At 41.8% G+C, this 67,630-nt stretch overlaps 1 protein-coding gene and 2 long non-coding RNA genes across 5 annotated transcripts; 2 read left to right on the plus strand and 1 right to left on the minus strand.

Annotated features, from left to right (window-relative positions):
- The first annotated feature begins 9,170 nt into the window (after positions 1-9,170).
- On the plus strand, positions 9,171-25,359 carry PRKAB2 (protein kinase AMP-activated non-catalytic subunit beta 2). Of its 2 annotated transcripts, XM_005203986.5 has the most exons (8): positions 9,171-9,312; positions 9,576-9,758; positions 13,607-13,773; positions 14,605-14,698; positions 14,914-15,034; positions 18,050-18,183; positions 18,843-18,911; positions 20,805-25,359. In XM_005203986.5, exons 2-8 carry the CDS (start codon positions 9,603-9,605, stop codon positions 20,880-20,882), a joined length of 819 nt encoding a protein of 272 aa, XP_005204043.1. In that variant the 5' UTR covers positions 9,171-9,312; positions 9,576-9,602; the 3' UTR covers positions 20,883-25,359. The 2 variants fall into 2 exon arrangements, with proteins under 2 accessions (XP_005204043.1, NP_001179257.1); NM_001192328.1 differs by lacking the exon at positions 9,171-9,312 and having other exon boundaries at positions 20,805-20,882.
- LOC112445956 (uncharacterized) lies at positions 23,347-59,327 on the minus strand. 2 transcript variants are annotated; one of them, XR_009493872.1, is made up of 3 exons: positions 59,240-59,327; positions 54,793-55,174; positions 23,347-27,631 (listed from the first exon to the last, which is right to left on the minus strand). It is a non-coding gene; the product is annotated as an uncharacterized lncRNA (long non-coding RNA). The 2 variants fall into 2 exon arrangements; XR_003033971.2 differs by lacking the exon at positions 59,240-59,327 and having other exon boundaries at positions 54,793-55,941.
- A 403-nt stretch (positions 59,328-59,730) lies between these two features.
- On the plus strand, positions 59,731-60,438 carry LOC112445955 (uncharacterized). The gene is made up of 2 exons (XR_003033970.2): positions 59,731-59,817; positions 60,007-60,438. It is a non-coding gene; the product is annotated as an uncharacterized lncRNA (long non-coding RNA).
- Positions 60,439-67,630: the final 7,192 nt, after the last annotated feature.

The raw sequence follows: 67,630 nt of genomic DNA on the forward strand, positions 1-67,630 counted from the left end.
AAGGAGTAAGCGTCTTTTAATTTCATGACTGCAGTCACCATCTGCAGTGATTTTGGAGCCCCAAAAATAAAGTCTGACACGGTTTCCACTGTTTCCCCATCTATTTCCCATGAAGTGATGGGATCGGATGCCATGATCTTCGTTTTCTGAATGTTGAGCTTTAAGCCAACTTTTTCACTCTCCATTTTCACTTTCACAAGAGGCTTTTTAGTTCCTCTTCACTTTCTGCCATAAGGGTGGTGTCATCTGCATATCTGAGGTTATTTATATTTCTCCCAGCAATCTTGATTCCAGCTTGTGCTTCTTCCAGCCCCGCATTTCTCATAATGTACTCTGCATATAAGTTAAATAAGCAGGGTGACAATATACAGCCTTGACGTACTCCTTTTCCTATTTGGAACCAGTCTGTTGTTCCATGTCCAGTTCTAACTGTTGCTTCCTGCCCTGCATACAGGTTTCTCAAGAGGCAGGTCAGGTGGTCTGGTATTCCCATCTCTTTCAGAATTTTCCACAGTTTATTGTGATCCACACAGTCAAAGGCTTTGGCATAGTTAATAAAGCAGAAATAGATGTTTTTCTGGAACTCTCTTGCTTTTTCCATGATCCAGCGGATTTTGACAATTTGATCTTTGGTTCCTCTGCCTTTTCTAAAACCAGCTTGAACATCAGGAAGTTCACGGTTCACATATTGCTGAAGCCTGGCTTGGAGAATTTTGAGCATTACTTTACTAGCATGTGAGATGAGTGCAATTGTGCGGTAGTTTGAGCATTCTTTGGCATTGCCTTTCTTTGGGACTGGAATGAAAACTGACCTTTTCCAGTCCTGTGGCCACTGCTGAGTTTTCCAAATGTGCTGGCATATTGAGTGCAGCACTTTCACAGCATCATCTTTCAGGATTTGAAATAGCTCCACTGGAATTCCATCACCTCCACTAGCTTTGTTCGTAGTGCTGCTTTCTAAGGCCCACTTGACTTCACATTCCAGGATGTCTGGCTCTAGGTGAGTGATCACACCATCGTGATTATCTTGGTCGTGAAGATCTTTTTTTGTACAGTTCTTCTGTGTATTCTTGCCACCTCTTCTTAATATCTTCTGCTTCTGTTAGGTCCATACCATTTCTGTTCTTTACTGAGCCCATCTTTGCATGAAATGTTCCCTTGGTATCTCTAATTTTCTTGAAGAGATCTCTAGTCTTTTCCATTTTGTTGTTTTCCTCTATTTCTTTGCATATTACAATGATATATATTACTCATGGGAATGCTTTTCTCAGGCTTTGAGTTAATTATAACATAATTATAATATAATTATAACTGTAATTATAACAATATATCTTGACTGGGATTTTGTTCTTTCTCAAGACTGGCACTACTGAAGCCCAGAGACATGTTGCTTGGAACATGTTACTCCTGGCTAATCTTTTGCTGATGTTGTGTCAAGAAGTATGTTGTGGGAGAAGGGTCTGGTAAAACTTTTACAGACTTGAAGTATTCTTTTTATCTATTCTCAGCAGCCAATTGAAAAGTATATAATGCTCAGCTCATACTAGCAAAGTGGATACTCTTCTACCTTCCTTCCAGTTCCTTATGCTGGAAGCTTTCCCTATCCTTTCACTTTAACAAAATCTCTGCTGCACAAAGCTGAGACTGTGTCTTTGGTCCCAGAGTGAAATCTTCTCCTTCAGAGGCCACAAACCCGACACCAACCACCATAAGTGAAAGTGGAGTCACTCAGTCGTGTCTGACTCTTTGCGACCCCATAGACTATAGCCTACCACGCTCCTCTGTCCATGGGATTTTCCAGGTAAGAGTACTGGATTGGGTTGCCATTTCCTTCTCCAACCACCTAAGCTATCACTAATGTCTTCAAGTCTAATCTAGGATTTAGTGATCCCATGCCTAATCCTCTTACTTTATGTAGGAGAAAATTTATAACTAGAAAGATAAAGATACTTCCCCTAGTCAAACAAATTACAGTTAGCAGTCTACTTGCACCAAATCAATACTTATGTGGTGATGCTGTGTATATGCTGCTGCTGCTAAGTCACTTCAGTCATGTCCAACTCTGTGTGACCCCATAGACGACAGCCCACTGGGTTCCCCCGTCCCTGGCATTCTCCAGGCAAGAACACTGGAGTGGATTGCCATTTCCTTCTCCAATGCATGAAAGTGAAAAGTGAAAGTGAAGTCACTCAGTCGTGTCTGACTCTTCATGACCCCATGGACTGCAGCCTACCAGGCTCCTCCATGCATGGGATTTTCCAGGCAAGAGTACTGGAGTAGGGTGCCATTGTCTTCTTCAGATGCTGTGTAAATGCTAGGTGCTAAATCAATGCATTTTAATTAAGATGCTAATTAAGATACTAATTCTTCCAATAATATAAGTCTATATTATATTTGGAGGACATTTTCAGTGAACATTTAAGTCATATGTGTCATTAGAGACATTTATGGGTTTATAAGGGTCAGATTAGGAATCATATCTATTTGGGGTCATAGTGGTTTCTATGGAGATTTCAAGATTGTGAGTAGGTCCAGAGCAAGGGCCTTTAGCTAATACCAGCAAGTACTAAGCCCCTTATAAAGGTTTGTTAAAATAACAGACTATAAGTATCATTTCAGGAAATAACTGGCCAAGTAGTTAACCTGAACCTCTTTTGTACAATGATCATCTAGATGTTCCACCTACCCTCACAAGTGGTTTCGAGGATCACACGACAGAATTCATATGGAAATCCTTTGAAGCCTGAAAGAATTATGATAATATGTGGGGAAAATTCTGGACCCTTGAATTTGGTCCTTCTTCCTGCTGGTAGACAGAATATATGAACTGCTTCTCAGCCCGTATAAAATTATTACAAATAAAATAAAGGGATGAATCCCCTGGTGGTCCAGTGGTTAGACTCAGTGCTCTCACTGCCATGGGCCCAGGTTAAGTCGTTGGTCAGGGAACTAAGATCCAGCAAACTGTGCAGTGTGGCCAAAATGAATAAAACAAAAATAAGAAGCCACAAAGACTCAATAGCCAAAGGAATCTTGAGAAAGAGGAACAAACTGGAGGTATTACACTTTCTGATTTTAAATAATAATAGCCAAAACGGTATGGTACTGGCATAAAAAAAAGACACATAGACTAATGGAAGAGGATAGATAGCACAGAAATAAACACACATCTATACAGTCAAGAAATCTTTGAGGAAGGCACCAAGAATGCAAAATGGGGAGAGTCTCTTTAGTAAGAGATTGGGAAAACTGAATATCCACGTGCAAAAGAATGAAACCGAATACCTATCTTATCTATCTGAAGATGGTGTCAGATCTCACAAGTTAAGGGCTCAGTCCTACAAGACTATCCTACCCCACTATAAAAACATGCACTTCGGACACCAACCACAAGTCCAGCCTGTCATCTGAGCTCCTGAGAGATGGGCTATGGATCAGGTTCCCAGACTTCCTCCTCAGGTTTTATTAATTTTCTAGAGTACCTCAGAGAACTCTGGAAACCCATTTACTGTCTAGATTATTGGTTTATTATAAAAGTATATTACTCAGGAACCAGAAGGAAGAGATGCATAAGGCAAGGTATGGTGAAAGGACTGTTTCCAGGCCCTCTCCAAGTAAGCCACTCTCTGTGAATGTCCATGTATTCACCAGTCTGGAAGCTCTCCACATCCCTGTCCTTTTGAGGTTTTTATGAAAGCCTCAGTACATAATTATGACTGACTAAAGCACTGGCCACTGGCCACTGTCTCAACCTCCAGCTCCTCCCCCTTCCCCAGAGGTCAGGGGTATGGGACTTAAAGTTCAACCCTCTAAATAGTGTTTGGTTTTCCTGGCAACCAGCCCCATCCTTAGGTTCAGTCCAAAAGTCACATCATTAACCTAACAAGAGACACCTTTAATGTTCTCATCACTTAGAAAATGCCAAGGATTTTGAGAGTTATGCCAGAAATAGAGACAAAGATCAAATACATGTTTCCTATTATAAATCATGACATCACCTGAATAGACCTGAATAGGCATTTCTCCAAAGAAAGTATACAAAAGGCCAACAGATAACATGAAAAGGCACTCAACACTGATAATCATCAGGGAAATGTAAATCAAAACTACAATGAAATATCATCAGCTCATCTGTTAGAATGGCTATTATCAAAAAAAGACTAAGTGTTGGCAAGGACACAGGAAAGGGAATACTTGTATGCTGTTGGTGGGAATGTAAATTGAGACAGCCGCTATGGAAAACAGTATGACGATTCCTCAAAAATTTAAAAACAGAACTACCATATGATCCAGTAATCCTTCTTACATGTATATATCCAAAGGAAATGAAATCAGGATCTTGAAAATATATTTGCACTCCCATGTTCACTGCAGTATTATTCCCAATAGCCAAGGCATGGAGACAACCTAAGTGTCTGTCTAAAGATGAATGGCTAAAGAAGATGTAGCATACATACACACAATGGAATACTACTTAGCTATGAGAAAGAAGAAAATCCTGCCATGTCCAACATCATAGACAGAACTTGAGGGCATTATACGAAGTGAAATAAATCAGTCAGAGAACCAAAATACTGTATTGAATCACTTATACCTGGAATCTAAAAAAAAAGTTAAACTCAGAGAAATAGAGGGCAGAATGATGGTTGCCAGGGGTTGGGAGGTAGAGGAAATGGGAAGATGTTGGTCAAAAGGTATAAGCTTTCAGTTATAAGATGAATAAGAACAGCATGATGACTAAAGTTAATAATACTGTGTTGTATACTTGAAATTTGTTGAGAGTAAATCTTAAGCATTTTCCCACACAAACACACAAAAGTGTGAAGTGATAGGTATGAATTACCTTTATTGTGAGAATCATTTCACAGTGCATACATAGATCAAATCATTACACTGCATACTTATATATATATAATATAGTTATACCTCAATAAAATTGCAAAACATTAATATTGATGTTATTTATTTCTAAAAATAGTTTCCACAGTGGTTGAGTAGTCTCTTTTATGTATAAATTTGTATCTTTTCTCTTCCTAAAGCTGATTTTAAATAGACTTAAATTGTTTTTATTTTTATTGTGGCATAATATTCATATAATAAATCACCCTTTATAGTATAGTTCTGTAAATTTCGGCAGATACATTACATTCAAGATACAGTAGTATTCTATAATATAAACTTATTCTATAACTCAAAGTTCCTCAGTCACATTTGTAAACCCCTCTTCCCACCTTCAGCTCCTAGAAAGTACTGATCTGTTTTCCAACCCTAAGTCTTGCTTTTTCCAGACTGTCATGTAAATAGACTCTGGCTTCTTTCACTTCCCATAATGCATTTGAAGTTTATCCATGATGTGTGTATCAAGAATTTAATCTCTTTCACTGCCGAGTTTGATCCCTAGGTCAGGAAGATCCCCTGGAGAAGAAAATGGCAACCCACTCCAGTATTCTTGCCTGGAAAATTCCATGGACAGAGGAGCCTGATGGGCTACAGTCCATGGAGTTGCAAAGAGTCAGACATGACTGAGCACATTCCATTTATGGCTATACCACATTTTGCTTATGGATTTACCAAGTGAAAGACACTTGCGTTGTTTCCATTTTGGGGTGAGTGTGAATAAAGCCACATATTGTACAAATAAATATTTATATACAGGGTTTTGTGTGAACCTGTCTTTATTTCATTTGAATAAATACCTAGGAGTGGTATTACTAAATTGCATGTTAGGTGTATGTTTAACTTTATAGAAAAAGATCAAATTGTTTTGGAAATGGAAATGACCAAGATGAGATGTCATACTCATTCCTGATCATAAATGGGGATGCAACCTGGGGAGTGGAGACAGTAAAGCTCCAGATGCAGAATCTAACCTGTCATCCAGTTCCATAAGATCAACAGATTTTCTCCCCATCCTCACTTCTCAGAGGAAGCAGGATACCTTTAGCAGCACACATAAAAGCATACTGTGCTATGAAGTCTCCCAAGCTCTCCTTTATTCTCCTTAGTTTATTAGGCAGAATGGCTTATCTGAGGAGAACAGTGGCAATGACATCTGAGATACAGCAATATCAAGAGAACCTCCATTAATTATTTTGCCTATTACCACCTTCTTTTCCTTCCCTCTAGAAGGAAAGATAGGACACTGGGGCAACAGTATTAAGTCTAAAGAGATAAAATTATACTAGTATTAGTTGAGAGGTCATGTTTCTTTACCTAGTCATTCCTGAGTAGAAGGAAAAAACAAATAGACATGAGACTGGGGATAAGAAGTTAATCCTTCGTACAGTGTGACATTACTTTTGCCCTATGCCTAAAATATGCAATATGCAAAGTTGACTTTTATTATTAACTACTGATTCATAAATGCTATTAGAGCAGAACGGTGGCATGGATACTCCTCCAAACCAGATTTGTCTCACCTATGGTGATCTGATGCTTATAAAGAAATACAGACAAGGGACAAATTATTTGGCGTGCAGAAACCACCCTGGGTTAGAAATCTGAATAGTAAATAAATTAAGATTTAATATATTTGTCCTTCAAGGCCCTTACTTCAGAGTCCTATAGAAAGATTAAAAGAAACTCAGAATAAAAGGGAGGTGGGGAGGGGGAAGTGGGGGTGGTATAAGGTTATCCAAGTAGCAGGTAACTAGACTGTAAAGATTTTGAAGGGGTAAGCAAAAGGTTGAAGTAAAATATGTAACTTTTTCTTCCTGCAAACTGTCTTTGGTGAGGAGCCACAGAATAACTGAATTTCTTAGGGGCAGAGTAAAAACATAAGTGGAAGCAGTGGATTTGTTGGACTTAAGTGGATGGGTATTCAACTTAATATAAAAAGGAACTTTTCAATTAAAAGGTTGAACTTTTCAACATTTCTGCTCATTCAGAAAGGGTGGCCTTGTGTGACTTGGGGTCCCCCATGACTGTCTGTATTTAAGACTAAGTGGAATTTCTGCATGGTTGCTGAGTTATATCTGACTCTTTGCAACCCTATGAACTATAGCCCACCAGGCTCCTCTGTCCATGAGATTTTCCAGACAAGAATATTGGAGTAGGTTGCCATTTCCTCCTCCAGGGGGATCTTCCCAGCCCAGGGGTCCAACCTGAGTCTCCTGCTTTTCCTGCACTGGCAGGTGGATTCTTTACCACTGAGCCACCAGGTGGAATTATCCTGTTATAAATGTAGTAAGCAGAATTCATGTACCCTTCATTCTGCAAATTTTTATTAAAAGTTTACTCTGTACAGGTGCATGCAAGAATATGAAAAAGAATCAAACCTAGTTTTTCTCTCTGCCTATTGTCAGTGCAGTGGTTCTTATCCTTTAGGTGTATTCACATTCCCTTGGGGGATCTTGTTAAAATGCAGAATCTGCTTTTGAGACGGCAGAGGTGGGTTCGATTCCTGGGTCAGGAAGATCCCCTGGAGAAGGAAATGGCCACCCATTCCAGTATTCTTGCCTGGAAAATCCCATGGACAGAGGAGCCTGGTGGACTACAGTCCATGGGGTTGCAAAGAGTTGGACAGGGCTAAACATCCATACACAGAGAGAGAACAGATGGGGCCTCTGATTCAGCATTTCTAACAAGCTCCCAGATGATGGCAATGCTGCTGGTCACTGTAACACACGCTGAGCGACAAGGGTTTCTAGTAGGTCATTAGACATGCATATAATCATAATACAGAGTAAGAATTAGTAAATAGCACAGATATCCCATTAATTATCAGTAGAAAGCTGAATTTATCCCAACCTAAGGGCTGTCATTGCCCTTTTGTGCCTTAAGTGTTCCTTCTGATGTTTCTGTTGCTTTCTTACTTGTATTTTCTTTCTTTTGAGGTTGCTCACGGCAAATACTCTTTCTTAGCCTAGAATAGCTTTCTCCTTCTAATTTTTACAATCTGTCAAGATTTGTCTAAATATTCCCTCTTCCCTGGGGCCCCACTCTGACTGCTAAGTACTCCCCATAACATCTAGTTTTAACCCCCAGCAATTACCATTATTTCCTTAGCTTTCAATTGCAAGTCCGTGTTCTTATTCCTTACAGGAACTCACCTCTCTGGCAAGCTTGACGAAAAGATGCTACAAAATGAAAACATTTGGCAAACCTGAGGCCAGGTGAGGAGGCCGAGAAGAAATCAACGCAGCTCCTCCCGGTACGGTGCACCAGAGCCCAGGAAGGGACCCCAGGTATATTTTGGGAACCATCCCTTCCGCATGGCAGGTCTTTGGGCTCAACCAACCTCTTGATGAAAGTGAAAGAGGAGAGTGAAAAAGTTGGCTTAAAGCTCAACATTCAGAAAACAAAGATCATGGCATCTGGTCCTATCAGTTCATGGCAAATAGATGGAGAAACAGTGGAAACAGTGGCAGACTTTATTTTGGGGGGGTGCCAAAATCACTGCATGTTGACTACAGCCATGAAATTAAAAGACGCTTACTCCTTGGAAGAAAAGTTATGACCAACCTAGACAGCACATTACAAAGCAGAGACATTACTTTGCCAACAAAGGTCCGTCTAGTCAAGGCTATGGTTTTTCCAGTAGTCATATATGGATGTGAGAGTTGGACTATAAAGAGAAGAAGAATTGATGCTTTTGAACTGTGGCGTTGGAGAAGACTTTTGAGAGTCCCTTGGACTGCAAGGAGATCCAACCAGTTCATTCTAAAGGAGATCAGTCCTGGGTGTTCATTGGAAGGACTGATGTTGAAGCTGAAACTTCAATACTTTGGCCACCTGATGGGAAGGGAAGAGCTGACTCATTTGAAAAGACCCTGATGCTGGGAAAGATTGAAGGCGAGAGGAGAAGGGGACGACAGAGGATGAGACGGTTGGATGGCATCACCGGCTCAATGGACATGAGTTTGAGTAAACTCCGGGAGTTGGTGATGGACAGGGAGGCCTGGCGTGCTGAAGTCCATGGGGTCGCAAAGAGTCGGACACGACCGAGCGACTGAACTGAACTGAACTAAACCTAAGATTCGGGCGCTGGCTTGCCAGGGAAGCGGTCCTGGCCCCGCACTTCGCTGACTGTGGCACGGGCGCCCCCGCCTGGCGCTGGAGGCAGCGCGTGGCGGCCCACCACCGAGCCGGCGGCGGCTAGAGAGGCCGGCTGGCCCCGGGCGCCGTAGCGGCACGGCCGCAGGGAACGCGCGCGGGGCGGGCCCCACGCCACTGATCTTGTAGCCATTTTAGGAGGAAACCAGGCTCGCTAGCCCCAGGCGAGGTTTCAATTTCGATAACTTTATTGGTGGCTTTATCCGCAGAACAGCCATCGCACCATTGGTCCCGGGAGGAGGGAGAGCATCGCGGGAGGTGATTGGGTTGGGGGTGCCCCTGGACCGTGAGCGCGGGGGATGCGGGGGAGTTCCCGAAAGGGGGTTTCTTGAGCAGCCGGCCTCTGGAGGGTTTGGGGGTTCCGGGTGTTCTTGGAGGCCAGAGAGGAAGAGGTCCCCCAGGCACGGCTTCCCTGGGGCGGGGATTCCCTAGCCCGGGTCCCCAGACGCAGGGGCGGGGCCGGGGGCTCCCCTGACAAGACTGCCGGGGTGTCCCTTGCCCCATGCTGTTCCTTACGGCAGGTGGCCCCCGACTCGAGCTGCACAGCCATGGGAAACACCACCAGCGATCGAGTGGCCGGGGAGCGCCACGGCGCCAAGGCTGCGCGCGCCGAGGGCGCCGGCGGCCATGCTCCGGGTAAGGAACATAAGATCATGGTGGGGAGCACCGACGACCCCAGCGTCTTCAGCCTGCCGGACTCCAAGGTGAGCGTCCCCACGCCCCCAGTTGGTGGTGGTCCTGCAGCAGGCTGGGTGTCAGGCCTCCTCCTTCCTCTTTTGTTTTTTTCTTACCACGCTGACCCGAATTAAGGCTTTTAGAATTAAAGGTTTTTTTCTGGGGACGGAGATACTGAGTGGTAATTCTTTTTGCGGTGCTGCCTCAAAATAGGATAGAGGCGGAGTTCTTGTTACTGGACTCCTCTGTTTGCCACATTTTTAGGATGAGGCCAACCGCCCCCCCCCCTCCCCCGCCCCCAACCTCCACCCTTGATTCTCCTGACCGGCAAGGGTGCCTCTTCTAGAGTATTGATGAATTTGTAGGTTGTGAAAAACTTCAGACTGTAGGTTACCTGAGTTGCTGACCATAGGCGGCAGTTTCTCACATTTGCCCTAAGGTAGATAAGTGACTTACTTTTCCCTGAACACTTCTACTTCTTTGTATTAGTCTCATTTTTGCCCTTCTAAGAGATCAGCACTTCAGATCCTCTTTCCCTTTGGCATGACTGTGAGCAACAACCCCTTGCTTATATGAATACTTTTTCCTAGTCTTGGAGATCAGAAAAGGACATTATTTGGTTGACTGCTTAGTTTTCATCTCAAACTTCATAGTTGTAGCTGAGGTGCTTTTTTTCATATCCAGCTACTTCTTAAGTGGGAGAGCAAATAAGTTTAGGATTTCTTCACTTCCCGGTAGTACTTGATATTACCAAGCTGAAAAGGGACAACCCGCAGTTTCCCTGAAGACCTGGCTGTCAGTCTAGGACTTTCAGGAAAGTGGCAACTTGTGTTCACTCTACAGAAAGGATAGATGGAGCTGACAGCAATAAAATTACATCCGAATGTTTCGAATCACTTTTAGAACTGTCTGCATTAAATACAGTAATTCCACCTGGTAGTCTGACTGGGATGAAGTAGAAAAATGGAGGGATTGAGGAGACTGGGGTGTGTTTGATGTTACCACTCATCCCTTGCCACACATCTGAGGTTTTATTTTATTTACTCTTGTAAATGTGTGTGTGTGTTAGTCATTCAGTCGTCTCCGACTCTTTGCAACCCCATGTCCATGGGATTCTCCAGGCAAGAATACTGAAGTGGGTTGCCATTCCCTTTCCAGGGGATCTTCCCTATTGAGGGATTGAACCTGGGTCTCCTGAATTGCAGGCAGATGCTTTACCGTCTGAGCCACCAGGGTAAATAGAGAGTAATTTTGCTGGGTTGGTAATACATGAAATGTGGATTCTGTTTATTTTCTTGGATCCCAATTGAAAACATAATCACAAAGAGAAGTGAAGGTGATTTCTTGGGGTTTCTTCTCTGTTCCTTTCTTGCTTCTTCCACTTCAGGACTTCTTCCTCAACACTCGGGCTGTCTCCCCAGCCATCTGAATTTACTTCTTCAAAGCTTTCTCAAGGTGATTGTATTTTTATCCATTTCCTACACTGATGACTCAGGATTTAAGTACTGTGTACTTTTCAAACTGTGACTGCAGTAATCGGTGTCCTGAATAAAAGCCAGGTTGCTCTGTCTGAAATGGAGCCTATTTTGGATCATTTTTTCCCTTACCTCAGTCTTGCCATTTGTGAAATAAGATTGGTTCAAATAATTCCCAAGGTCATTTCCAAATCTAAGATTTTACAGTTGCTCAGTCTATTCTGTTTCTTTCCTCAGCGTTTCACTTAAACAGTTTTCAATTGTAATTCTAGTTGTTTTGCCTCTTTTCCTGATGATTTTGCTGACTATTTAACTTGGAGTAAACAATCTTCCTGCTTGTCAGCTGCACTGATGCCTACCACAGAAATATCATATCATATGTGGAAGGGCTTTCTTCCAAAGCTAGGCATATTAATAGTTTATAGCTTTCAAATTCTAAAATAATAAAGCATACAAGTAAATGATAGAAACAGTGGCAGAAGGGCCTATATTGCTTCAAATGCCACCGTTCTTCAGTGAACTAGTTCAATGGTTTTCAGTCCTATTTGCACATTAGACTTACCTGGGATTTATTTAAACATTTCATGGAAAATCTGAAACATTTTCCATGTTTCAAAGTCAGGAGAGCAGTGTAATGAATCCTATATAACTGTCATCCAGTTTAAACAATGATCAAATCATGAATGAATTCATATTGTCTATACCCCAATCCACTCTACCCCCACCAATTATTTTTAAGCAAATCCCAGCCCATCATATCAAATATTACTTTATCTATAAGTATTTTAGGATGTATCTCTAATGATGAGATTTCTTTATTTATTTTCAACATTAAATTTTAGTATTATTGTCTGGGAAGCTTAAAAATAGATTCCCAGGTCCTATATCTGAATCAGAATCTGAGGCATATGTAATTGTTAGGAATGTAAAAATTTCTGTAATTCTAATCCAGACTGTCAAATGAGTTCATTGCTTTGAGAAAATGGAGATCAAGTTTTTCTCTTAAGTCATTTTCTTATATAATGTGAAAGTTCCTTCAGTTCTCTTTGTTTACTAAGGATTATGTTGCCACTAACGTCTCATACTGTAGTTTTGAGGAATATTCAGAGACAGTATGGAAGGTAGACTGCCTCAGCCATTTTGAAAGTAAAGCGCAAGTGAATAAACTAGTCTTTTTTTTAATCCCACATTATTTTATTTGGTATTAATAATATTTTGGCTTGTTACCATGAAGACTTATTACCAAAGTCATTTAAGCCACTCTAAAGTGTGGATCAACAAACTTTTTCTGTAAAGGGCCATATAGTAAATATTTTAGACTTTGTGGCAGACCATACAGTCTCTGTCACTGATATTCAGTTCTGCCATTGCAGCATGAAAGCAGCTATAGAAAATGAGTAAGTGAATGAGTGTGGCTATTTTCCAGTAAAACGTTATTTGTAAAAGCATCTGGCTCACTGGCCATAGTTTGCCAGTTTCTGTTCTAAAAGATAGTAATGAAAAGAAACTTGACTTAAGGAGTCAGTTTTTTTCTGCAACCCTACATACCTCATTTGATATTGGAACCACTTTTTTAAAGGAAACTGTGTTTTTGATCTGATGCTTCTTGTAGCTCCACAATTTTCATCCCTACTCCTGAAAATTACTAGTATAAGCCTGGCATAGATGAATAAGTAAGATTTCATAACTATTTCTCAAAATTTAGGAAACCAGTGATCTGATTTTTATATATTTAATGTCCTTTTATAACCTGTTAACTAAAGAGGAAATTATGAATTATTTAAGAATTTTAGTATCTCTAATTTCTATTACAACTGATAATTGATAATTGAGATGCTTATATTTACATATGAAAAATACATGGCTTAGGACTTCCTTGGTGGTCCAGTGATTAAAACTCTGTGCTTCTGCTGCAGGGGTGAGGGTTTGAATCCTTGGTTGGGGAACTAAGATCCTGCATGCTGCATGGCACAGCAAAAGAAAAAAAATAGATGACTAACTTAATTATTTTTTGTAGAACCGTGCTTTATTATCATATTTTTTCTCTTAAGAGATAAGCATATCATGATTGTCTGCCTATGAGTTAATCTGGTAACAGGAAGTAAGATTTTTTGTTCGTTTGTATTTTAAGGGAAATCCTAAGGCTCTGAAAGGATGAGTGATTCATGCAGACTCAGAAATTAAGCTATGATTTGGGCAGACTTTGAGCATAAGCCATTTGACCATTTGGGTCCTAGATGAGTTTCTTTTCTATAGTTTTGTTCAAAGTTTGATGTAGTTGCTAATTTCAAGACTTATTAATCCTTATCAGAAATGTAGCACCCCTCTCTGCCCTAAGGAGGAGAGTGACCTTTTCAGAATTCCAGGGTCACAATTTAGGGATGACCTAATCCTTCTTACAGCTCCCTGGGGACAAAGAGTTTGTATCATGGCAGCAGGATTTGGAGGACTCCGTAAAGCCCACACAGCAGGCCCGGCCCACTGTTATCCGCTGGTCTGAAGGAGGCAAGGAGGTCTTCATCTCTGGGTCCTTCAACAATTGGAGCACCAAGATTCCACTGATTAAGAGGTGAAGACAAGTGTCTTGGTTGAGTCTGCTGGGTCCAGGAGTAGAGACCCAATTTCCTTTCTCAGGAGAGAGACTTGGCTGGACTACTCCTCTCCACCTGCTAGGGACTTTCTCTAGAACATTTTTTGTGACCAGTAACTGTATCTGTGACTTTTTTTTTAACCTTATAGTGAGTCAGAGATGTTTTACCACTTACAATGTCATTGCCTTAGAGGGACTTACAACAGTTTTGTAGGTATGTTCTTTAGCATTGTGTTAATAGAAGTCCTTTCTATGCTTGTGGGAAGTCTCCCGTAACTGCCTGAGTCCAGCTGCCCTGACTTCTGCACTAAAACAAAACACGTTGTAAAGTTCTAGGTAGTAATGTTATTTGTTGCTTGCAGAGCAACAGTGAGTTATGTAACTGACTATGGCCCTTTGTATGTAGGTAATTTTCTAGAAAATGCTCACCAAAATGTGGAAAGAGTACCTTGAGGCACTTCTTATCCTGAACCTACTCACTATCTTTTTTACACTCCTGAGGGATCTGTTCTGCTGAAGCAAAATAGTTGTACTAAGGTGAAACATTCTGGGGGATTAATATCTTTATTGTTCTTTTCCAGATATTAGTTAAAAATTAAAGTTATTAGGAGGGATAGCAAATACATGCTCAAGGGGATATAGAAAAGGAGAATGGGTTTATAAATTATTAATTTTTACTCCAGGGGGTGCAATCACTTAGGAATATGGGAGATCACTGGTATGATACTGTGATTGCCTCATGGCTTTTACATTTATCTTCTGTCTTCTAATAAGAATTTAGCCTGTTTAACTTTCTGTTTTCTTCTGTAGCCATAATGACTTTGTTGCCATCCTGGACCTCCCTGAGGGAGAGCACCAGTACAAGTTTTTTGTGGATGGACAGTGGGTTCATGATCCATCAGAGGTAAGACCTTGACCTCTGAGGGTAACCACTGGCTTCATAGTCTCCTTTTAGCTATTATTCCACTGGGTGTCAAATATCATTGCTTTTGGATTTCCCTGTTGATAAAAGATGGTGGTGCCAAGTATAATCCCTTCTAAAAAGAGGAGAGTTGAATGGATGAGATGTATTTGAAATGGGGATTCATGAATTTTTTTTTTTTCCATTCACTGTTTCAGCCTGTGGTTACCAGTCAGCTTGGCACAATTAACAATTTGATCCATGTCAAGAAATCTGATTTTGAGGTGTTTGATGCTTTAAAGCTAGATTCAATGGAAAGCTCAGAGACATCTTGTCGAGGTAATTTTGTAGTATTTGCTCTTTCTTGATCTTTCCTTTCTTATAATGCATGTTTCTTCCCAAGAGTGGTTTTTGTTTTTTTCATTTTCGATTTAGGTATCTTCCTAATTGTATGTATGTTTCTCCTATAAACATTTAGGTCATATTCTCTGAGAATGAAATCTGTGTAATGTATTTGATTTCACAGTAAGTGAAAGTAAATATATTTGATCTACATTAAATTTACATTGTAACCCAACACACATCACACAAACCAGTAACATGTCTTGCAGTATAATGTTTGCCTTTATTACATGTAAAGCACTTTATTTTCTGCTTTATTCTTTTTATAAACAACGAATGTGCTGTGATCTATAGTTTAAAAAGCTATTTCTAATAATTTTTCAGTTTTTTCATTGACCTTTGATAGTATCAACTAGCAGGAGCTACTTATGTCTCCTTTGTCTTGTTTAGCTGCCTCAACTTAATCCTGCCAGATTGATAGCTTAGTTGGCAGTTGTATATTTAATAGGCCCTACACATATGGCAGTCTTTGGGGAAAAAAGAGTCATAAAAACCTCAAATTTCTTTTGTGTGTATGTTAACTGAAATTTTTAAGTTTTGGGTTAAAAAATCCTCGATAGAGGAATAGACCTATATCCTTTTGTTTCTCCCAGTACTTTTTCCAAGGCCTTCATCTCTACTTACATTGGCTATAACACCAGAAAAGTGATTTGCCGTCCACATTCACAGTTACCAGTTTTGTGACTTTACAGTAAAGACTGTGAGTGTCTAAAGAACTGTGTTCCCAGTAAACAGACTTCTCCCTTTTGAGTTCAAAACCTGCCTCTGCTACTAACTAGCTTTCCCATTATGCGTAAGTCCTTCAGCATTTTTAGTTTTCAAAGTTTCTTATCAGTAAAATCAAAGGTTTAAGCTCTCAGTGATTCTCAGCTGAGGAGACACAGTGCCTAAGTGAGACATATTAGAATCTCAGGACACAAGGGTAGCTTATGCAGAATAATTTCTAAGAGAATAATCAATAGTATAATATTGTCTGCTTAGAAAAATTACAGATATTGTTTTCATTATATAAGGTCAGAAAGTAAGGCTGGACATTGTTCTTAACTGGTGGGATAGAGATTAAAGAGAGATTAAAAAATACCAAATTAAATGTCAAGGCCACTATGGCTAAATTTTTGCATTATATGATTCTAACAAAGCAACCAGTGAATAATAGACATATAATCATAATTATATAGAGAGAAGACTAGCATACTTTTGATATTCTTCCTTTCCTTCTTTCACCCAATTTCCTGATCCTCTGAGGTAAGGTTTAGAATACATTTTATTAGGAATCTTGAGTTTTAATCTGCACTCAGTGACCATCTTGCTATGTATGTGACTTTAGCTAAATAACTTTACCTTTTTTTTTTTTTTTTAATGAAAAGGGAAAAAGTACTGTTCTGTGTACTTGCCAAGAGTAATTTTGTAGTTCACATGACAAAATAACAGAGTACTTTGAAAAGTGTCAAGTTCTATATGTTTTTAAGATATTGTTTAATATAACAGTATTTTTGCTACTCTTTTGCCCCACATATAATTGAATTCTGAGTCCTTATGTTGAATTGGTTTAAAAATCCTTCTTACTAGGAACTGTAAAAAATAATAAGCAAAAACTTATAGTTCTCCTCATTTTTGTGTTTCTGTTCTTATCTGTATATACTTTTCCCATTTTTTAAAGATTTAATTTCACATGCCATAAAATTCACTCTTTTAAGGAGTATAATTAGATAATTTTTAGTGTATTCACTGAGTTGTGCGACCATTATCACTATCTAATTCCAGACCATTTTAATCACCCCCAAAAGAAACTCCATTCCCATTAGCAGTTACTTCCCATTCCTTGCTTCTCTCCACCTCTGGCATCCCTGGCATCCCTAAATTATTTTGTGTCTCTATGGATTTTCCTATTTTGGACATTTCATATAAATGGGATTATAAACTTTGTGGTCTTTTTCGTGTGGCTTCTTTAACTTGGCATAATGTTTTGAGGGCTCATCCATGTTTTAATATGTTAAGTACTTCATTCCTTACAACTGAATTAAATCCATTGTATGGGTATACCATTTTGTTGATCCATTCATTTAGCTGATGACACTTGGACTGTTTCCACTTTTTGTATGTTACAAATGATGATGTTACAAACATTTATGTTCAAGTTCTTTTGTGGACATCTGTTTTCATTTCTCTTGGGTATGTATGTGCCCAGGAGTATAATTGCGGGTCCTACGGTAACTTTGTGCTTAACTTCTGGAGGAACTGCTGGACTGTTTTCCAGAGTGGCTGCACCATTTTGCATTCCAGCCAGCAATGGGAATAGTACAAAGGTTCTCGTTTCTCCACATCATCGCCAATAATTATTATTGTCTGTCTTTTTTTATTATAGCCAAATTAATGAGTGTGATGTGGTATCTTATGGTTTTAACTTGTATTTCCCTAATGACTACTACATTGTTAGCCGTTTTTCCTCGTTGTTACAGTCATTGTAGTATCAATAGTCCTAGAGTTTATAACCTTTATTGTTGCTTGGGTGGGAAAAAGAAAAATCTAATATTTTCATGTTGTTTAATAGTTTTAAAGGCATTGTCACATCTGTTGTCTCATTTGATTCCTATCAAAACACTGTGAAATAGGGCAGAAATTGTTGTTTTCATTTTATGAATGAAGAAACTGACTATAGTAGAGAGATTTGTCCCAAGTCATACAGTTGATAAATGGAGTAGCTCTCCCCTGAACCTACATCCTTATCTCTTCCCCTGTCCTCCACATCATGTTGCCATGAAGAACCTCATGGTTTATGTTCAGGATGACCCAGACTTTTTCTTTGCCTTATAGTTATAGACCCAACAAGTCACAAGTTAATGATTCTTGACTTCTACCATATTTAATATTACCTGCCACGTATTGACAGTTTTTTCATGCATCTGTACTAGCTGTCCAACTTTCCTTTATATTTGAATAAATATCTTCCAGACCTTTCCAGCTCACCCCCAGGGCCTTATGGTCAAGAAATGTATGTGTTTCGATCAGAGGAGAGATTTAAATCTCCACCCATCCTGCCTCCTCACCTTCTCCAAGTTATTCTTAACAAGGACACTAACATATCTGTGAGTATTCTAAAAATATTGCTGGGGCATCTGAGGGTTACTAGGATCATTTGAGCCAAAATGTAGTAATCTTAGAGGTTGGGATTATTACAAAGGTCTGTTGAATATGAATCATGTGTGTATCAGTAGCATTACAGGTTCCTTTTTCCAGGGCTGTGTTGTGACTTTTCCAAGTACTGATATCAAAATTCATAGTTTTCTTCTGGTCCTAATGTATCAGCTCAGAGCTGTGGATTGCTAGAAACAGTTTCTAAGACTTTTATTCCAACATAAAATAAGAAGTATTTATCATTTGGCGATATCCAAAAGAAGCGTATTTTTCATATAATTTATATTTCTAGTCAATTCACTTGATTCCCACTAAGATTATTTTTGCCTCTTAACACAAACCTTCCATATGTGTTGTGGGCAAGGTCTATTCAAAAGAGGATGAATAGATTCTGAAGCTTAGAGTTTCTGCCCTGGACTCAGAATTTTTGTGATTTTCTGTGATGAGAATGTATTATTGATGTATACTAGAATAAGTGAATTATTTAAAAAAAAATAATACCTTCTAGTTTTGAGTTTCTCAACAGTTCCAAAGATCTTTGAGGAAGAATAAACTGTTTGGTTTAAGATTGTACATTTAACCCCATGTAGTCTTTTTTTTTTTTAAACAGTGTGACCCAGCCTTGCTCCCCGAGCCCAATCATGTTATGCTGAACCATCTCTATGCATTGTCCATTAAGGTAAATGGTGGGCCTGCTTCTTCACATAGCTCCCCAAAACAGGAGGCAAGAGTTGAACACATGTTCTCTAGTGGTTTGCTGAAGCTGGCAGTAATGGTCCAGTTATAGGAGAAGAACTTTCTTTTTTTTAACCAAAGGGTGAGTTGTTTATTCTAAATCTTAGTCTTGATATCTGAGTTCTGGCTAGCTGAATTGCCCTGTGATTAAATGGACTTTTTTGTTTCTTGGTTTCTTTTTGGGTAGCTATAACCTTTGCACCACCTACTTAATTAAGTGTGAGTTCATAGTAAGTACTAGGATTTCATTTGCAGAAAAAACAAGTTTACTTTCCAGTTCAAAGAATGCTTAAATCTGATATTAAGGCCTCCAGTGTTTAAAGGTGGACATGAACTGCTTTAAGGTGCCTGAGTCGTATATACGCCAGTGCTTGCATCTTTCCTATACACTACTCAAAGGAGAAATGTGACCAGACTTGCCCTGTGCACCGCCAACCCCACCCCCACCCCGCCGCTCCCCCGCTTTTAGAATGCTTCTTGGTTTCTTAGAATGCTTCTTAATTTCTCTGCTGCTTTAGATTCTGGATTGAAAATATCTGTTCAGTCCTGTAATGTCTTTGTGGTCTGGCTGTTGGGATATTTTATATAGTTCTATAGTTACCAAACTAAGCTGAGCATCAGCAGAATTATTTGGGGGAAGTTTGTGAAAATACAGATTCAGAAGCTCTATCCCCATGGATTCTGAATAAGTGCATCTAGGATGGGCCTCAGTAATTTTATTGAGTTGCTTATGTTTCTTAGATATGTAGCCAGATTAGGGAAATCACTGATACAGCTGTCTGTAACAGATTACAAGGTACTTATATACTACTGAATTTAATTTTCCTAATAAGCTTGTGAGATAAGTATTATTTTTAACTCCTGTTTTAGAGATAAAGAAACTAAGGCTAAGAGAAGGTCATATTGCCAGTAAGGACCAGACAGAGGACTGAGGTCCTGTCCTATCCTCATTCCATGTTCTTTCCTTGAGATTATGGTGCTGGTTTTTCCAAGTAGGTCTTTTTGTCACCTGCTCCTCATTTCTACCAAACTCTTTCTGGAGTTAAATTTTTTACCTGCCTTGCTGCTGTCATGTTTAGGCTGTGATTTGTATACTATGGTCACAGAATGTCAGTCTGGTAAGTATTCATTGTGGATGATACCTATCCCTGGTTCTCTCAAGATAGTTTAAGCTGTTTGGAATTGCTTCATTGGATGGAGTGTCTTTCCAAGGAGAATTTTAGGGTCTACTTTGTTCAAGGATAGAAGATGATTCCTGAGTCCCCTCTTGATCAGAGAGGATGTTTTTTAAGTCCAGCCCCAGATACTCAATGGAAATTAGACCTGTTTTGGGGCTTGGAAATGGTTTTTCAAAAGGATCACTGCTGTGATCCTTCTCATTGCTTTTAAGACTTCCTTCTAGAAACAGATGTCACAATATTTCTTTTTTTTCCGTGATAGTTTTAAGCCCAATATTTGAATTTGAGGTGGAAAAGGAAGTGAGGTAGAACACTAATATTTCTTTAGCACCGATTTTCTGTCAGTTTCTGTGTCAGATATTTTCAGGTAATCATTAGAGCCATCTTAATGGTGGGTATTAACCTTTGTAATGATGAGGAGAAAAGACTTGGAGATAGGAGTCGGACGCAGCTTAGCAACTGAACGACACTCAGGGTCACAGAGTGTAACAGTAGGTGTCAGGATCAAAACAAATTGATTTGACTCCCAAACCACCTTTTTTTAAATAATATCAAAGTAACTCTGTTTAAAGTGAGCAACTATGAGGGATTAATGGCTGGGAACAGCTGTTTTCATCCTGAACTAGTGAATTAACTGCATGTGTTTATTTCCCTTGCAGGACAGTGTGATGGTCCTTAGTGCAACCCATCGCTACAAGAAGAAGTATGTCACTACTCTTCTGTACAAGCCCATCTGAGGGATCCCTTCCTGCCTCCCAGGATTCAGGAGAAGCATCTCCCTTGCCTTTCTGGACTGGACCAGTCTTAGCTGGGACTGGAAGGCTGATTTGCTTTGAGGCTAATATGTGTGTTTCAGTGCCTGAGTAGGATGCTCTGCTTTTGCATTTGATTGCAGATGAGAGCTTTATGAGTTTATGGAATTTATTTTAACACTATATATATATATATATACATATGAAGGGAAAGTTAATGGAAGCCTCCTAGCTAGATGTATTCTCCCTGCCTATGGGAACTCACCAAGACCTGTTTGGGAAAGCTTCAGGAAGAGCCATTACAGGAATCTTTTTTCCTAAAGTGAATGAAGAACAAACTCTCAGGATCCTTGTTGGGTGGAGATTCTATCACTGCTACTACCTTGGCTCTCCAAGGAATGGACTTGTGCCAGACTGCTGCCCTACTTACAGCTGCCTCCTTGCAGGAGCAGCTTTTCTTGCATGGGTTCTCTGTATTCCCAGAGAATGTGGCACAATCTGTGCTTTTTTAAATGATACCAGATGCCCCATAAGAACCCTTTTCCCTTTCATTTCACATTCTTGCTTTGTTAGCCTCCTTCAAATCCTATACCTGACCCTTCCTAGCACAGAACTTAGTAGGTAAGTGACCCATTTCAAAGGCTTTGTGAGACCTGACCCACCTCACAGACTAGGGCTGCCAGAATGTCTCCTTTTTAAGCCAGCACAGGCCCATGACACTTTGTTACCACTTACCTTAACTTCTACTGAAGAAACTGGCTTCCTATGATATGAAAGGCAGAATGCAGAAGGTCTGTTTTCTTGTTTTGGTTTGGTGCCACAGTTAAGGCTGTATTGGCACATTCCCATACTTTTTCCCACCTGGTTTGGCCCTGCTTCCATGTTTTCTTTCACAGACAGCTTTGAAGGTAAGAGTAAAACTAGTAAAAACCTTCATGTCTTTTGTCCTTGGAAGATTTTTATGTGCCTACATTTTTCTTTTCTCCAAAAAATGCCTTTTCATTGCTCTAAAGAGACTGCTTTTGGAGAACTTAAGCTTTCGATAAATAGCTCACTATTTTCTTTAGCCCTCTACAATCGTACATTAATGAGGCTGACTCTGTGTACATCATTACAGTAAACACTGTTCTAGATACAGGCCCGTTCAGGCTCATCTTGTGCACCTAAAAGTTTCCTTCAACTTAAAGATTCATTACGCCAAGAAGCAAGACATTACCTTTGGTAGTCTCAGCGATGACAAATATTGCTTTCATGTGCTAAATGCTAACAGTCATCTTGCTCTTCTGTATCTTTTCCCAAAAAGTGTTTGATGATGAAGAGGGGTCAGTGATTTCCATTTGTGGAGTAAAAAGTTTCTATTCAATCCACTCTTGAGATTCAGAGATAAGATATTTTCCCCTAAGTTTCTGTGGCTCTTGCATTACAAATAAATGCAAGCCAAACATTCAGTACCGAAGGAGGCCAGATTTGATGCTTGAGAGGCTCCTTGAGATGAGCCCAGTCCCACTGAAAGGGCACCCACATGTCAATTAGCTACCTCCTCTCTTTCCCATGTAAAGCTGATGACATAGTTGTCTTTGGGTATGTAGAACTCTTAGATCCTCTGTGTGAGCAGTATGGTATGGGATTGCTGTCTTGCTGAGAATGCAAATTGCTAAGTGCTTTGGTGGTTATTTGCTGAGAGTAAATACTACTCTAGCCATTCGAGGCCACTATCTACAGCAAAATGCTTTTGTGGAGAATGTTTTATAGTTTTAGTCACATTTAGAATGGTGTACCATTCTAAAATTCTGTTAGAACCAACTGTCAGAATCTACACTGTCTCCAGTTATACTAAAATTTTGTATTTTTCTAATACCCAGTAAACAAGTGAGTCACTTAGGATTTAAAGTCTTGCTTGCTACATGGAAGGTTTTGTTGTACTTATATGTCTTGTCAGCGGTATTATCATGTAATCATCCTTGTGTTCATGTATTAAAATTTCTATTCTGCACAGATATATCATTAGCGTGGGGTAGGAAAAAAGATTCCTCCCATTTTTCTCAGGCCAGAGGCTTCTATGAAATGAATGGGTCTGTCTTCAGCAACAGCAGGCTTTGGTGTTGGTGACCTTCCAATCTTTCTAATCTGGAAACGTGCAGAAGGTGTCAGTTTTCCAAATTCTGAGGTAATCAATCTTTCAGCCAGATATGAAATTGGAGCCTACCAGCAGTTTTGGAAAGGGACAAATAAGAGGAATTGGATGATGACTTATGCAGCCCTGTCCCTTCTCTGTGCTGCTGATAACATCCCATGGCCTTGATAATTCCTATCATACTCTCCTCAGTCTGCCTCCAAGAAACTGTTCTAGGCTGAAAGGGAAGGAGGAAGGTACCCCAAAGTACAGCTCACTCATTCTTTTATATTGGTTAAAGGTATAGTTTATTTTCTGCAGAAGAATTTGACAGAGTTTGAAAATGAATAGAGTAAAAAATTGGGTTGTTTTTTTTTTGTTTGGTTGGTTGGTTAGCTTTTGCCTATAAGAGTTTCACAGAGTCAATAAGTAAGAATGTAACTCTTTGAGGCGGCTGACTATTAAAGAACTGTATCATGGTATAGGAGTTGTGGGAAGCAGAGTAACTGAGCCGAGGACTGATACTAGGAAAATTAAGGCTTAAGTAACCCAGAACTAGAAATACCCTTTTTAAAATTAATTCAGACACATCCTGGTGTCTTTAGATCCCATTGTATAGAATTTGTCATATAAAAAAATCTTCCCTTTGTCTCTTGTTTCTGTTTTCTACACTTTGTTCTATATTGTGCTTTAACTTCATGTGTCAGGCAAACTTTACAAGGGTCTAAAGTCAAAGGTTACCTAAAGCAAATATTAGTCATCTTGCTGTTAAGGAAGATGTGTCATGGAAGGAAGAGCATCTGTGTCAGGATTATTAGCTTGCTTTAAGATTAGAGTTGAATGGGATTTAATCACTAGGCAAAACCCCTGAAGGGTATCTGGCCTCAAGAGTGTTGGCTTAAAAAAAAAAAAAATGCTTATATATGGTAGAGAAACCCTATAAAAGAATTCAAGAGAAGTTTCTGACAGGATCCTATAAACCCAGGCCCAGTCACTTCACTCTGATTATTTCTAGTCTCTCTTACCTAATGGATCTGAGATAAAAAAATTTTTTGAAAAGTGTTGGTACTCTATGTATGCTGCTAAAATGAAGTTAAGAAAGAAGTTTTACTTCTAGACTGGGCTTATATTAATCTGGGTATAAATGAAGGAGACATATTAACGATAGACTCCCCTGCTTTTAATTGGGGAAATAGGGCTTTTAAATTTTTGACCTCAACTAAAAATTATATGCAATAGTCTTTGTTTGAGTATGTTTGCAATATGTTCTGTTCTCAGAGATCTCTAAATCTTCACGTTCTAGTGATTTGGGGCATAGACTTAAGAGCAGATACACCATTGGTTCCTGCATTATTCTGACTCATTGTTAAAGCTGAGTGCTTGCTGTATTTTACTAGGAACTGCTGACTCTAGTTACCCATGGGATGGAGGACCTGGGAGGGATAGGAGTTAGGGTCTTTTAAAACTCTGGATTTAGCATTTGTCTCTCCTTAAGCACCAATCACAATTGGAGGTTGAAGGGCTGTCATTTCTGCAATGAACTGGAACTTTCAGAATAAAAAGGCCAAATCTTTAAAAATTATAAGAAAAGCAGAGGAAAAGGCTCTAAGAGTCTGTTACTTAAGAAATCCAGTTCTTGGCAATGGAATCCCTCCAGGATTCAAATTTGGGCTTTGTCTTGATTTGCTTTACTCAGTTGTGTTTTGAATTGAATAAATTATTTAAAAGTTAAATTTTGTATTAGTTCTAACGTGAGTGGAGTTGAATTTTATGTAGCACAGTGCTTTTGCAGTATGATTGGTGTGAAATACTGAATATCTTGTGGATTTTGTAGTCAGGTTAAATGACTGAGGAGTACCTACCCTAAGTATTATGTACTGGTCATCTAACTTCTTTTCTGTTCCCATCTACAGAACACCTACCCAGGTTGTGGTTTTAGAGCAGCCAAAGCTCACTAATGTTGATTAGTTCTAATCTCCACACTGGCCTCATATGTGAAACTTGCTTAAATTTTGGTAAATTTTAGAATGTTGGTTGTTACTTCACCAAAGCATTTTGAATGAATACAGCTCTGTTATAAAGGGGGAATAAGACTATAATTTGAAGGGAATTAAATATGTCAGTCCTCCTTTAAATGGTGCTTTTTGTAATCTTTAGTGCTGAGGGACAAAGCTGCTTTTCAATATTTCACAAAGGAGTGGCTTACAAGAATGGATTTTAAAGCTTTTCTCCAAATGTAATTTGTCACTGGATTCTGACATGCGTCTGAAAATTCTGTGATGTAACACATACTGAAATGTGAGTTTTTCCCCCATAAAACTGTGGAATAAAAGTATTATACAGCAATAATATTTGAGTTCTTCATCAGTTACTGATTATACCATCAAGATGTATCCGTCCAGGTAGCCTCAGGACCTAAAGAATGTAAATTGCCACATGGATATTTTTAAATAGAAATGTAATAGGTATATGGGACACATGATATCATTCCTCTTCTTTTTGATGGAAGGAATGATGCTAAAGCTGAAACTCCAGTACTTTGGCCACCTCATGTGAAGAGCTGACTCATTGGAAAAGACCCTGATGCTGGGAGGGATTGGGGGCGGGAGGAGAAGGGGACGACAGAGGATGAGATGGCTGGATGGCATCACTGACTCGATGGACGTGAGTCTGAGTGAACTCCGGGAGTTGGTGATGGACAGGGAGGCCTGGCGTGCTGCGATTCATGGGGTTGCAAAGAGTCGGACACGACTGAGCGACTGATCTGATCTGCCAACATTAACTGCTGCTGCTGCTGCTAAGTCGCTTCAGTTGTGTCCGACTCTGTGTGACCCCGTAGACGGCAGCCCACCAGGCCCCGCCATCCCTGGGATTCTCCAGGCAAGAACACTGGAGTGGGTTGCCATTTCCTCCTCCAATGCATGAAAGTGAAAAGTGAAAGTGAAGTTGCTCAGTCGTGTCCGACTCTTCGCAACCCCATGGACTGCAGCCTACCAGGCTCCTCCGTCCATGGGATTTTCCAGGCAAGAGTACTGGAGTGGGTTGCCATTGCCTTCTCCAGCCAACATTAACTAGAGGAATGCAAACTCTGATTTGAGTTTTAGCACTTTCTGTAAACTGCACACTTAGCTATCATCCTGTTCTGGATTAGCCTAATGGTTTTCACCCCTGGCCACACATTAATATTACCTGTTCAGATGCTATAAAAATACTGATGCCGAGCCTACTACTTTGTTGTTTAGTTGCTATGTTGGGTCTGACCCTTTTGTGGCCCCATGGACTGCAGCCCACTAGGCTCCTCTGTTCATGGGATTTCCTAGGCAAGAAAAATGGAGTGGGTTGCCATTTCCTTCTCCAGGGGGATCTTCCCGACTCAGGGACCAAACTTGTGTCTCCTGCATTGGCAGGCAGGTTCTTTACCACTGAGGCACTGGAAAAAAGTGAAAATGTTAGTTGCTCAGTCGTGTCCGACTCTTTGTGACCCCATGGACATAGACCACCAGGTTCATCTATTCATGGAATTCTCCAGCCAAGAATACTGGAGTGGGTAGCCAGTCCCTTCTCCAGGGGATCTTCCCAGCCCAGGGATCAAACCCAGGTCCCCTACATTGCAGGCAGATTCTTTACTGTCTGAGCCATGAGGGAAGCCCCTAAACGCCAATTAAATGAAAATCTCTTCCATGGGGTCCAAGTATCTATATTTTTTAAGCTCTCCAGATGATTCTAACATATATTCAGAAATGAGGACCATTATCCTGGAACTTCCCTACTTATTCTTTCTCTGTCAGATATGTACTTGTATGTGAAAGCAGGTTATATACTTCATTCTGACAGCGATCACTTCCCTCAGATGGCTTTGCCCAGGGCCATGATTATAATATCCTTATTATTTTCCATCCCTTTATTTCATGGCATTTTTATGTAGCTAGCATCTGGACTTTTCTTCAAAGAACACAATCAGGCTACTCTGTATTTGCTGCTCTGAAGTCATCTGAGTTAAATTTCCTCAAAGGAAAGAGGGGAATGACTTGGTGGGAGTGACTAGAGGGTGAGAACAGAGAGGGTTGGAGAAGTGTAGATGTACAAGGACAGGTAATGAAGAACCGCGATAGTAGAAATGGACCAAAACAGTTACCCCCAAACCTCAACAATAAGTCAGGAGACTGCATGCAGACTAGAGGTAGAGAGTGGTGGGTGTAATGGGGACTCAGCCTCTAGCAGAATAGTCTCCTAAACATGTACCTTGGTCACTGAAACAACAAAATGGCACCAGAATTCTATCAAGGCTCAAACTTTCATTGACGTGTTTTCTAAAGTACTTCCTTCTGGCCCAGTTGATCTGGAGTCTTGTTGTATCCCTTCCAAACTCCTCTCCTCTCCCACATCAACAATCACCCATGACACAGGTGGCTTGGAGACCTTGTGAGTCTCTCTGTGGCCCTATTTGGTCACCATTCAGCAGCACATATGGAGATCTCGAGTACTACCTCCCTTTCTCTAATCCATCCCCTGGCTCCAGGGCACTTACATTGGAGATGAACTTCTCTGTTAGAATTCTTCAGGCACTCAGTCGTACTCCGAAGAAGACTCCTGTCTTGAGAGTATTCTCTTCATTGACTTTCTAGGAAGGAGGGCAAGGTTCTCTGTCAGAAGGTCCACATGCAATAAGATATTTTAAAACAAAAATGGGTTTTCTCCAAATTCTCAGCTACTCTAAATTAATTTCCCTTGACTACAACTTCCAAAGCGCTCCTGCTAGTGCTAGCTTGTGATAAGAACATCAGATGACAATTCTGAACACCTGAAAGAGCCACCAAGATTACTGCAGACCGGTATACCTGGATCTTGGGGGTAAAAATCTTAATTCCCAGCTGACTGATCCTCAAAACTCTGACTACAGACCTAACTTAGTTCTTGTTTTCAGGGATATTTGTCATTGATTACAAGTTCTGGGTCATGATTACATGTTAGGTGTTGGGATAGGTAGTGGAATGGCTGTTGCATTCAACAGGATCTCAGAAACTATTTCTTGGGGGTCAGGGAACAGACTGGGGATATTTTGAAGGTTTGGTCTTTTGTTGTATCCACAAATGGAAACATGAAGATGGTGTTTCTCTTTCTCCACCAGTTGGCAGAGCTGGCTCCTGGAGGTAGTCTGGGAGAGTGACCTAGAGTTAGGAAATCTGGGGAGAGTAAAGGAATCCAGGGATCTACCTGATCAACAGCCAGTCCGAGCACAGAATGGATTCTGAGAGGGGCATCTTGTTTTTAGATTAACAGGGAACTGTGGCTGCAACCAGGACCGAATGAACTAACATCCAAGAGGGAACGTAGAACCGTCCAAGGCAAACTGAGATCACTAGCCATCTTACTCCCTGTAGCTGTTTGCTGATTCTGAGCATGGGCTGAAGACTGAGCTTTGCCCAGGCAGAAGGTATATGATGGGGGTAAAGTGAAACCAACAAAGCCATTAGTGGTATGTGGTGATGGAGGGAGGAGTTGAAAACTTGAAGGGCATCAATGCACAGCTATTTTTCTCTAAAGGACACTTATTGAAGTCTGGACTGCATAGGAGGCTTAAGAGCTACCATAAGAGCTCATAAAAAGTAGAGCAAAATCTCCCAAAACCCCTGGTTCTGTGGTAATAAAACCAGCTAGAGAAAAGGAACTTGTTTGAAGCACATGGTCCCAAGACATTTGTCAAGTATTGGACTAATGTGGGATAGGATACAAAAGAACTATCCTAAAAATTCTTAAAAGGCCAAGTGGTTTCCAAATAATTGCATTCCAAAACAAAACTCAAGAATACCTATAGGAGGGCTTCCCTGGTGTTCTGGAGGTTAAGCATCTGCCTTCCAATTTAGGGGACACAGGTGTCCAGGAAGATTCCACATGCCATGGAACAACTAAGCCTCTGAGCCACAACTACTCAGCCCATGTGCCACAACTACTGAAGCCCACACACCTAGAGCCTGTGCTCTGCAACAAGAGAAGTCACTGCAATCAGAAGCCTGTGCGCCACAACAAAGAGTAGCCCCTCTCATCGCAACTAGAGAAAGCCTGTGTGCAGCAATGAAGACCCAGTCAGAGATACACAAATACATCTTTAAAAAAAAAAAAAAAACTATCAATACAAAAATATCCAGCACATAAATAGTCACAACTTTGACACCCAATCAAAAATTACCAGACTTTTATTTCTGGTCAAAATAGAATAATAGGGACTAGATTTATCCTCCCATTGAAAACAACCAAAGACTCAGACAAAATATATTAAATAATGACTTTTAGATATTAAAAACCAAGCAATAAAGGACTTTAATCCCTGAAGAACAGGAAATTAATTTAGGCTGAATACTTTAAGAATTTCCCAGGTTGGATACTTTGAGAATTTCCAGTTTGGTAACTGCAAAGACCAACAACGCAGAATGCACGGGGTAGAATACCACAGGGGAGAAAGCAGCACAGAGATAGAGTTTAATAGATCACAGGCTAATCGCTTCCAGAAACACTCTCATAGACACATAGAAATAATGTTTTGCTATTTATTTGAGAATCCTATTTGGGCAAGTCAAGTTGACACATAAACCTTCACAACAGAATACTGTGGTTAAATCTCAAAAACACTAAGCTTAGCAAGAGAACCCAACAGAAAAGAGTATACACCATATTATCCAGAAATCAGATCAGTGATTATCTAAGGATGGAGTTTTCAATGGTAGGGATAGGAGAGAGGAAGAGATTACGAAAGAGCAGGAGGAAACCATGGGGGATGCTGGTTATGTTCATTAGTGAGGCTTCACAGGTATATATCCCCGGGTCAGGAAGATCCACTAGAGGAGGAAATGGGAACCCACTCCAGTACTCTTGTCGGAAGAACCCCATGGACAGAGAAGTCTGGTGAGGTACAGTCCATAGAGTCGCAAATAGTCAAAAGAGATTGAACGACAGGCCACCATACATATACACACAAACATATGTGTGTATATATATGGAAAGATCAAGTGTGCACTTTAAATATGTTTAGTTATTATATGTTAATTATACCCCAGTAAATAAAAAAAAATGTTAAGTAAAAAAATGGTGAAATACATATGTTTTTAGAAAACAAAAGCTGAGGAAACTCAACATCAGCAAAGGATATTACAAATATACTAAAAGTACTTTTTATGAAAGAATGAAAGTAATCCTAGTTAGAAACATGGCTATTTAGAATGGAATAAAGAATAATGAAAATGGTAGATGTGTGGGCAAAAAATATTTGATGACTTCAGGAATTTACAATAGTTTGTCAAGAGTAAAGCAAAAGTAAAATTTGCTAAAGGGAGTTATAGTTTTCCAAGAATCCTAGAAGTATTGTGAAAGTAATTATTTGTTGGGGGCCAGAGTGAGGTACTCCGCCCGTGACAAAGGTCATGAGGAAGGAGGCTCGACATACGCAAAGGTGGGATTGAGCCTCAGGAGTCCCCCTGGAACTCCTCGAGCATCTACCCCCATAACCAGAGCCTGCCTACTTTACTACTTTGTGCTCTTACCTACATCTCTGATTTTACAGGGGGCTGTCCCCCACCACCTCTTTCGGAGAAGGAGTTAACCTAGAGCTCCAGTCAATAAAAACTCTTGGGTGTGACAAGAGTGTTTTAACCTACAAACTCCTCTGAAGGTTCTCTAGCCTGCCTGACAGGCTCGTCGGGCCACATGTGATTGCTCACAGCCTCCCAACCGTGAGAGGCATGAGATGCTTTAAACCCTCTAAAAACAGGTTCTTTAGAGAAGTTAGAAAACTATAAGTATAGTGGGCTAATTAGAAATTGTGTTGGTGAAGGGTTTTTCATTTGTTGAGCCAGTGTTTGCTGCTAAGTCTCCACATCCCCTGCCCTTACACACATTAATGAATATATAGAAGAAATAAGTATTAACCTTTGATATTAATCACATTAGACCTTAGGCTAAGTAAATTCTTGCCTTAACTAAAACCCACTACACCCTCACCCTGTAGGAATGTAACTTTATTTGGGTGGCGTCTGTTTTGAGAATAATCAGCCCTGGAGAAATAAGTGTCCTGGTTGATTGACCGCTGTCACAAGGAGAGGGTCGTAAATTGTCAGCAGGCCCCCCTGGCCAGAAGATGATGTAACACCCCTAAGACCTCTGTATACCTTTGTATGAAGCACCTGACTTTGATAAAAGTCAGGACTGCTGACCCCGCGTGACTTTTGCATAACATCTCAGTGTATAAAAGTAGACCATGGAAAATAAAGAATTGGGATCAGTTTCTCGAAATACTGGTCTCCCCATGTCGCTCTCTCTCCCACTCTGGCTGAGTCTCCATCTGGAACACGGAACCCACCATGCTTACTAATTATGCCTGGGCTTCTAAGATCCGACCGGGGAGGCCTCAGTGTCTCCTCTCCTTCGGGAGAACGGAAGGACGCCTGCAGCCTACATAAGTGGTGCAAGCTTCTTGTCTTGAAGTTTTATTGGTCCCCCGCGTAAACCAAGCTACTCAGCCTCTTTTCTCCACTGAATTTTCCTACTGAGCTATTCTTATTCTATTACTCTTTATATCTTTAATTAATATCTAATTGAAGCTATTGTATCCTGATCTTCGCCTACGCCGTCTCTCCTTCAAATACCCTGGATCAGCCGGGGCTGGTCCCCGGCAATTTGTATAAAAATACACTAAATCATAAATGTTGCATGTTGAAATTTCTAAGGTAAAATCTCAAAGAATGGTACAGCAAGTTAATAGGAGAAAATGTAATAACATAAAATATTTGTCTAATCAAAAAGAAAGCAAAGAAGAAGGGTAAAGTGGAACATAAAACATATGGTTGGTGGTTCCTTTTTAAACCTTGATTGAGTTACAGCAACTTGTGTGCAAATCATGGCTTCAGGCCATTAAAAAATTATGGTAAATGTAAAAACCAAGTAATAAAGTGGTAGACATATACCCAGCTATAATAGTAATTATATTAAATTTCAAGAACTAAAAGATTCAAAGAACTAAAAGATTGCCAGACTTGGTAAGAAGAAAGTCTTGTCCTTGAGAATGTAAAGATTTTTTAAATTTGAAGGTAAGAAAGTAACTTCATATACATGCTCAGGAAGACAGAGGGGATATTATAGAGTACATGATCTTCCTGGAAACACTCTCAACCTTGGTATTAGAAATTGTTTTGTTTTCTTGTTTGGAGATTTTCTAATTGTTATATTAATAACAGCCATCCTAATGAGTGTGAAGTGAAACCTGAGCTTTTAATTTACACTGCACTAACACCACCCTTATGGCAGAAAGTGAAGAGGAACTAAAAAGCCTCTTGATGAAGGTGAAAGTGGAGAGTGAAAAAGTTGGCTTAAAGCTCAACATTCAGAAAACGAAGATCATGGCATCTGGTCCCATCACTTCATGGGAAATAGATGGGGAAACAGTGGAAACAGTGTCAGACTTTATTTTTCTGGCTCCAAAATCACTGCAGATGGTGACTGCAGTCACAAAATTAAAAGACGCTTACTCCTTGGAAGGAAAGTTATGACCAACCTAGATAGCATGTTCAAAAGCGAGACATTACTTTGCCACCAAAGGTCCATCTAGTCAAGGCTATGGTTTTTCCTATGGTCATGTATGGATGTGAGAGTTGGACTGTGAAGAAGGCTGAGCGCAGAAGAATTGATGCTTTTGAACTGTGGTGTTGGAGAAGACTCTTGAGAGTCCCTTGGACTGCAAAGGAGATCCAACCAGTCCATTCTGAAGGAAATCAGCCCTGGGATTTCTTTGGAAGGAATGATGCTAAAGCTGAAACTCCAGTACTTTGGCCACCTCATGCGAAGAGTTGACTCATTGGAAAAGACTCTGATGCTGGGAGGGATTGGGGGCAGGAGGAGAAGGGGACGACAGAAGATGAGATAGCTGGATGGCATCACTGACTCAATGGACGTGAGTCTGAGTGAACTCTGGGAGTTGGTGATGGACAGGGAGGCCTGGCGTGCTGTGATTCATGGGGTCGCAAAGAGTGGACACGACTGAGCGACTGATCTCATCTGATCTGAATAATCATTCACATTGACATCTTTTCATATGCTTATTGGCCATTTGTGTATCTTCTTTGAATAAATGTTCATTTAAGTGCTTTGCCCATTTCTAAATTGTTTCCTTTTTGTTGTTGAAAGAGTTTTTTATGTTTTTTGGATATCAATCCAAATATTGGATTATCCAATCCAAGTATTGGATATCAATCCAGATACTTGATTTGCAAATATTTTCTCCTTTTCTGTGGGCTCTTTTTTACTCTGATGATAGAAGCCCTTTGATGTACAAAATTTTTTCATTTTGATAAAGCCCAACTTATCTATTTGTTTCTTTTGTTGCCTGTGCCTTTGATGTTATACAAGAAATCATTGCCAAATTCAGTATCATAAAGCTTTCCCCCTATGTTTTGTTCTAAGAGTTTTATAGTTTTAGCTCTTACGTTTAGGTCTTTGATCAATTTTCTAGTAGTCACATATGGATGTGACAGTGGAACCATAAAGAAGGCTGAGTGCCAAAGAATTGATGCTTTTGAACTGTGGTGTTGGAGAAGACTCTTGAGAGGCCCTTGGACTGCAAGGAGATCAAACCAGTCAATCCTAAAGGAAATCAACATTGAATATTCACTGGAAGGACTGATGCTGAAGCAGAAGCCCCAATACTTTGGCCACCTGATGGGAAAAGCCAACTCATTAGAAAAGACCCTGATCCTGGGAAAGATTGAAGGCAGGTGGAGAAGGAGATGACAGAGGATAAGATGGTTGGATGGTATCACTGACTCAATGGACATGAGTTTGAGCATGCTCCGGGAGATAGTGAAGGACAGGGAAGCCTGGCATGCTACAGTCCATAGGGTTGCAAAGAGTCAGATATGACTGAACGACTGAACAACAACAACAACAAATGTGTATGGTGTTAAATAAGAGTTCAACTTTATTCTAGTGCAGGTAGATATCCATTTCCCTCAGAACTTTTTGTTGAAAAGGCTGTCCTTTCATTTACTGAATGGTCTTGGCACCTCTTGTTGAAAATCATTTGACCATATAAGTAAGAGTTCATTTCTGGACTCTATACTATTCCACTGGTCTACGTCTGTCATTATGCCAGTACCACATTGTTTTGATTACTGTCTCTTTGCTGCTGCTGCTGCTGCTGCTAAGTCACTTCAGTCATGTCCGACTCTGTGCAACCCCATAGACGGCAGCCCACCAGGCTCCCCCGTCCCTGGGATTCTCCAGGCAAGAACACTGGAGTGGGTTGCCATTTCCTTCTCCAATGCATGAAAGTGAAAAGTGAAAGTGAAATTGCTTGGTCGTGTCCGACCCTCAGTGATCCCATGGACTGCAGCCTACCAGGCTCCTCCATCCATGGGATTTTCCAGGCAGGAGTACTGGAGTGGGGTGCCATTGCCTTCTCCGCTGTCTCTTTGCAGTAGGTTTTAAAATCAGGAAATGTGTTTTCCAACTTTGTTCTTAATTTTCAAAATTGTTTTGGATATTCAGGAGTCCTTGAAATTCCATTTAAGAATTTTAAGGTGGATTTTTCTATTTTTGCAAAAAAAAAAGTTAGAATTTTGATATGGAATGCATTGGATCTGTAGATCATTTGGGGCAATATGGATATCTTAGCAATATTGTCTTCTAATTCATGAACATTGGCCATTTTCCCACTTATTTTTGTCTTCTTTAATTTCTTTCAGCAGTGTTTTGTAGTTTCATTGTGTAAGTCTTTCATCCCCTTCATTGATTCCCAAATATGCTATTCTTTTTGAGACAAATAGAATTGTTTTATTAATTTCCTTTTCTAGTTGTTCATTGTTAGGATACAGAATCACAACTGATTTTTGTGTGTTGATTTTGTATCCTGCTATTTTGCTGAATTCATTTATTATTTCTAACTTGTGTGTGTAGAATCTTTACAGTTTCTTTCTGACATCATGTCATATGTGAACAGAGATAATTTACTTCTTTTCCAAATTAGATGGCTTTTAGCTCCCTACCTTCTTATCCCAAGAATCTTCTGAGAGATTCTCTACACTCTCCAAAGATGTAGGAAAGACCCTTCTTAGGAAGACTCAGCTTATACCATCCATTCCCAGCAACATTTTCCTGTGGTGAGCTCTAATGAGTATGGGATTATTCTCGAAAATTCTCACTGTTTCACCTTCCCAGTGGCAAGACATGTTTTTGTCCTGTACTCTATGCCCCTCCTCTATGCTGTTAGACTACCCAAAGGTTAGTACAGTTGCCACATTCTGATAAAAGTACCTGTTTTGAGCATTTATGTCTTACAAATTTGAGGTTCTCAAGGAGAACTTGACTGACTCTGTGACACCAGTGCCTAGCATGGTGTCAGGAAAATGAATTACTCAATGAATATTCATGAAATAATGTGTATAAAATCCTTTGTAAACTGAAAGTACAGAAGACAATAATTATTAAAATTTCTTTACACACAATGATCCTTTTTTCCTTAGCCCCTCCTGATCCTAGGAAGAAGAACCATTAAGGTAAAATTTGTTACACTTATTCAAGCATCTTTCATTCCTACTAATCGAAAAGTTATTTGGTAGGCATCTACTATGAGGACAGCCCCAAGGTTGAATTCTGGAATGTGCAGCAGAGTCTCATGATGATATACTCCTCTCCTTGGAGGTGATGCTTCCTAGCAGTATAGATAAGCCTTGGGTCCATCCTGTGGACCTCCTTGGCCAGGTGCACAATTCACTATGGGATAAGTACTCTCTTAGACCTCACTGCTCAGCACGGGCTGCCACTTAAGGAGTTGGATATTGTTGTAGGCAATTTTTGTTTTCCCCTCAAGCTTTCCTAACCTAGCCTGAAGACTGTCCTTATTCTTATCCTCTAAGGCTACCAAAAGACTGCCATCAGCTTATCCTTCTATAACACATGCTTTGATAACTCTCTAGCCCTGCAAATACTTTCTTCCAATTAGTTCCTCAGTTATATGTCGTCAGGGCATAGGCTAAGTATAATGTTTATTCAACAAATACATACACTGAGGACTATGCCCTGGCTTTGGCTGAAGTGCCTAGTGGCTGTTTAACACACACAAAGTTCATCACAGTTCAAAGAGAACACTAGAGCAGAAAGAAACTGTCAAGCACACAAGATAAGACCAAGGCCTGACTGACTCAGCTGGCAAAAATACAATGAACCACTTTTACATGCAGTTTATTACTTACATAAGCAGTGAAAAAGAGTAGTCAAATGGACCAGCTCCCTGGGCCATTGTCCTGCACACAAAAAGTCACCACCAAAACAAAAGGGGACTATGACTGCCATGTGAGTTGTAGGATACCCACTGCTGAGGAGCCAATTCTAGACTGGAACTAAATGGTTTTACCATCTCAGCTATGCCCTGAGAAAAGCAGGCAGAAAGCATCATTTCTCATCAAAACTTGGTAGGCATTGATAACCTATCTCATGAGAGACTATCAGGGCAAGTGGGATGTTCAAGTAACTGCAGGATCTTCAAGCCAAGTGGGATCTTCAAGCCCCCTGTCCTCTCGTGTTCTAGAGGATAAAAAGAGATTCTGCCAAAGCTCAGATTAGCTGCAATTTAAGCCTGCGTGACCTATGTGAATACAAAGACAATCTCCAGGGCAGGGGTGTTCCTCTGCAGGAAACTTGGAAAACTGGAAAAATTAAAGATAACAACCTAATTTTATAGATGAAGAAACTGAGGCTTACAAAGATTAAGAAACATGCTAGAGCTCCCACAGCTTGTTGGTGGCATTGCTATCTTTATAAATCTGGGAGCCTTAAGACTTCCAGGCCAGTGCTCTTTGCACTCTAGCCACACAGCCACATATTAGAATATCAGAGTGGAATAAACCATGATCTTCATGACAGAGGATGAGATGGTTGGATGGCATCACTGACTCAATGGACATGAGTTTGGGTAAACTCCGGGAGTTGGTGATGGACAGGGAGGCCTGGCGTGCTGCAGTCCATGGGGTTGCAAAGAGTCGGACACCACTGAGAGACTGAACTGAACCAAACTGAACTCACGTTTAAGATGAAAAAATTAGAAGATTCCTGTCCAGGAAAAATATATCCTCATGGATTTCACGGTGTATTTTTCATGCTCAGTCACCTTTCAATCCCTAGCTGACAAAATTAGACAAAGGAACACATAAATAATAATTAACATTCATCACAATTGCAATATATTTAGTAATTATCTATATAATGTTTGACTATTAGAAGATAATCTTTGTGAGAGTAAGACCTGCCTTGTTTTTGCCTCCTTACTATACAGGTCCTTGCCACATAGAACAGTCAATAAATACTTGTTGAATGGATGAATAAAAATCATTATAAACAGATAATTTTTACATTATATTACAAACAACCAGTATTCCTTAGTTCCAAGTGTGTATGCTAAGTTGCTTCAGTTGTGTTCAACTTGTTGCAACCCTATGGACTGTAGCCCGCCAGGCTCCTCTGTCCACACTCCAGGCAAAAGTGCTGGAGTGGATTGCCATTTCCTCCTGCAGGAGATCTTACCGACCCAGGGATCAAACCCGGGTCTCTTATGTCTCCTGCATTGGCAGGCTGGTTCTTTATGACTAGCACAACCTAGGAAGCCCAAGTGTATTCCTCACAAAATCCTTTACTGGGCCTAGATTGAAGAAATAAAACCATGGATTTGAAAAAGATTTTATTGGATTTGAATACCAGATCCACCTCTTTAAATATGCAATTTTTTGAGCCTCATTATCCCATTTTACAAAATAGAGAATATAACATTACATATAGATCTTTTAGATGATTTTTCGATATATGTGTGTGTGTGTGTGTGTATGGATGTGTGTGTTACTGAGTCCAAGCTCACTCTGTTCACTGCATGACAGAGCAATAAATCCAAGAGACATGGTGTTCAGGCAAGAAATATAACTTCATTTGGAAAGCTGGCAGACTGAGAAGATAGCAGATTGTCTCAAAACAACCATCTTATTGGGGTCTGGATGCCAGGTTCTTTTATAGAGCACAGAGTTGGGAGAGGTGAGGAAATAAAGTAAAAACGGTACTAATCTTGCAAATATCTTCTAGAATGGCAAGACTCAGGGAGGGGATGTGCTAACTTCTTCCATCCTGTAGCCACCCAAAAGTGGGAAGGGTCCTGATCAAAGGTACATTGGCTTAATATTCATGCAGCTGAGGTGGCATTCCGCGAGGCAGTCCATTATGGATAAACAGTATCCTTTAAGTGAAAAAAAGCGGTGGGAAGCAAAAGTTAAAGAAACACATCCAACATGGAGTCATAATTGGCTCTGACACTGAAAGCTCAGCTTCTCTGTACATCAGTACCGAATCAAATCTTGGAGACAGAGTTTTGGGCAAAGTAGATACAAAAAGGCAAAACGGTTGTCTGAGGAGGACTTATAAATACCTGAGAAAAGAGAAGCAAAAGGCAAAGAAAAACAGGAAAGATATACCCACCTGTATGCAGAATTCCAAAGAATAGCAAGGAAAGATAAGAAAGCCTTAAGTCAAGAAATAGAGGAAAACAATAGAATGGGAAAACTAGCGATCTCTCAAGAAAATTAGAGATATCAAAGGAACATTTCATGCAAAGATGGGCACAATAAAGGACAGAAATGGTATGGACCTAACAGAAGCAGAAGATATTAAGAAGAGGTGGCAAGAATACACAGAAGAACTGTACAAAAAAGGTCTTAATGACTCAGATAACCATGATGGTGTGGTCATTCTCCTAGAGCCAGACACCCCAGAGTGTGAAGTCAAGTGGGCCTTAGGAAGCACTATTAAGAACAAAGTTAGTGGAGGTGATAGAATCCCAGCTGAGCTATTTCAAATCCTAAAAGATGATGCTGTGAAAGTGCTGCACTCAATATGCCAGCAAATTTGGAAAACTCATCAGTGGCCACAGGACTGGACATTTCAGTTTTCATTCCAATCCCAAAGAAGGGCGATACTAAAGAATGTTCAAACTGCCACACAATTGCATTCATTTCACATGCTAACAAGGTGCTCAAAATCCTTCAACCTAGGCTTCAACAGTGCATGAATTGAGAACTTCCAGGTGTACAAGTGGATTTAGAAAAGGCAGAGGAACCAGAGATCAAATTGCCAATATCCGTTGGATCATAGAAAAAGCAAGAGAATTCCAAAAAAACATCGACTTCTGCTTCATTGACTACACCAAAGCCTTTAACTGTATGGATCACAACAGACTGTGGGAAATTCTTAAAGAGATGGGAATACCAGACCACCTTACCTGCCTCTTGAGAAATCTATATGCAGGTCAAGAAGCAACAGTTAAAACTGAACATGGAACAGACTGGTTCCAAATTGGGAAAGGAGTATGTCAAGGCTGTATATTGTCATCTTGCTTGTTTAACTTATATGCAGAAATATAAACATTATTCGAAATGCCAGACTGGATGAAGCACAAGCTGGAATCAATATTGCTGGGAGAAATATCAATAACCTCAGATACACAGATGACACCACCCTTATGGCAGCAAGTGAAGAAGAACTAAAGAGCCTCTTGATGAAAGTGAAAGAGGAAAGTGAAAAAGTTGGCTTAAAACTCAACATTCAGAAAACTAAGATCATGGTATCCGGTCCCATCACTTCATGGCAAATAGATGAGGAAACAATGGAAACAGTGAGAGACTTTATTTTTGGGGGGCTCCAAAATCACTGCAGATGGTGACTGCAGCCATGAAATTAAAAAATGCTTACTGCTTGGAAGAAAAGCTATGACAAACCTAGACAGCATATTACAAAGCAGAGACATTACTTTGCCAACAAAGGTCCATCTAATCAAAGCTATGGTTTTTCCCATAGTCATGTATGGATGTGAGAGTTGGATCATAAAAAAAGCTGAGCACTGAAGAATTGATGCTTTTGAACTGTGGTGTTGGAGAAGACTCTTGAGAGTCCCTTGGACTGCGAGGAGATCCAACCAGTCCATCCTAAAGGAGATCAGTCCTGGGTGTTCATTGGAAGAACTGATGCTGAAGCTGAAACTCCAATACTTTGGCCACCTGATGTGAAGTACTGACTCATTAGAAAAGATCCCGGTGCTGGGAAAGATTGAAGGCAGAAGAAGAAGGGGACAACAGAGGATGAGATGTTGGATGGCATCACTGACTCAATGGACATGAGTCTGAGCAAGTTCCAGGAGTTGGTGGTGGACAGGGAAGCTTGGCGTGCTGCAATCCATGGGGTCACAAAGAGTCGAACATGACTGAGCAACTGATCTGAACTGACTGGTGCAGCATGCAGTAGCAGAGCTTGGATTGGTTAGCTATTACTTGATATGACTATCTCCAATTTCAATCCAAAACCATAAGGTTCTTCCTCAACTCTTCCCATTTCATATTTTTGTCCTCCTTCTTCCAAGTTGATAACCTTGATTCCTGACAATATCAACATTTTTACTAATTTCTCTATCTCACAACACAAGACACCTTCAGAATTATTATACCAGTTCTGCAACCAACCTCTTAAGAGTCCCTTGGACAGTAAGGAGATCAAAGCAGTCAATCCTGAAGGAAGTCAACTCTGAATAGTCATTGGAAGGACTGATGCTGAAGCTCCAATGCTTTGGACACATGATGTAAAGAGCTGACTCATTGGAAAAGACCCTGATGCTGGGAAAGATTTAGGGCAGGAGAAGTGGGTGGCAGAGGATGAGATGGTTGGATGGCATTACTGACTCAATGGACATGAGCTGCAGCAATCTCCGGGAGATAGTGAAGGACAGGGAAGTGTGTTGAGCTTCACTTCATGGGGTCGCAAAGAACTGGAGATAACTTAGCAACTGAACAACCACAACGATGACCAACCTTAAATGTATCAAGTAAAGTTCACGATGTCCTTAGGATATACCCCACTATGAGTTTATAGACAAGCATGCGTTCAAATTTTACTTGAATTAATTATATTCTATGTGGTTATATTATCATTTAATGCATAATTAAATTCATTTATTCTGCTTTTATTTTTTAGTTTTAAGATTAGCTTTTTTATCCTCTTTCAGAATATGTAAAACAGTGACACGGTTAAAAAATGAAAACTGTATTAAGATTACACTTAGAAAAAAGCCTCACCCATCTCCATATCTCAGACTCCATTTCCATGTAACCCTAGATAAAAACATTTCCCCTATTTTCTGACCTATATATGTGCTGCTGAAGTGAGCACAAAGAATACTGGAGTGGGTTGCCATGCCCTCCTCCAGAGGATCTTCCCAACCTGGGATCAAATCGAGGTCTTCCACATTGTAGGCGGATTCTTTACCATCTGAGCCACCAAGAAAGCCCAAGAATACTGGAGTGGGTAGCCTATCCCTTCTCCAGGGGAACTTCCTGACCCAGAAATTGAATTGGAGTCTCCTGCATTGCAGGTGGATTCTTTATCAGCCGAGCCATCCGTTTCCCCTTCTCCTTACACAAAAAATAGCATCCTGTTTCGATAGGTTGGGACCTGGGATACTTTACTGGAGTGCTTTCACCTGGACAAATATCTCCTAGAGCAATAGAATACAAAGAAACTATAACATACTAAACATAACTGCACACCTTCACAGTTGGGGCAATTATGAACAATAACATACAAAAAGGCCACAAACCAACTGCCATTTCTGAGGTGCCTGGAACAAAAGCAGGGTACTGTACCTGTCCCCTGCACACAACACCACCAAAGGGGTGGAAAGACCACCTCTAAGCTAGATCCCCAGACCAACTCATGGCCACCCACATTGTTAATCCTTTTAACAACCCAAGCAGTTTCTCTCTGGGAGCAAGCCAGGGCACCTGTTTCTCGCTTTCACTCCCTTGTACTATAGCACCAGCACCCATAAAACTTTATCTGAAATTCTCATCTGACCTCTTATCAATTTCTATTGACTTAAGAGTCCAAGGACTGGGATCGGTAACACTGTGTACCTGCTCTTTTGTACCTTGCCTTTTTCCCCCTCATAAAAACACATTCTGGAAATAACTCTGTACTGATTCATAGAGATATTCTTCACATTTATGGCTTCAAAGTACTCCATGTGTGTATGCATTAATTGGTCATTCTTAAATATGGGGAGTGGGGACCAATCATTGTGAAATTATCAACCTTTATGATCACATTCATTTCACAAGCACAGATAGTGTTAGTAGGGGGAAGGTAGTTTTGAGAGCCATTTAGAGGATAGTATGAGGATGAGGACAGATTCCAGAAGAACCCACCTGTAGGAGATTGCTGCTCAGCTCACTAACCAAACCTTCCTCTGCCCCACTTGGTCCTAGTGAAGCTCCAGCTTCATCCCCAGGGATCCTCCCAGAATTCTGGCACCTTCTCCAAGTTCTCTCCCCAAAGAGGCTCTCCTTTCCTCCCCAATTAAATTGCTTCTGCACTGGCATCTGAAGCATCTTTCTTTCATTTTTAAATTTTCCTTTCTTTTTTAGACAAAAGCAACACGTGTATATATTCTCTTTGTAAGTTACATAATAGAATGTATAAGGAAAAAAGTCAGTTCTTCTTCTCAACACTAACTTTCCTAAGAATAACCACTGTCAACAGGACATAAACCACAGCTCTGGTTTATTTATAACTGCCTGTTGAATCTGACTAATATACTTTGGTCTAAGGGGCTCCAATAGTTTGGCTACCTGATGCGAAGAACTGACTTATTGGAAATGACCCTGATGCTGGGAAAGATTGAAGGCCGGAGGAGAAGGGGACAACAGAGGATGAGATGGTTGGATGGCATCACCGACTCCATGGACATAAGTTTGAGCAAGCCCTGGGAGTCGGTGTGATGGACAGTGAAGCCTGGCGGGCTGCACTCCATGGAGTCGAAAAGAGTGGGACAGGACTGAGCAACTGAACTGAAGGGGCAAAACCTCTTTTCTCTTCCCTCCCTTCCCACACAAAGTGTAAGATCCCAGCTTCTAGTCAAGACTTATGAGTGTCTAGATGCTCAGATGTTGGGTTGTGCAAAGATGGTGGCAGGAGATCTTTGACAGAATCTCTGGGCCACTGGAAATTTTAAAATGAGAAGGTTGGCTGAGGAAGGTTGGAAGTTCTATGATCTATTCATCCTTCTTCTGCCTGAATTCTAAAGCTAGAAAGTTGCTTTTTCAACCCGCGCTTGTAGTCAAAAGGGAGGAGCATACTTTTTCCGCCTCCATGCATCTATTTTAGTCGGTAGTTTGTTGGATTTTCAATTTCAAGGTCCTGAAAAATCACCCAGTTCTTTGCATTTTCCGGCATCTACAGCACTCCATCACTGTGCGCTGTACCTGACATAGCCACGAGGGGGAGAAACGAGGAGCCCCTGATTTTTCTCAATGTAAGCCGTAAATGAATGACGAGAGTGCTGGAGGTTCACTTTCGTGGAATTTGACAAATCAGTCAGGAGCTGCGCCGAACCCAAGGTTCTTAATTTTGAAGCCACTCTAGTTCCAGGATGGTCCCAGGCGGGCTAAAGGCCAGCGCTGCCCAGGCCTCGAGCACTGGCTAAGGACACTCAGCCACTCTCTCCAGCAAAGACCCCCAAAGGATCCTGACCGAGAGGCAATCGGGCTTCTCCCATGAGGAAACTGTTCCTCACCTCCCTGTCAGACTGTAGCCGCTCTTCCCCATGTTCTGACAGCCTGTGCTTCGTACTGGGCCGGGAGCAAGAAAACTGAGGACGAGTGGTAGGCAACGAAGCAGACGAAGGAAGCGGGCGGCATGAGGGGGAAGACTGAAAGGAACGCGGAGAGGAGAGAGAAGGGGTGTAGAGAACAGAATGGTAGGTGGAGGCGGAGGATGGGGCAATCCCACAGAGTCCCAAGAACTGTTCTGGGGGAGTTCAGAGCTCCCCGGGCAGCGGGAACAGGACAACTTCAAAGGGGAAAGGGACTTTTTTTTCCCCTCACGGGAATTTTACCTCGGGGCAGAAAACTCTAGAAATGCCGGTAGAGCAGGTGCATTTGGAGGAGGCCTAGAAGCCCTTCCCTGTCACTCACCCAGAATGGATTTCGTCTCCATTCGACGACGTCCCAACCTGAAGAGACGGCCGCGGGCGCCCCCGGGCGTCGCGGAGGAAGCGGCTGGTGATGGAATGACGGGAGCCCAGGCAGGGAGGCGGGTCTTGGGCCCGCACGGTTGCGTGTGGCCTGGCTCAGCCTCGGGAGAACGAGGCGGCCGTGGGTAATGGTGAGCGCTCTGGACTCTGAATCCAGTGATCCGAGTTCGAGTTTCAGTGGGCCTTTTACCTTTAGGCTGCGCCCAGTGTCTTTTACTCGTGCGGCCCGAAGCTTTGAGGGCCGAGTCCTGGACCCCGTTAGGCTCCCACTTCAACCTGCTGGACTCTGCTCCAATAAGACACCATTGACAAAGAAGGCCATGACCCTTTCCTTCTATTCATAGAAGATTTTACTTTGAGACTTTCGAAGGACCCTCTCACCGAGTTAAACTGTCTTTTACCACCAAGAACATTGATCTACTCAAGAGTGGTTTCTGCCCAGAAAGCCTGAAAGTTGCTCCATGTTTATTTTTGCTATATTTCCTTTTGCTTTTTGTGGGGATACTGTAGATTAGGTAAATCCTTTGTAATGTATGTGGCTGCTAATTTAGGCATCCTATTGTCTTCCTTAAAGTTGACTGGCAGGTACCCTCTCCTCCCCACTTTCCCTTCTCTTATCTTGCAGGACCTCAGGAGGTACAGGACACCTGAGACCACAAGTAAAGGACTACAGGCTGGAGATTCCATGGCCAGTGATGTGCACATCCAGGGATTCGAGGTCTATTCAGTAGACTGTGTAAAGGAAAATTTCATGGAGGTGATCAGCAGGTTTCTCCTCAGCAATATACACATTTCTACCTAACTCTTCATTCAGGCCCTCCCTCCTCTACTTGAGGAACATTTAATCTTTATTTAATCTTTATTTTGTACATGAAATGTCAAGTTCTAAATAGGCCCTGTTCTCCCATCTATATCTGTCAACCATTTCCAGCTGTCAATACAGTAGGCATCCTGCATCTCTCTGTACCTGATCAGTCCAGTTCAGTCGCTTAGTCCATCTGAGCCTTTGTGACCCCATGGACTGCAGCACAACAGTATTCCCTGTCTATCACCAACTCTCAGAGCTTTCTCAAACTCATGTCCATTGAGTCAGTGATGCCACACAACTGTCTCATCCTCTCTTGTCCCCTTCTTCTCCTGCCTTCAATCTTTCCCAACATCAAGGTCTTTTCCAAGGAGTCAGTTCTTCCCATTAGGTGGCCAAGTATTGGAGTTTCAGCTTCAGCATCAGTCTTTCCAATGAACACCCAGGACTGATCTCCTTTAGGACTGACTGGTTTGATCTCCTTGCAGTCCAAAGGACTCTCAAGGGTCTTCTCCAACACCACAGTTCAAAAGCATCAATTCTTCGGCACTGAACTTTGACATATTCCTTTCCTGATTTGGAACCAGTCTGTCGTTCTGTGTCCAGTTCTAACTGTTGCTTCTTGACCTGCATATAGATTTCTCAGAAGGGCAGGTAAGGTGGTCTGGTAGTCCCATCTCTTTAAGAATTTTCCACAGTCTGTTGTGATCCATACAGTCAAAGGCGTTGGCATAGTCAATAAAGGAGAAGTAGATGTTTCTCTGGAACTCTCTTGCTTTTTCAATGATCCAATGGATGTTGGCAATTTGATCTCTGGTTTGATCTCTGCCTTTTCTAAGTCCAGCTTGAACATCCATACGTGATTACTGGAAAAACCATAGCTTTGACTATATGGATCTTTGTTGGTAAAGTAATGTCTCTGCTTTGTAATATACTGTCTAGGTTGGACATAGCTTTTCTTCCAAGGAGTAAGCGTTTTTTAATTTCATGGCTGCAGTCACCATCTGCAGTGATTTTCGAGCCCAAGAAAATAAAGTCTGCCACTGTTTCCATTGTTTCCCCATGTATTTGACATGAAGTGGTGGGACCAGATACCATGATTTTAGTTTTTTGCATGTTGAGTTTTAAGCCAGCATTTTCATTCTCTTTCACTTCATCAAGAGGCTCTTTAGTTCTTCGTCACTTTTTGCCCTAAGGGTGGTGTCATCTGCGTATCTGAGGTTATTGATATTTCTCCTGGCATTCTTGATTCCAGCTTGTGTTCATCCAGCCTGGCATTTCACATGATGTTTATATTTCTGCATATAAGTTAAATAAGTAGGATGACAATATACAGCCTTGACCTACTCTTTTCCCAATTAGGAACCAGTCTGTTGTTCCATGTCCAGTTCTAACTGTTGCTTCTTGACCTGCATATGGATTTCTCAGGAGGCAGGTAAGGTGGTCTGGTATTCGCATCTCTTTAAGAATTTTCCACAATCTCTTGTGATCCACACAGTCAAAGGCTTTGGCATAGTCAATAAAGCAGAATAGATGTTTCTCTGGAACTCTCTTGCTTTCTCAATGATCCAGAAGATATTGGCAATTTGATCTCTAGTTCCTCTGCCTTTTCTAAATCCAGCTTGAACATCTGGAAGTTCTCAATTCACATACTGCTGAAGCCTGGCTTGGATAATTTTGAGCATTACTTTGCTAGCGTGTGAGATAGTGCAATTGTGCAGTAGTTTGAGCATTCTTTGGCATTGCCTTTCTTTGGGATTGGGATGAGAACTGACCTTTTCCAGTCCTGTGGCCATTACTGAGTTTTCCAAATGTGCTGGCATATTGAGTGCAGCACTTTCACAGCATCATCTTTTAGGATTTGAAATAGCTCAACTGGAATTCCATCACCTCCACTAGCTTTGTTCGTAGTGATACTTCCTAAGGCCCACTTGACTTTGCGCTCCAGGATGTCTGGCTCTGGTGAATGATCACACCATTGTGGTTATCTGGGTCATGAAGATCTTTTTTGTATAATTCTTCTGTGTATTCTTGCCACCTCTTAATATCATCTGCTTCTGTTAGGTCCATACCATTTCTGTCCTTTATTGTGCCCATCTTTGCATGAAGTATGTAAATCATGAAATTCCAGATGTTCAAGCTGGTTTTAGAAAAGGCAGAGGAACCAGAGATCAAATTGCCAACATCTGTTGGATCATTGAAAAAGCAAGAGAGTTCCAGAAAAACATCTGTTTCTGCTTTATTAACTATGTCAAAGCCTTTGACTGTGTGGATCACCACAAACTGTGGAAAAAGCCAGACCACCTGACCTGCCTTTTGAGAAATCTGTATGCAGGTCAGGAAGCAACAGTTAGAACTGGCCATGGAACAACATACTGGTTCCAAATAGAGAATGGAATGCATCAAGGCTGTATATTGTCACCCTGCTTATTTAACTTATATGCAGAGTACGTCATGAGAAATGCTGGGCTGGATGAAGCACAAGCTGGAATCAAGATTGCTAGGAGAAATATCAATAACCTTAGTTATGCAGATAACACCACCCTTATGGCAGAAAGCGAAGAAAAGCTAAAGAGCCTTTTGATGAAATTGAAAGAGGAGAGTGAAAAAGTTGGCTTGAAGCTCAACATTCAAAAAACTGAGATCATGGCATCCGGTCCCATCACTTCATGGCAAATAGATAGGGAAACAGTGGAAACAGTGACAGACTTTATTTTTGGGGGCTCCAAAATCACTGCAGATGGTGACTGCAGCCATGAAATTAAAAGACACTTACTCCTTGGAAGAAAAGTTATGACCAACCTAGAAAGCACATTAAAAAGCAGAGACACTACTTTTCCAACAAAGGTCTGTCTCGTCAAGGCTATGATTTTTCCAGTAGTCATGTATGGATGTGAGAGATGGATGATAAAGAAAGCTGAGTACCGAAGAATTGATGCTTGAACTGTGGTGTTGGAGAAGACTCTTGAGAGTCCCTTGGACTGAAAGGAGATCAAATCAGTCCATCCTAAAGGAAATCAGTCCTGAATATTCATTGAAAGAACTGATGTTGAAGCTGAAACTCCAATACTTTGGCCACCTGATGCGAAGAACTGACTTGTTGGAAAAGACCCTGATGCTGGGAAAGATTGAAGGCAGAAGGAGAGGGGGATGACAGGCAATGAGATGGTTGGATGGCATCACCGAATCAATGGACTTGAGTTGAATAAACTCCAGGAATTGGTGATGGACAGGAAGGCCTGGCGTGCTACAGTCCATGGGGTTGTGAAGAGTCGGATACAACTGAGTGGCTGAACTGAATTGAACTTGCATGAAATGTTCCCTTGCTGTATCTAATTTTCTTGAAGAGATCTCTAGTCTTTCTGATTCTATTGTTTTCCTCTATTTCTTTGCACTGATCACTGAGGAAGGCTTTCTTCTCTCTCCTTGCTATTCTTTGGAATTCTGCAAGTTATGGGTATGTCTTTCCTTTTCTCCTTTGCCTTTCTTTAGCTTCTCTTCTTTTCTCAGCTATTTGTAAGCCCTCCTCATACAATCATTTTGCCTTTTTGCATTTATTTTTCTTGGGATGGGCTTGATCACTGCCTCCTGTACAATGTCATAAACCTCCATCCATCATTCTCTGGCACTCTATCAGATCTAATCCCTTGAATCTATTTGTCACTTCCACTGTATAATCATAAGGGGTTTGATTAGGTCATACTTGAATGGTTTAGTGGTTTTTCCTACTTTCTACAATTTAAGTCTTAATTTGGCAATAAGAAGTTCATGATCTGAGCCACAATCAGCTCCTGGTCTTGTTTTTGCTGACTGTATAGAGCTTCTCCATCTTTGGCCACAAAGAATATAATCAATATGATTTTGGTATTGACCATCTGGTGATGTCCATGTGTAAAGTCTTATCATGAGTTGTTGGAGGAGGGTGTTTGCTATGACCAGTGCGTTCTCTTGGCAAAACTCTGTTAGCCTTTGCCCTGCTTCATTTTGTATTCCAAGGCCAAAATTGCCTGTTATTTCAGGTATTTCTTGGCTTCCTACTTTTGCATTCCAGTCCCCTATAATGAAAAGGACATTGTTTTTTGGGTATTCTAGAAGGTCTTGTAGGTCTTCATAAAACTGTTCACCTTTGGCTTCTTCAGCATTACTGGTTGGGTCATAGACTTGGATTACTGTGATATTGAATGGTTTGCCTTGGAAATGAACAGAGATCATTCTGTCATTTTTGAGACTGCACCCAAGTACTGCATTTCAGACTCTTTTCTTGACTATGAAGGCTACTCCATTTCTTCTAAGGGATTCTTGCCCACAGTAGTAGATATAATGGTCATCTGAGTTAAATTCACTCATTCCTGTCCATTTTAGTTCACTGATTCCTAAAATGTTGATGTTCACTTTTGCCATCTCCTGTTTGACCACTTCCAATTTACCTTGATTCATGGACCTAACATTCCAGGTTCCTATGCAATATTGTTCTTTACAGCATCAGATTTTACTTCCATCACCAGTCACATCCACAACTAGGCATTGTTTTTCCTTTGGCTCCATCTCTTCATTCTTTCTGGAATTTATTCTCCACTCTTCTCCAGTAGCATAATGGGCACCTACCGACCTGGGGAGTTCATCTTTCAGTGTCATATCCTTTTGCCTTTTCATACTGTTCATGGTGTTCTCAAGGCAAGAGTGCTGAAATGGCTTGTCATTCCCTTCTCCAGTGGATGACATTTTGTCAGCACTCTCCACCATGACCCGTCTGTCTTGGGTGGCCCTACACAGCATGGCTTATAGTTTCATTGAGTTATACAAGGCTGTGGTCCATGTGATGTTTGATTAGTTTTCTGTGATTGTGGTTTTCATTCTGTCTGCTCTCTGAGGGATAAGGATAAAAGGCTTATGGAAGTTTCCTGATGAGAGAGACTGACTGTGGGGGAAACTGGGTCTTGTTCTGATGGGCGGGTCCATGCTCAGTAAGTCTTTAATCCAATTTTCTGTTGATTGGTGGGGCTGTGTTTCCTCTCTGTTGTTTGACCCTATCGTGGAGGTAATGAAGATAATGGCGACCTCCTTCAAAAGGTCCCATGCACACACTGCCACACTCAGTGCCCCTGTGCCAGGAACAGGAGCTCTGCCCCTGGTAAAGGTCATGGGGAAGGAGGCTCGGCATACGCAAAGGCAGGATGGAGCCTCAGGAGTCCCCCTGGAAATTCTCGAGCATCTACCCCCAAAACCAGTGTCTGCCTACTTTCTGCTTTGTGCTCTCACCTACACCTCTGACTTTATGGGGGGCTGTCCCCCACTACCTCTCTCTGAAAAAAGAATTAACTTACAGCTCCAGTTAATAATTCCTGGGTGTGACAGTGTTTCAACCTACAAACTCCTTTGGAAGTCCTCTAGCCTGCCTGAATAGGTTTTTCGGGCCACATGTGATTGTTCAGAGCCTCCCAACTGTGAGAGGCATGAGATGTTCTAAACTGTCTGAATACAGATTCCTTTGAGCAGTTAAAAGATTGATTAGAAATTGTATTGGTGAAGGGTTTTTCACTTGTTGGGCCAATATTTGCTGCTAAGTTTCCATATCCCTTACCTGCCGTGTCCCTGGCAGTGTATTGATTAATATAATTGGTGTAAGTAGTAGCTTTAACGTTTGTAATCTTAGACCCTTGAGTTAATTCTTTTTCTTGTTATAGCCCACCACACCTTTGCCCTATAGGAATGCAACTTTATCTAATGCTTTTGGAGGGTGGCGCCTGACTTTAGAATAATCACCTTTAGAGAAAAATAAGTTTCTCAAAATGTTAACAGGCCTCCGGGCCAGAAGATGATGCAAATCACCTAAACTTTTGCATATGATAAGTTTGCAGGAAGAAAGCCTGGCTTACTGCATGACTCTACCCCTTCCCCCATTATCCTCTATGAATAACTTAAGGTATAAAAACTACTTTGGAAAATAAAGTGCGGGCCTTGTTCACAGAAACTTGGTCTCCCCATGTCGTCCTTTCTCTCACCTTCTGGCTGAATTATTCAGCCTCTTTTCTCCACTGAATTTCCTCACTGAGCCATCCTTATTTAACCACTCTTTATATCCTTAATTAACGTTTAATTAAGCAATTGTTTCCTGATCCTTGCCAACGCCATCCCCGCTTCGAATTCCCTGGATCCACCGGGGCTGGACCCCGGCACCCCTGACCCTGCAGCAGGCCATCGCCAACCCACGCCTCCGCTGGAAACTCCTGGACACTCACAGGCAAGTGTGGGTCATTCTCTTGTGGGGTCAGTGCTCCTTTCTTCTGGGTCCCAAGGTTTTGTCTGTGCCCTCCGAGTGTGTTTCCCTAGTCCTGTGTAAGTTCTAGCGGCTCTATGGTGGAGTTAATGGTGACTTCCTCAAAGAGGGCTTATGTCACACCTAGGCCTGCTGCACTGAGTCCCTGCCCCTGCGGCAGGCCACTGCTGACCGGACCTCCGCAGGAGACACTCAAACACTCAAAGGCAGGCTGGTTCAGTCTCTGTGAGGGTCTCCTGGTGGTTTCCTTACCTCGTGCCTGGATTTTTTTCCTCTGCCTCATGGAGAAGATATCCTTTCTTTCTGTATCCCAGCGAACTGCCCTAGCTCAGGGAATTCTCTGGCCTTCCAGTGGTTAGGACTCTTCCCTACCAGGGTAGGGGGCACAAGTAAAAGAGGCTTTCTAAAGAGAAAGGTCCCACCGAGACTCAGACTCAGATCGCTGGATTCAAAGTCCAGAGTGCTCACCATTACACCATGGAACCATGACCAATTTGTTGGCTCACTCTTCCACTGCTGAGCCAGGTGGCGCGCAGCGCCGCGGGCCCAGGACTCGCCTCCCGCCGGTCGCTCTAGTCACCCTGCCTCGAGTGGCTTCCTCCGCGACGCCAGGGGGCGCCTGACTCGCCGGTCCGCGGCCGTCTCTTCAGGTTTGGACGTTGTGGAAAGAACTGAAATCCATTTGGGGTGGATTAGTAACTTTTTCCTGGTACTAGGAAAGTTTTTAGGAAAAGGTTACTAGACTTCCCCCAAATCCCCCTGTTCTACCGGCATTTCTAGAGTTTTCTGCCCTGAGGTAAAATTCCCCCCAGGGAAAAAAGTCCCTTTCCTATTTGCAGTTGTCCTCTTCCCGCTGCCCTGGGAGCTCTGAACATCCTCAGAAGAGGCCTTAGGACTTCGTGGAATGTCCCCTCCCTGGGACCTCAGGTCCAAGGGTTTAATCGTGGGGCTCTGCCGGCTTCATTGGAGTGGGTGAGCAGAGCGTTCTCTGTGTTGGGAATGCGATCGGAACCAAAGCGACCGCGGCCCCCACGCTGCTGGCGCCCCGCGGGGTGTGGTTGGGTGTGAGCAGCTGACGGTGTTTCTTCTGGGCTGTTTCCTCCCTCATCTTCCTTCTCTCTTCTTCCTTCCAGGTTCATCCACTCCCCACCCATCCGCGTCCCCAAGACGGCGGCGGTCGCTCGGTCCTGAGGGAAGCTCAGCGTGGCCCGTGGGCTTCTCTCTAGACTTTTTCACTCTCCGAGCTTTTATATGGTTCAAAGGCCAGTTTTAAAGATTTGAAAATCGGCCACTTTGGAAAGCCTTTCACACCCTCCCACTCCGCAGAAGGGAATGCGCAAGAAAGAAGGGCATGTGTCCAACTCCAGCCCAAGAGGCTGTGTCCTCACCTGTCACCTGGGCGGGGGCTCCCAAGGCGGCGAGGAGCAGGCGGCCAGGGCAGTGCGCCCTACGTTGGGGTGTGGAAGGCCACTCGCTGGTGTCAGTGCCCAGACGTCCGCATGTTAAGACTCAGCACTCTGTGTTTTCAGCACAGGAGGCAGCTATATTATCCTGTAGCTCTCATATTGTGTCCAGACTCTCTTTTGTTCTGTGTGCACAGGTGGGGCAGCTGCAGAATCTCATTCCTCCTGGATCTTCACATAGTTCTGTCCTGCGATGGTTTCTCCCAGCCTTCACTACATGCTAGTCTTCTCTCTGGACCATCTGGAGCACTGGGGCCACCCTGATCTACATGATTTCCCATCCAGATTCCAGAGGAACTGCTAGGCTGGCAAAGGTTGAAGGCCCAGGCATGGAAATCACCAACTGGTCAGACTCCAGATTGGTGCCCCTCAACACTCAGTAATAATTAACAGTTACAGAATGCCACCAAAACTATGATTTGAAGGTGTTACGTCCTTTAAAAACATTAATACACATTACTTCTTAGAACAGCTTTAGGCTTACAGATAAACTGAGCAGCTAGTACAGAGTTCTCTCACTTATGGTCTATTCTCCCTCACACAATTTCCCCTATTATTAGTATTTTGTATTAGTAAATACAGGACAGTGGAAATACCATGAGCAGGCAGGTGATATTGAGGCTTAGCCATTGCACTCTGTAGTGCTGACCTGATTTCCACAATGTGGGAAACATGACTGCATAATTTGTGGTAGTAGGGAACTGCATTCTCACTCTCCCCTGACAATTAATGGTTAATAACAGGACAATTCAGTATATTCAGGAGTTTTGGTAAATTCTTGGAGGGCATTTCTGGGTTGTGTTTCCCTGGAAGATAAACCTTCTGGCTCCCCTTCTAAATCCTTTGGGAAAAAAGACTGTTGCTGCATTCCTTTCAAATGCCAGGCTGTGAATTGAGGACCAGCAAGATTTAATGAGGATTAAGGCCTAATCAACCAACTGGGTATACTTCCTTTTGGATCTCATTCCACTGGGACTAGAATGGATCAGGTTACTCCTTCACTGCAGAAATGCCAGAGATTTTGAACTCAGGAAGACCTGTGTGGCCAAGTGACTACCTCTCCCAGCTGAGGAAGAACAAATGTTTCTGATATGTCCCTGGCTTTCCCTCTTTATTTTTCATAATACACCACCAGAGGTTGAAATCTGGCTGAGAACCAGGGTTACTGAGCCAGGAAAGACCATACAGCTTAGGGGTGGCGGGGAGGAAAACCAGGACCCTTCTGTAGTAATCTCTAGGCATCATTTGTCACGTCTTCCGATGAACCCATCACCACTACATTTTTTGTGACTTCCTGGTTACTGGACTGAAGTGAAGTGAAATTTGCTCAGCTGAGTCCAACACTTTGCAACCCCATGGACTACACAGTCCATGGAATTCTCCAGGCCAGAATACTGGAGTGCGTAGCCTTTCCCTTCTCAAAGGGATCTTTCCAACCCAGGTCTCCTGCACTGTGGGCAGATTCTTTACCAACTGAGCTATCAGGGAAGAAGTTGAGACAATACTTTATTCATCTCTGTGTTCATGATTCCTGGTGCTGAGTCAAGTACTGAGGAGGTTCTCAGCAATTATCAGTCACAGTTTGAATAAAAGTTGCAAATCTCCAACCATGTCAACTACGTTCCAGTTGTACTGTCAGGGATGCTTTGCTTTCTCCCACTATGTAACAAAGCCCTTTACTTAGAGAGGAGTCCGCTCTACATTATCCTTGCCATATAACACTCACCAGTGTGACTCTGAGGAAGATACAACTGTTCTTAGGATTCCTCAATGGTTCACACTGTCATTAGGAAGAGATGTCCTTGATCTACCCTCCCAGCCTCTTGGCTGCTGCAACACCCCACCTGAGGAGAGCAAGCACATTTTGTTGAAAATATCCACTTGCACTCTTTCTCTCATGGCTTTGATTTTCTCAGAGAAATACAGCATTAAAAAAAAAAGCACTCAACAAATATTTAAGAGATACTGTGTGTAAAGCCTTTCAAACTCTAAATGCAAAAGAATATTATTAATATCTCTGCTTCAGATATAAATGTCCCCTCCTTTCCTTGGCCCCTTCTGGCAACAGGGCAGAACTATTTAAAGTAAAAATGGACATCTCCAATTCTTCTCTAAATATCATTTATCCATCTTGGCCCATACTTACTTGGAAGGCTTCCACTGCAAGGGCAGCTCCAAGGTCTAGACGGGGCAGGTCTAGGGCAGAGCCTCAAGGTCCCATCCTCCTCCTTCTGAAATTGGTGCTCCCAGCAGTATAAACCAATCCTGATCCAGCATGTGGATCACCTCGGCAGGTGCACAAGTTCCCTGTGGACTAAGTTACTCTCCCAGTTCTTCTTGCTCAGCTCAGACTGCTCCATGAAGAGTTGGATGATGCTGTATGTAGTCCTCTGTTTTCCTTGATTTTCCTGAACTCAACTTGTCACTTCCTTTGGTTAGCACCATTTCCTTGGCCTTATTTGGGTTATTCTCATCTTCCAAACTTGCTGATTTTCTTTAATTTTAGTGTGTGGGCTCAGTTGAGGCTCCTGCAGGAAACACAGAAAGGACCAAGGCCAGATCTTGGCTGCAGTTCCCAGGGCACATTTAGCATGCATCTCAGCCCCTTATGCAACTCTAAGAAAACTGAACAGGATGGAATTCAGAGAATTTGAATAACAAGTTTATTTTACTGATGAAACTGAGGCCCAAATAGATTAGGGGATTTCCCCAAGCTCCAACCATGCAAATCTCCAACCCCTTGGTGGCAAGAAAGCCACAACAAAGCTGTGGATACAAGCTTCTCTGTCCAAAGCACATGATACACCCTTTAGGAATGCACAGCTGAATTTCAATGGACATTGGATCAAACGTCAGTATTCCCACTGTTAAAACAAAAATATCTGAAAGACCTTTTCTGAGACAATTCTTTTACTACAGTCCCTTAGTCCTATTATTTATACTCAGTCAGTTTTCAATCCTGGCCAACAATGGGACAAAGGAATGCATGAATACAAATAAAATTTATCAAAGCCGTAATTAAATAATATTTATGTGACTCTCTGTAAAATGTCTGGCTTCTGTGTTAAAAGATCATCTTCCTGAGAGCAGGAGCTCTGCCTGCCTTATTCACCCAACCCCCCTCAAGAGCCTGCCGTGGAAAAAAAAAAAAAAAATCCTGCCAGATGGAATATTCAGTAAATACCAAGTGGATAAGTAACAGTTACCAGGAATAACTAACTTTTACTAGTGTTCTAGTCCCTATCATATTCCCAGTCAGATCCTGTCCCAGGTCTGTGCAGAAGCAATAAAAGCACAGCCGTAAGTAAAGCAGTACAAGATGCAAATACCAACACACCATATACCAAGTCTGCTTTACATGGTGATTTCATTACCCTCTTTGAGCAGATTGATCTTATATACAACAGAGAAGAACACATAATGTAATAGAGAAGACAGCATTAACTTTGCATGAGTAAATGTAATCGTGCAGCAGACAGGCTTCAATTACTGAGCATTAGCTATACAGGTAAAGAATATCTATGTCATAGTCACTGTGGTGCTTCCTAAAATTCTCTGGAGATAAGGTTCAAGAAACTGCATTTCAGACAAAATTTCCAAGGAGACCGTCACGTAAGGAAAAGGTCTGACCACTAAACAGTCTAGAATGGAAATCCCCAAAGCCCTAGTGGCAACAAGAATGACTCAGATTAAGCAAAGCAAGACCTTTGTCAAGGTGGCCTCTCAAGGGAAAACGTCTCCTTTTCCAGGAAGGGTACCTACCTGAGGTAGGACACAAAGAGGACCCTGCTTCCCCAGTCTGAGCTTTTAGTGCCTCCATTGTCTTAAAAGACTCTGCTCTAATTGGTGGGCTATCTCAGCCCTCGTATGGGTCATTTCTTTATCAAGATCTCTGTAGCTCCCAAATATGGCTGCTGCTACTGGCTGTGTCCCTAGGGCAAGCTGCAGCACCTCTACTGCTCCAGGAGACCCTCCAAGACCAGCAGGAAAGCAAATGGGAACAGGTGGGTTAAGTGGTCTGCAGTACCTATGGCTGCAAACTGTGGAGAGGAAGAACAGGAAGGCCACTGCTCTGAAGAGACATAAGAGGACTTCCCTGGTGGTCTAGTGGTTAAGAATCCACCTGCCAATGCAGGGGACACAGTTTGATCCCTGGTCCGAGAAGATTCCACGTGCCTCTGAGCAACTAAGCCCATGTACCACAACTACTGAAGCTCCCTGCCTAGAGCCCATGCTCCACATCAAGAGAAGTCACCGCAATGAGAAACCCATGCACTGCAAGTAGAGAGTAGCCCCCAATTGCTACAACTAGAGAGAGACCAGCACAGAACAAAGAGGCAGTGCAGCCAAAAGTAAATAAAATCTTAAAATATGTAAATAAAATAAAGAAACACAAGGAAAAAAAGACCTCAGTTATTTTATTCTCCTCTTGGAGAAAGAGATGGCAGAGGTCAGTTCTGGGCTCCACAGTTCTATGCTTTCTCTTAAGTGACCTTTCTTCAGATGAATTGAAAGAAATCGTGACCGACAGAATTCAGGTCAATAGCAGATGGTGACTGCAGTCATGAAATTAAAAGATGCTTACTCCTTGGAAGGAAAGTTATGACCAACCTAGATAGCATATTCAAAAGCAGAGACATTACTTTGCCAACAAAATTGAGCCACAGAATATTCCAGAAACTTAGTCAAAGTCACACTGTAACTCAGTCAAGTTTGAACCTACAGCTTAAGATACCAGAATGCTCTGATTTCTCATTATAGAGATTTCCAATGAGAGAGAAAAATACCAGTCTCTGATGCCCTGAGATGGCCTGACACTTACAGTCTGACTGATTTCGTCTCTTGTTGGAAATAAACAATCTCAGATACAGAATATCAACTTAAGACAAGGTTTTTCTGAAACCTTTATAAAATCAATAAAAGAAGGCACCTTCATAATTTTGCCCAGAGAAAAATGAGGTCACTGGGCAACCTACAAAATCTCAAACATCTTCCTGTTTTCATAAGGAAATAACTGCTACATCCTTACTCCAATCATAGAATTGTGCACACTAACAGTATTCAATATGGAGCAAACCCTGTGTTTTCCAATCTTTCCCCAAATCACAAATCACCCAACCAAGCCCAAATCTTATAATAGGATTACACCCAACCACACCTTGAAACCAAGTATCCTGAAAGCCAAGTTCCTCTGGGAGTTTATTTTTAAATTATCTATAAAAAAATATTATTCCTTTTCTTGTCCAACACCTGATCCTCTCAAGACTGAGTATCAAAGAAAAGTGGGCCACTGACATGGAACAGGACCCTATGGGGCTCTCCTATTTACAAAAGCCTTTCCATGTCCCTCATTTCATATTTGTTGGGGAAAAGTTTCAGCTTCCTAGACCTTCACTGGGTTTCAAAGGGCAGATTCAAACTAATTAAGTGAGGGAATGCAGAGACAAAGACGGTCAAGAAATAATAATACATGTTCTGAGCTAACGTTAGCCAAAAGGGGAATATGGCCAACGTTTAGACATGGAGGTGAAGCAGCTGTTGTTCTCTGAAGGTCGTTCACAGTATCCAGCAGATACCAGATCACCACAGTCCCAAGCCCTACAGACACTTAGCAGCAGGTGCCAAGGGGTGACAGCTACACTGTAACACACCTTTCCACAGACCTCCCTAAGCTTCACTTTGGTAGCTGGAAGCACTCGGACTGTTGGATTGACAGGTTTGTTGACTCTTCAACTTCTCTCCTGAGTGGACACGACTGAGCTACTCAACAACTTCCCTCCTGAGCTTTCACTTCCCCAATTCTTTTCACAATTGGAAAGAAAGAAACAATAATGCAGCCATGCGGCACGGTCTAGGTTCCAACTCAAGGAACGTACATAACTATCTGATACATATCTCTTAATTTCTTCAGGAACTAGGGCCTCACCCACGTGGGAAGGATGGTGGGAGGATGGTACATTCAGGCAGAGCACAGGCACCGGAACCCCAGATTAGTTAGAACCGGAAGACTGACTGAGATTCCTGGAACAGGACCCTGTTACCTCACCACCAACCAGTCCAGGAAGATCATATACCCTGCAGCTCTCCCCCTAAAGACTGCCTATAAAAACTCTCCCCCAAAACTTATCAGGCCGTCTGAGCCTTTTGAACAGGCAGGAGTCCCCTTTCTCCTTGCCCAGCCCTGCAATAAGCCTTTCTCTGCTTCAGACTCCTGCATTTGCTTTTGTTTGGCCTTACTGTGCCTCCAGCACACAAACTCCTGTTACACAATCCAGCAGAGCCTGAAGGGCATGGGTGCACATAGTGTGAAGTGGAGCACGGTGGTCGCTTCGATTTCCACCCCCCAACGAAACCGGCAGCGCCTTCCCCCATTCTGCCCTGGGGTCCCAGGAAGGGGACATCCCACGAAGTCCCAAGGGCTCTTCTGGGGACGTTCAGAGTTCCCAGGGCAGCGGGAAGAGGACGATTGCAAAGAGGAAAGGGACTTTTTTTTTTCCCCTGGCGGGAATTTTACCTCAGGGCAGAGAACTCTAGAAATGCAGGGAGAGCGGGTGCATTTAGGGGAGGCCTAAAAGTCCCTCCCTGTTGCTCACCCCGAATGGATTTCAACTCTTTCCACGACGTCCAAACCTGAAGAGACGGCCGCGGGCCGGCGCCCCCTGGCGTCACGGAGGAAGCGGCTCGGGTCCGGGTGACGAGAGGTGGGGCGGGAGGCGAGTCCTGGGCCCTCCCAGCTGAGTACGGTCTGGATCATCTGTGGGACAGTACCCATTAGTCGTTGTTCCGTGGTGTAGTGGTGAGCGCTCTGGGCTCTGAATCCAGCGATCCAGGTTCAAATCTCGGTGGAATATTTCTGTTTAACTAGAAGGCTTTTTACTCCCCTAATAAAACCTGTTTTCCGGCTCCCGTATCCGCGACCAGCGCGGTGCGCACGGATTTGGCAGGCAGGTATGAGATCATCCCGGGTGTCCCCGCTGGACCCGGGCGACTCAGCCCGTTACTGGCCGTCCGAGGCCCGGCCCTGCCGCCAGGGGGCGAGGCGACCTAACCATTGCCATAGCCCTGTCGGGTCCCCTGGGTCTCGCGGGTAAAAAGCAGAGACAGAGACTCCAGAGTCCTGCCTCCCCAGGGGGCTTCGCACCGCACGTCTTGTAACTGCACGGCTGTCCTTGTGAGTAAATGGTGGCGGGGGGTGGAGGGGGCTGCGATGTCGCTGACCAGCCAGGATGGCAGCTTTCGGGTAGAGGGTTCCAGACCTGAATGGGAAGAACTGTATTTTATTCAGGTGCCCTATTATTCCGAATTTTAATTGATGCTATTCCAGTTCAGTTCAATTTTATTTAGAAATTCTCGTTCCTAGGTCTCCAATGGATGTGGAAAGCCACTGTTAGGCTAAGATTTGAAGCTTAACTCCAGGAAATTTCGTCCTTTCTTCTCAAGTTCAGCCAGGAAGAGGAGAAAGTTCAAGGATCCAGCATCTGAGGAAACCAGGGGTCCCTGACCCACCTCCACCCAGGCCTTTGAGCCACCCGCTGAACTTATAGTCAAGGCTAGACTATAAGGAATATACCTTGTTTGGTTACACGTGAGTTGGAAACCACATTGGTTTTGTTATCATTATAAAATGAATTTCTAAGGTGTCACCTCTGGACACTGAGAACACAGTGTAAAAATTAATCTGTTAAAGCCTTTTGTGGAACAAGCATATGGATAAGAACTATCCCAAGAGACTATAAAACAATAATTTATATGTACCCCCAGGACAGTGACAAAATAAAACTGCTTTCCTCAATTATATTGTTATTGGCATTGTTGGTATTTTTTTATTCTTTTGTCTATAATGCACAGAAAATTAAAGGAGACTGTATGAGATACCACATTTCTATTCCAGTTTCATTAAAAACGAAACTACTGATATTAGTGGAAAGAGATTCAGCTGAAAGATAGACATTCAATTTAAAAAACCTGTAGTTCTGAATTTGAATTATGAATATATATGAATAGGTACAAGTATGAATATATATTTGCTACCTCTGTCCACTGCAAAGATGTAGAAATAAAACAGTTCTAATGGATATCTTTAGGTTAAACAATTTGATTTGGAAATAATGTTTTGCACCAAGAGAAACCAGAGATTCTTAGAGAAATGACTGACTCCAAGTCAGAAAATAGTCAAGATGAGACAGAAGCACCTTGTCATACTGATATCAAGAAAGGTCTCAAAGAGAATTAGAATCTTATCAAAAGGATGAAGGAGCCAACTTAAAGTCACTTTCACTACTGAAAGAGAAGTTAATTGGAGTATCAGTAAGGGCTATATTGCAATGAATTGAATTATTTTAATGTGCTTTAAACTTCAAATTCATATTAGCACGGGGTGGGGGAGAAATAAGCTTATTGGTGACCACAGAGGATGCTTGGGAAATTGTTCATTAAGTTGAAGTTTTCTTTACAGAAGGTACCACTAAGTAAGTAAACAGTATTTAGGGGAAGTTTCTTTTTATACAATTGTTCCAGTAAATAACATATAATGATGGACTATCACCATTTTGCTCCACATAATCAATTAATGAGCATAGAGCTTGAACTTGAAAAATTGCTAATATTATTTGAAGAAACACACATGACTTGATGTGTCTCCTAATCAGAGAGCACATACCACTTCTGAGGCAGTCTTGCCAAGATATTAAACATGAATCTCCTCAGTCTCTATGACAAATAGGGAGAAACATGGAAGCAATAACAGATTTGATTTTCGAGGGCTCCAAAATCACTGTGTAAGGTGACCGCAGCCATGAAATTAAAAGACGCTTGCTCCTTGGAAGGAAAGCTATGATAAACTAGACAGTGTATTAAAAAGCAGAGATATTACTTTGCCAACAAAGGTCCATAAAGTCAAAGCTATGGTTTTTCCAGTAGTCATGTATGGATATGATAGTTAGTCATAAAGAAGGCTGATGCTTTCTAACTGGGGTGCTGGAGAAGACTCTTGAGAGTCCCTTGGACAGCAAGGAGATCAGATCAGTCAATCCTAAAGGAAATCAACCCTGAATATTCATTGGAAGGACTGATGCTGAAGCTGAAGCACCAATACTTTGGCCACCTGATGCAAAGAACCAACTCGTTGGAAAAGACCCTGATGCTGGGAAAGATTGAAGGCAGGAGGAGAAGGGGACAACAGAGGATGAGGGGGTTGGATGGCTTCACTGATTCAATGGATATGAGTTTCAGCAAATGAAACTGATGTTAAAGGACAGGGAAGCCTGGCGTGCTGCAGTCCATGGGGGTCACAAAGAGGTGGACTAGACTTAGTGACTGAACAACAAGCAGGACTGAGGAACTGGATTTTAATTGTATTTAATTTATAATTCATGTGAAAGTAAAGTTAAAAACTGAAGACATGCACAATATTTTTCTATTAACATAGCTTTAAAACTCTGGTAGAATTACATTTCCTTTCAGTTTAGTTCAGTCGCTCAGTTGTGTCTGACTCTTTGCGACCCCATGAATTTCAGCACGCCAGGCCTCCCTGTCCATCGCCAACTCCCAGAGTTCACTCAGACTCACGTCCATCGAGTTGGTGATGCCATCCAGCCATCTCATCCTCTGTCGTCCCCTTCTCCTTCTGCCCCCAATCCCTCCCAGCATCAGAGTCTTTTCCAATGAGTCAACTCTTCGCATGAGGTGGCCAAAGTACTGGAGTTTCAGCTTTAGCATCATTCCTTCCAAAGAAATCCCAGGGCTGATCTCCTTCAGAATGGACTGGTTGGATCTCCTTGCAGTCCAAGGGACTCTCAAGAGTCTTCTCCAACACCACAGTTCAAAAGCATCAATTCTTCGGCACTCAGCTTTCTTCACAGTCCAACTCTCACATCCATACATGACCAGAGGAAAAACCATAGCCTTGACTAGACGGGCCTTTGTTGGCAAAGTACTGTCTCTGATTTCAATATGCTATCTAGGTTGGTCATAACTTTCCTTCCAAGGAGTAAGCGTCTTTTAATTTCCTTTACTGTGTAGTATTAATTAGCATGTAGAAGATGATATTTGTATTAGTGTGTCCTTATAAAGGGGCTTCCCCAGTGGCTCAGCAGTAAAGCATCCTCCTGCAGTGCAGGAGCTGCGGGTTTGATCCCAGGGTTGGGAAGATCCCCTGGAGGAGGGCATGGCAACCTGCTCCAGTATTCTTGCCTGGAGAATCCCATGGACAGAGGAGCCTACAGTCCATAGTGTGGCAAAGAGTCCGACACAGCTAAAGTGACTTGGCACGCAGGCACTTGCTTATGCTGCTTATACTTTTTTAGTTTTCAGTGGGGCTACTAGAAAAATCTACATTACGTATGTGGCTTGCATTTTCTTTCTTTTTTTAAATAGCATGGCTCTAGATTTTACCACCAAAAAGGAAACATAGAGGACAGAAGAATTTCTTAAATTACACTCAGGTATACAATTTAGATTGCCGTAATGCTACAGAACACACAACTCAGTTTCTTCAACAAATGATTAAAAAAAAAAAGGTGTGTAAGAGACCAAGAGAGAGCTAGAGCGAGAGAGTAAGAGCAAGAAAGAGAAAGGAAGGAAGGAAGGAAGAAACCAAGGGTAAACATATATGTAAAGACTTAAACACATATCCTACTGATTACAGTTTGTGGATTTTATTTGGATACCAAGAAAGGATACTAACTTAAAAACAATAATTGAAACAACTTTGAACAACATTTTATGATATGAAAGATGTTTAATTAATTTATGAATAAATGTAATGCTATGAGGATAATACTTTCAAAAATAGTTCTCATTTAGAGAAACACATCCATGGGGTCGCAAAGAGTCAGGCACGACTGAGCGACTTCACTTTCTTTCACTGATGTAATTGGGGCTTCCTAGGTGGTGCAGCGGTAAAGAATCTGCCTGTCAATGTAGGAGACACAAGAGTTGCAGTTTGATCTCTGGGACGGGAAGATCCCCTGGAGAAGGAAATGGCAACCCACTCCAGTATTCTTGCCTGGAAATTTCCATGGACAGAGAAGCCTGGTGGGCTATAGTCCATGGCGTCGCAAGCAATTGGATATGACTGAGCACACACTGGCATAATCACAGATGAAATATGATGTCTGAGATTTGCTTTAAAAGATATAGGAATAGGTAAGTGGGTGGACTATAGTAAAACAAGTTCAGCCATAAGTTGATAATTGTTCTGTTATGTCTACTTTTATGTACTACTGAAATTCTGCATTTGAAAAAGAATGATAGGAGAGCACAGGTCTACCTGGAATAATGGCAGCTGAATCTCTCAACATGAAATTCAGAGGGCTAGGGACTAACATAGAGAGTCATGGACACCGCTCAAAACCCTGCCCCAAACAACCAGGGGCCAGAGAACACTATAGATTGCAATTGGTTCGTATTCAGCTAGGTGTGGGAGCCACACAGCAGTAGCAGGACCAGCAAAGACTCTGCACATAGAGGAGAGGACAGCAGGGAGGGAGTACTTGGGAGGGAACTCAGGTAAAATTACTCACAGAAAGAGCATGTGGATAAACTCATAAGATGTCTGAGACCTGGTTGGCTATAGCTCTGGTAATTAGGGAATTGACAGGAACAGGTTTGACAGTGCAGAGGACCAGAAGGTGGCAATCTTGAAGAAGCCCAATTACTGGGATCAAGTGTGAGATCTAGCAGAAGGGAGCATCCTTTGGATGCTTGTAGTGAAGAAAAAGAATGGTGCAACTGGCAGAAATTAAAGTTCCCACTGAAAGAAACAGAATCCCAGAATTAGGAGACATATGATATCTTTCCCAAAACCTTACCTCTGCTAGAGCAATTGCACAAGACAGACCAAGAACTAAGGAATCAACTATGCCAATCAAAGCACTAGTTTGTTCCTACCTAGAACTAATCATGTAGCAGACACTTATTCCAAGGTGACAAAAAACAAAAACACAAAAACATATACAAAGAGTCAAAATTTTAGTTCTTGAAAAGATTCCCTTCAAAATCACCCACAAAACATAGGATAAATGTAAAATAGCATCTGTATCTGAATTGTTTCTGAACAAACATCTGTAGAAGCACACAAACATGCACATGGGGAAAAGCCCCAGAACTGCAAATAAATACACAAGATAGAAGTAGAAAAGAACGAAGAAATGAGAAGTGCCAGAAATTAGAAAAAAATGGAAGAAAATAAAATTCTCTGAAAAAGAGGCTAAATGACAAGGTACCTAAGGGATCATATTTGTCTGAAATTATAAGGGACAATGAACTAAAAAAAGTGAAAGATCAAACAGAATAGAAATGAATAAAAGATAATGAGAAAGGATCAGAGAGAAAGTCATAAAGACCTGGGAGAAACAGAACTGGAACAATCAGCTTTAAGATGTATCCCAGTAAAGGCTAATAGATTTAAAAAAATTTTTTTCCTGTGAAACCCCAGGTCTCCCTTTGCCCTCAGTGGAAAGAAACTCAATTTACATTCTACATCTCAACACAACATACAAAGCAAGATGATTTTTTAAAAAATCAATAAATTCATTGTGGACAAGTCATTTATGTTCTCCTAAGCTGTTCATTCAGACTTAAATTGAAGACAGTAGGGAAAACCACTAGACCATTCAGGTATGACCTAAATCAAACCCCTATGATTATACAGTGGAACTGACAAATAGATTCAAGGGATTAAATCTGATAGAGTGCCTGAAAAACTACAGGCAGAGGTTTGTGACATTGTACAGGAGGCAGTGATAAAGATCATCTAAGAAAAGAAATGCAAAAAGGCAAAATGGTTGTCTGAGGATGACTTATAAATAGCTGAAAAGAGAATCTGAAGGCAAAGGAGAAAAGGAAAAATATACCCATCTGAATGCAGAGAGATAAGAAAGCCTTCCTAAATGATCAGTGCAAAGAAATAGAGGAAAACAATAGAATAGGAAAGACTAGAGATCTCTTCAAGAAAATTAGAGATACCAAGCGAACATTTCATGCAAAGATGGACACAAAAAAGGACAAAAACGGTACAGACCTAACAGAAGTAGAAGATGTTAAGAAGAGGTGGGAAGAATACACAGAAGAACTATACAAAAAAGATCTTCATGATCCAGATAACAACATGGTGTGATCCCTAGAGCCAGACATCCTGGAGCACAAAGTCAAGTGGGCCTTGCTGCTACTGTTACTGCTGCTGCTAAGTCGCTTCAGTCGTGTCCGACTCTGTGCAACCCCATAGACGGCAGCCCACCAGGCTCCCCCGTCCCTGGGATTCTCCAGGCAAGAACACTGGAGTGGGTTGCCATTTCCTTCTCCAATGCAGGAAAGTGAAAAGTGAAAGTGAAGTTGCTCAGTCGTGTCCGACTCTTCACAACCCCATGGACCACAGCCTACCAGGCTCCTCCGTCCATGGGATTTTCCGGGCAAGAGTACTGGAGTGGGGTGCCATGGGCCTTAGAAAGCATCAAAACAAAGAAAGCCAGTGGAGGTGATGGAATTCCAGCTGAGCTATTTCAAATCCTAAAAGAAGATGCTGTGAAAGTGCTGCACTCAAAATGCCAGCAAATTTGGAAAACTCAGCAGTGGCCACAGGACTGGAAAAGGTCAGTTTTCATTCCAATCCCAAATAAAGGCAATGCCAAAGAATGTTCAAACTACTGCAAAATTGTACTCATCTCACACACTAGCACAGTAATGCTCAAAATTCTCCAAGCCAGCCTTCAACAGTATGTAAACTGAGAACTTCCAGATGTTGAAGCTGGTTTTAGAAAAGGCAGAGGAACCAGAGATCAATTAGCCAACATCCGTTGGATCATAGAAAAATCAAAAGAGTGTCAGAAAAACATCTATTCTGCTTTATTGACTATGTCAAAGCCTTTGACTATATGGATCACACAAACTGGAAAATTTTGAAAGAGATGGGAATACCAGACCACCTGGCCTGCCTCCTGAGCAATCTGTATACAGGTCAAGAAGCAACAGTTAGAACCGGACATGGAAAAACTGACTGGTTCCAAATTGGGAAAGGAGTACTTCAAGGCTGTATATTGTCACTCTGCTTATTTAACTTATATGCAGAGTACATCAGATGAAATGCCATGCTGGATGAAGCATGAGCTGGAATCAAGATTGCTGGGAGAAATACCAATAACCTCATAGATGTAGATAACACCACCCTTATGGCAGAAAGCAAAGAGGAACTAAAGAGCCTCTTGTTGAAAGAGGAGAGTGAAAAAGCTGCCTTAAAAAAGCATTCATAAAACTAAGATCATGGCATTCAGTCCCATCACTTCATGACAAACATATGGGGAAACAGTGGAAACAGTCAAAAACTTTATTTTCTTGGGCTCCAAAATCACTACAGATGGTGACTGCAGCCATGAAATTAAAAAACGCTTGCTCCTTGGAAGAAAAGCTATGACAAACGTAGACAGCATATTGAAAAGCAGAGGCATTACTCTGCCAATAATGGTCCATCTAGTCAAAGCTTCCTTGGTGGCTCAGACGGTAAAGTGTCTGCCTGCAATGCCGGAGACCCAGGTTCGATCCCTGGGTGGGGAAGATCCCCTGGAGAAGGAAATGGCAACCCACTCTAGTACTCTTGCCTGGAAAATTCCATGGACAGAGGACCCTTGTAGGCTCCAGTCCATGGGGTCGCAAGGAGTCAGACATGACTGAGCAATTTCACTTCACTTCACTTAGTCAAAGCTATGGTTTTTCCCTTGGTCGTGTATGGTGTGAGAGTTGGATCATAAAGAAAGCTGAGCACTGAAGAATTGATGCTTTTGAATTGTGGTGTTGGAGAAGACTCTTGAGAGTCCCTTGGGCTGCAAGGAGATCAAACCAGTCCATCCTACAGGAAATCAGTCCTGAATATTCATTGGAAGGACTGATGCTGAAGCTCCAATACTTTGGCCACCTGATGTGAAGAACTGACTCCTTAGAAAAGACCCTGATTCTGGGAAAGATTGAAGGCAGGAGGAGAAGGGGACAACAGA

Source organism: Bos taurus, chromosome 3 (genome assembly GCF_002263795.3).
Source record: "Bos taurus isolate L1 Dominette 01449 registration number 42190680 breed Hereford chromosome 3, ARS-UCD2.0, whole genome shotgun sequence".
Lineage (NCBI taxonomy): Eukaryota > Metazoa > Chordata > Mammalia > Artiodactyla > Bovidae > Bos > Bos taurus.

Bases quoted from the DNA above. Each gene is read 5' to 3' on its own strand.
- PRKAB2 (XM_005203986.5), top strand. From the start codon at position 9,603: ATGGGAAACACCACCAGCGATCGAGTGGCCGGGGAGCGCCACGGCGCC. The intron at 15,035-18,049 runs GTAATTTTGTAG...AATATCTTCCAG, and splicing joins CTCAGAGACATCTTGTCGAG to ACCTTTCCAGCTCACCCCCA. The intron at 18,912-20,804 runs GTAAATGGTGGG...TTTCCCTTGCAG, and splicing joins TCTATGCATTGTCCATTAAG to GACAGTGTGATGGTCCTTAG.